This window comes from Aegilops tauschii, chromosome 6, assembly GCF_002575655.3.
Source record: "Aegilops tauschii subsp. strangulata cultivar AL8/78 chromosome 6, Aet v6.0, whole genome shotgun sequence".
NCBI classification, from domain to species: domain Eukaryota; kingdom Viridiplantae; phylum Streptophyta; class Magnoliopsida; order Poales; family Poaceae; genus Aegilops; species Aegilops tauschii.
The window spans coordinates 18,936,208-19,008,296 of NC_053040.3; the positions used below are offsets into that span (position 1 = coordinate 18,936,208).

General features: G+C 45.6%; 2 protein-coding genes across 3 annotated transcripts; one reads left to right on the forward strand and one right to left on the reverse strand.

The window, feature by feature from the left end:
- The first annotated feature begins 29,356 nt into the window (after positions 1–29,356).
- On the forward strand, positions 29,357–30,378 carry LOC109756644 (uncharacterized). The gene is made up of 3 exons (XM_020315491.3): positions 29,357–29,575; positions 29,659–29,865; positions 30,031–30,378. Exons 1-3 carry the CDS (start codon positions 29,511–29,513, stop codon positions 30,128–30,130), a joined length of 372 nt encoding a protein of 123 aa, XP_020171080.1. The 5' UTR covers positions 29,357–29,510; the 3' UTR covers positions 30,131–30,378.
- LOC109756643 (nudix hydrolase 14, chloroplastic) lies at positions 30,183–33,091 on the reverse strand. Of its 2 annotated transcripts, XM_020315490.4 has the most exons (4): positions 32,657–33,074; positions 32,423–32,569; positions 31,058–31,156; positions 30,183–30,588 (listed from the first exon to the last, which is right to left on the reverse strand). In XM_020315490.4, exons 2-4 carry the CDS (start codon positions 32,525–32,527, stop codon positions 30,265–30,267), a joined length of 528 nt encoding a protein of 175 aa, XP_020171079.3. In that variant the 5' UTR covers positions 32,528–32,569; positions 32,657–33,074; the 3' UTR covers positions 30,183–30,264. The 2 variants fall into 2 exon arrangements, with proteins under 2 accessions (XP_020171079.3, XP_073356972.1); XM_073500871.1 differs by having other exon boundaries at positions 32,423–33,091.
- Between the last annotated feature and the right edge of the window lie 38,998 nt (positions 33,092–72,089).

The window sequence follows — 72,089 nt, forward strand, 5'->3', positions numbered from 1 at the left end:
TTGTAGAAAAATTTAATTTAATGGATAAGTATTGACCATTAAGTTTGAAATCTGGTGACTGGGAGCAATGGCAACACAAAACTATCGAAGAAAACAGCCAGCAAACAATCTGTATCCATATTCATGGAGCAGAGTTGATGCATCAATGTAGATGCAGCGTACCAATTCAATGGAATATGAACCAAAATAGCAGAATCTAGATTCAGAATCTGACCAATAAGCAAGGAAGTGGAACCAAGAGCTCCGCTGAACTGATTTTGTTGCTTGGAGAGCCAAGTCGTTAATCTGCCAATCAGTTGAAGCTTCGCCAGCCTCCTGCAGTTAGCGAGCAGAGGAACGCCTTCAATGCCCCCATACATACAATCCCTAAACACCCCAAACTGCCTCTTCTCAAGCGGCCTCTGCATCAGACATAAACAACAAAAGATTCAGTTTTTTTAAGGAGGTTGAAACCGGCAGCCTCATTAAAGAATGCATCAAACAAGATCAAGTGATGGGAAAGAAACTGTCAGGATGTCTGGCCGACGGAATAACCGCGGAAGCAGGAAGGTATGTTGCACACCCGCACAAAGACACACCGGCAGCGAAGCTCCCCTAGAAACACATTGCCATGTTCCCCTTTCAAATATCAACACATTAGCGGGGTGAATAATTTCTTTTGTGCATATAAAAAGGATGACATCGTGAGGTACTAGCACACACAAAGCACTAGTTAACCAATACGGGCTACATCACCGCTGCTGGAATTCACTGGGAAGGTAGTATAACAAATTAAATGCCTAAGCGCCAAGCTCCAGCTCTACATTTCTACATGTTCTTGAGCTGAGTATATAGTCACACCTCAGGCTGGACGGCGCGAGCGGGCTTTTCGGCCCGCTCGTGGCCCGTTCAGGACCGGACCGATCGGTCCTGGCTCGCTGCAAAAATTGGCCGTCCGGTTACCAAATTTCGGCCCGAAATTTCCTCGGTCCGGTCCGGTCTTTGACCGGTCCGACCGAGCGGACCGAAGCTGCAGGCCGTTTCTCATCAGCGCGGCCATCGGCGACATCCTGCTCTGGCCGTGAGATCCGCGCAGCCACTACGGACGAGCACACCCTGCGGACCTTCTCCCGCTCCTGAGGTAGAAGAGAACAGAGAAAAGAAAGAAAGCGCGGTCACGCCCGTGATTATCTGAGGTAGACTTGATTTCTTCAGTCAAGTACAGAAGAAGACTCAGGTCACGCCGTTATTATCTGAGTCACACAGGGACAGGCAGTTTCCCCAGGGGCAAGAGATAGAAGAGGAATCAGATCACGCGCTGCCATTTTACTACTTTTAATCAGTCAACAAAAAAATGAAAGAACGAGATCAACGAGATTTGATCCGATAATTAAGTCGCCTTCACTTCACGCTCCGGTTCCTTTTGTTGGCGACTAAATACTGACGAGAAATTTGTTCATTCCGATAATCATGCGCCACCACGCTAGCGTTTCCTTTTATTCAGTCGAACATGCAGAAGAAAGAACGAGAGAAACATGGTTCGATCCGATAATCACTGCGTCGTCACACGATTAACTCGACGTTAGATCTCATCCGCTAATCACGCAATAAATTACTTGCATGCAACAACAAAAATGCTAAGTAATAAACATGCGCAGGATCATCGGTAACGATTGCGCCCCGGCCGGCTCGACCCAGCACACTTCCTACGGCATGTCGCCCACGATGCCGCCGACGCACACAAACGTCGTCCACTCGCCATAGCATCCATGCACGTCGCCCACCACGTCGCTATACCTGCGCATGTCGCCGCCGGTGGTGCTTGGCCCGTCCGCTCAGTCCGGCCCGGGCTTCGACGCCACCGGTCCGGTCCCTGAAAACAGGCCCGTATGGCTGGTCGGTCCGGTCCGGTCCGGCCCGCCGGCGGCCGGTCCAAACATCGGTCAGGGACCGGACCGGCCCGGACCCTACTGGAGTGGTAGTATGGGGCGATACACTCGGGCTACTACTATTAACTTATTAGTAGCATGATTTTTATACAACTCACTATTACTATGACATGTTAAGGAGGCAGTGTGAAAATCATTTAGTAGTAGCGTGCTCCAAGGAAACCTGCGCTGCTGCTAATGTATACCAGTAGCGCTCTTTCTACCCAGTGCTACTACTAACTACTAGTAGCGTGGGGCATAAACAAACACTACTGGTAAACATCTACCTATAAGCATTTTCCTAGTATTGGAGGAGAGCACAACCCATCGGGGCACGCCAGGAGGCCCAAGCACGCCCTGGTGGGTTGTGCCCACCTCGCGTGCCCCTCGGACCGCCTCTTTGCTCTATAAATACCCCAATATTCCCAAAACCCTAAGGGAGTCGACGATTAATCCAGCCGCCGCAGAGTCCAGAACCACCAGATCCAATCTAGACACCATCTTGGATGGGGTTCACCACCTCCATTGGTGCCTCTCCGATGATGCATGAGTAGTTCTTTGTAGACCTTCGGGTCCATAGTTAGTAGCTAGATGGCTTTCTCTCTCTCGCTGAATTCTCAATACAATGGTCTCTTGGAGATCCATATGATGTAACTCATTTTGCGGTGTGTATGTTGGGATGTGATGAACTTTGAGTTTATGATAAGTTATATCTTTTTATGTCCATGAAAGTATTTGAGTTTCTTTGATCTCTTTTATGCATGATCTCTTATAGCCTCGTATTTTTTCTCCGACATTTGGGTTTTGTTTGGCCAACTTGATCTATTTATTTTGCAATGGAAAGAGGTGCTTTGTAGTGGGTTCGATCTTACGGTGCTTGATCCCAGTGACAGAAGGGGAACCGACATGTATGTATTGTTGCTACTAAGGATAAAACGATGGGGTCTATCTCTACATCGATAGATCTTGTCCACATCATGTCATCGTTCTTATTGCATTACTCCGTTTTCCATTAACTTAATACACTAGATGCATGTTGGATAGCGGTCGATGTGTGGAGTAATAGTAGTAGATGCAGGCAGGAGTCGGTCTACTAATCTTGGACGTGATGCCTATATAATGATCATTGCTTGGATATCGTCATGATTATTTAAACTTCTATCAATTGCCCAACAGTAATTTGTTCACCCACGGTTTGCTATTTTTCTCGAGAGAAGCCACTAGTGAAACCTACGGCCCCCGGGTCTCTTTCCCGTATTATTTGCCTTTGCGATCTACTTTTCCTTTGCATTTATTTTCAGATATATTAAACCAAAAATACAAAAATACCTTGCTGCATTTTATTCTTATTTATTTTATTTGGCGTTCGATCTATCAATCTACTACAATTTATTTCACGTCCGTTTGCCTATCTTGAGGGGCCGTTACCCAAAAGGGATTGACAACCCCTTTAACACATCGGGTTGCGAGTAGTTATTATTTGTGTGCAGGTGTTGTTTACGTTGTGTGCCTTGGTTCTCCTACTGGTTCGATAACCTTGGTTTCATCGCTGAGGGAAATACCTACCGTCGCTGTGCTAGATCATCCCTTCCTCTGTGGGGAAATACCGACGTAGTCCTAGCCGTCATCAGCCACCGACGAAACACCGCCCTGCCCGGCCCCTTGCGCGCCCCGGCCACGCCTCACGCACCGCCGCGCGACACACCGCAGACACTCCCCTGCACACAAGGGCGAGCCACAGCCCCACCCCTCGCTCCAGATCCGCGGCACACATAGCAGCAACGTGGTACCGTAGCGTCGCAACACCCCTGGCCATGGCCGCCCCGCCGCGCACATCCCAGGCCACGACCGCCGCGCCACGCACACCCCTGGCCGCCACGCACACCCCTGGCCGTGGCCGCCACGCCGAGCGTCGCGCCAGCTGTACCTCTACTCGCCATGTGGCCCCGCGACGCCACCTACCTCACGAGAGGGAGAAAGAAAGGGCCCGTCGCCGCCGATACTGCGTGGGCTTTGCCCGGCGGCGTCCGCCGATGGCGGCGGGGATTGGAACAGAGGGATCTGGGGGAGGTGCGGTGGATAGGTTTCACCCCGGGTCGCCTGCAGCGGGAGCGACATGGGAGTCGGGCTTGTGTTGGTGTTCCACTTCGCACTCGTTGCTTTGTCCTTGTTTGTTGCAGTATTCAGTTTTGGATTGCTTAATTGTGGATGGGCACCACAAAGCGTCAATAGTTCATCAACAATTACAGCACCTTCTGTTCGAGAATAAAGGTCACAAGGGGAAGAAATAAATGGCCACAACAACTGCCATGTGAAGTTTGGTGAAGGAATGATGTCTTGGCCACACACCTAGTCCATTCGTTAACCTTCTATAAATAGTTGCCTTTCCTGTATGGCTGAATCACGTTTAGTTGCTGGAGGGAGGATGCATGACCAAGTGTGTGTGAGGAGCAAAACAATGATAAGCATGATGAGTGTTATCAGTCAGATAGTGCAATTTCCCTGGGAAGTGAGATGCATTGAGAATTTCATAGGAACATTGATGAAGTGTTCACCTCTAGGGTCCACTTCTAGATTTACTTTGAAGTTTGATCATGCGTTCATCTCTGGTAAAACAATGAAATCACTAGCTAAGGGGTACCTCTTGCAAAATTCACTCCCACCTCCCATGGTAAGGGCACACTGCATGTGCGATATTTATGGCAACCATAGAGTTTTGGTGGGATTGCAAACCGAACCACAATACATGATGTATATACCTTGCATATGAAAGGGTTTGATGCGGCCTGGTGGAAGCAAGTCGAATCTTTTGTACAGGAAGGCAGCGTTGGAATCAAGGTAAATGATGATCTAGGTCATTACTTTCAAACGCAAAAAGAATTGAGATAGGGTGATCTGATGTCTCTTATCCTTTTTAATGTTGTCGTCGATATGTTGGACGTTCTCATCAATAGAGCGAAAAAGACGGCCAGGTAGGTGGTCTTATCCCACATCTTGTGATGGTGGGGTATCCATTCTACAATATGCAGATGACACCAATCCTTCAGATCTCTCTATACTGACTCCTCCCATGTCAAATTCGGTTTACCCCGACCATTCTTGATATTCTCCGCACGCTTTAGCTGTCCGCTATGTACTGGAGCTTCTGAAGGCCTGCGCTAAATATGCCCAAACCATCTCAGACGATGTCGGACAAGCTTCTCTTCAATTGGAGCTACCCCAACTCTCTCGTGTATATCATCATTCCTGACTCGATCCTTCCTCGTGTGGCCACACATCCATCTCAACGTACGCATCTCCGCCACACCTACCTGTTGAACATGTCACCTTTTAGTCGGCCAACACTCAGCGCCATACAACATAGCGTGTCGAACAGCCGTCCTGTAAAACTTGTCTATTAGCTTTTGTGGCACTCTCTTGTCATAGAGAATGCCAGAAGCTTGGTGCCACTTCATCCATCCGGCGTTGATTCGATGGTTCACATCTTCATCAATACCCCCATCCTCTTGCAACATTGACCCCAAATCTCAAAAGGTGTCCTTCTGAGATACCACCTGCCCATCAAGGCTAACCTCCTCCTCATCACACATAGTAGTACTGAAACCGCACATCATGTACTCGATTTTAGTTCTACTAAGCTAAACCCTTTCGATTCCAAGGTTTGTCTCCATAACTCTAACTTCCTATTTACCCCGTTTGACTATCGTCAACTAGCACCACATCATCCACAAAGAGCATACACCATGGGATATCTCCTTGTATATCCCTTGTGACCTCATCCATCACCAAGGCGAAAAGATAAGGGCTCATAGTTGACCCCTGATGCAGTCCTATCTTAATCAGGAAGTCATCAGTGTTGACATCACTTGTTCGAACACTTGTCACAACATTATCATACATGTCCTTGATGAGGGTAATGTACTTTCCTCAGAATTTGTGTTTCTCCAAGGCCCACCACATGACACTCCGCGGTATCTTACCATAGGCCTTCTCCAAGTCAATGAACACCATATGCAAATCCTTATTTTGCTCCTTGTATCTCTCCATAAGTTGTCATACCAAGAAAATGACTTCCATGGTCGACCTCTGAGGCATGAAACCAAACTGATTTTTTTTCACGCTTATCATTCTTCTTAAGCGGTGCTCAATGGCTCTCTCCCATAGCTTCATTGTATGGCTCATCAGCTTAATTCCACGGTAATTAGTACAATTGTGAACATCTCCCTTGTTCTTGAAGATTGGTACTAATATACTCCGTCTCCATTCTTCTGGCATTTTGTTTGCCCAAAAAATGAGGTTGAAAAGCTTGGTTAGCTATACTATCGCTATGTCCCCGAGGCCTTTCCACACCTCAATGGGGATACAATCAGGGCCCATCACCTTGACTCCTTTCATCCTTTTTAAAACCTCCTTGACCTCAGACTCCTGTATTCGCCGCACAAAACGCATGTTGGTCTCATCAAAGGAATCGTCCAGTTCAATGGTAGAACTCTCATTCTCCCCATTGAATAGCTTGTCGAAGTACTCCCGCCATCTGTGCTTAGTCTCCTCGTATTTCACCAAGAGTTGGGGTGCTCTGTTCTTGATGCATTTGACTTGGCCAATATCCCTCGTCTACCTCTCTCGGATCTTGGCCATCTTATAGATGTCCCTTTCGCCTTCCTTCGTGCCTAACCGTTGGTAGAGGTCCCCATATGCCCGACCCCTTGCTTCACTGACAGCTCGCTTTGCGGCCTTCTTCGCCATCTTGTACTTCTCTATGTTGTCTGCACTCCTATCCAGGTATGGGCGTCTAAAGCAATCTTTCTTCTCTTTGATCGCCTTCTGGACATCATCATTCCACCACCAGGTATCCTTATCTTCGCTTCTCCTTCCCCTGGACACTCCAAACTCCTTCGAGGCTACCTTATGAATGCAAGTCGCCATCTTCATCCACACATTGTCTGCATCCCCTCCTTCCTCCCAAGGGCCCTCGTTGATGACCCTCTCCTTAAATGCCTGAGCTACCTCCCACTTGAGCTTCCACCACTTCGTTCTAGCGACTTTGGTATGCTTATCCTGCTGGACCTGAATTCGAAAGTGGAAGTCAGCAACCACCAGCTTATGCTGAGATACAACACTCTCTCCAGGTATCACCTTACAGTCCATGCACGCATGCCTATCTTCTCTTTTCGAGACCTTGTTTGGAATCTAGATTTTTAATAATATGGTTGTGTGCATCAAAAGATGCAGAGGCCGGGGTATTCTTCCTTTCCGAAAAAAAAATATAGGAAGATTAGTTGTGTGTTAAGAATCCCCATTGATGTCTCCTCACCAAGCCATGTCGTCGCCAACCGTTCCTTCCTCTAGGAATACCACTAGCTCCATGTCCCACACTGCTGGCTTCTTCGACACTGACGAAGTCCTCCACCTCAATGTCGCGTCATACCCCTCTGCATCGACAGCTAGCGATGTCGCCCTCACGGCTGACTTTTTCTTCTTCCTCATCGACACCGCCAACAACTAGGTCACCCGTAACAGCCCTGACGGCAGTGGCGTAGTCACGTTAAGGCTGTGTAGTCAAGCGTCTACACAGCAATTTGGCACGATAACCAGGTCTGCTTACACCATCGATAGATAAACAGCGAGTAACACAGGCTCCTCATATATATACTTGAGCCTTCCAACTCTCCGCAGTTGTACCTCCAGCAACCGACAAGTGCACCAAGAGTATAGGAGGAGGCCCCTTCCGCTTCTGTTTGTATGTTCTATCTTCTTTCTCTTCCAATTCTCTTTTCTCTTATTAAGGTATTCAGATCTTGTTTCGCTTAACATAAAGCTTGTTTTATCATTTGTTGGGTTTAATTTTGGTAATGGTATGTGGATATATTTGTCAAAGGACTGCAACCATACATCTGTTTAAAATAAAATATGTATTATCCAAAGGCTTTTTTAGAGAAATATTATCCCAAAGGGCTGCTACAACAAATATGTTTGAACCAAAGTACAATCTTTTATGTTACTCATTAATTTCTCTACAAAAAAATATTTATAAAGCTTGACATCACATGGTTTGGATCCTGGCAACACCACTGCCTGACGGTCGCGCCCTCCTAGAGAACGCGCCCCAACAGTTGTTTACATAGTTTGTGGTGTGTCACGCGTTGCACCGGTGATACCTCCTGCTTCCACCAGTCCATGACACCTAGCCGCTTCAATGAAAGACCCACTCTAGGGGGCAAATGCACTAGTACTGCGAGACCTTCTTCGCTACCCTTGATGGTGATGATGACGACGTTGTGGCTACGGAAGATAACTTATTCAGAGTAATTAGCATGGTGCGGTGCCAAACTAAGCTGATTGCCTTTGTCTTCTCTTCCTGCACCGGAGAATGGCGAGCCGTTCCATCTTAGAGTTGGAGTGATTTGTCTGCTGGCATTCTATCATTGGTATACGACAAGCTCTTCCGCATGCGCCAATACATGTATGGCTGCTTTTACTGGATGGCAATGTAGGAGGAAGAAATGAAAATGCTTGTGCTGGACACTAAAAGTGCTGGAATTTTGTCTATTTTGGGCCTATCCCAATAGCAGTTTCAGAAATTCCTAATAAATCCTAGAGGCCCACGCAGCCCATTCGTGCAAGGCAAGAGGGAGTTGGACCTCTTTCTAAGGGAGGCTCTTTCTCCACATGTATGAGGATGAGAACAAGAGGGACATCCACGCGCGCTCCTTCTCCGCCGCCCGCCTCGCCTCGTCACGACGCGGGTTGCGGGAATGAGCCGAGCCCCTCATCCCGGCTTGCGGCGTGCACCTCTTTGAGTCCTGTACGGGAGAAGGCTGATAAGGTTTTTGGGGAGCACTTGGCGCGACTACTGACTTCTTCGTCACGGACGCCCGGACTCCGACGACTACTTCCCCGACGTCGACGACATGGCGGCGAGGACAGGACACCGACCCCAAGTCCAGTGCAACTGCTGCTGTTGTCCCGTATGTGTTCCTCTCCTTTCTGTTCGAGGTCCTGCCACAGTTCCTTGTTCTATTGTTTGCCCTAGATATGTTAGGTTCTACTTCATATATGAAACTTGTCCTACTATCTGCTCTAGATAAACTTGGTTATAGTTCATATATGCAGATGTTACTTACCTTCTCTCTGTCAGATCGCATGACTAGTTTTATCACTGTTATATTAGTCATGCTTTATCTAATATTTCTGTTAATAAAACCATTTGGTAAATTGCTCATATTTCCAACAATCCAAAAACCTTATTATAGGCAATTTACCCCAAGTGGTTTTGCTGCTTCCTTGAGACCTCCTATGTTTGAGTGTATCCAATATAAGAGGTGGCGCGTGAGAGCAGTCTTATGGTTTCAAACCATGAGTTGCTATGACGCCACTCTTGGCAAACCTGAAGGGGAGCTTGATGCTCAACAGGCACAAGCTTTTCAGAAAATGGATACTCTGTTTAAGGCTGCTCTCTTGAGTGTTCTTGGTGAGAACATAGTTGATGCTTATGCGTCTATTGATAATGGAAAAGATATGTGGGATGCACTCGAGGCCAAGTTTGGGGTCTCGGATGCTGGCACTGAGCTGTACATCATGGAGCAATTCTATGATTACAGGATGACTGAAGAGCACTCCGTGGTTGAGCAAGCTCATGAGATACAGTCATTTGCTAGAGAACTTGAGCACTTCAGTTGTATGCTACCGGACAAGTTTGTTGCCGGAGGTATCATCACTAAGCTTCCTCCTTCGTGGAGGAACTTTGCTACCTTACTGAAACATAAGAGACATGAGTTTTCCGTTCCGGATCTCATTGGTACTCTTGATGTGGAAGAAAAGGCGAGAGCAAAGGACACACGTGCTCGAGGTATTGAGGAAGGATCTAGTGCCAATCTGGTACAGAAGAAGAACTTCTAGCCCCACAAGTTCAAGAACAAGGGCAAGTTTGATGGTAAAGCAAAGTTTGATGGGAAGAACAAGGTTGTGCAACACACGAACTTCAAGAAGAAGAATGACAAGAAGAAAGGTGTTTGTCATGTGTGTGGGGATCCTGATCATCGGGCTCCTAGTTGCCCTAATCGCTATGGCAAGCGTCATCCTGGGAAAGGCGGCAAGACCGCTAATGTTGTCAATGGAGACACTGACATGAAGGATGCTGGGTATGGTATATTTCCCACTATTCTTTCAGTATGTCATTCTCCTGATTGGTTGATTGACACGGGTGTTAATGTGCATGTATGCGGTGATATTTCCATGTTTTCGCCTTATCAGACCGCAGGGACTTCAGCCGTGCTGATGGGCAACGGTTCAAGTGCTTCTGTTCGTGTGTTGCCACGGTCGATCTGAAGTTTACTTCGGGGAAGATCGTGCGGCTGAAGAACATGCATTATGTCCCCTCCGTCAATAAGAATCTTGTTAGCAGATCTCTTCTGTGTAGAGATGGCTACAAGCTTGTCTTTGAGTCAAATAAATTTGTAATATCCAAGTATGGAACCTTTGTTGGTAAAGGCTATGAGTCAGGAGGCCTGTTTCGTTTATCCTTATCAGACGTTTGCAATAAAGTTGTTAATCATGTTTGCAACAATAGTGAATCAAATGTGTGGCATTCACGTCTTTGTCATGTTAACTTTGGTTGCATGTCGCGACTAGCAAAGTTGAACTTAATCCCTAGTTTCACCACTGTCAAGGGATCTAAGTGTCAAGTGTGTGTGCAAGCTAAGCAACCTGGTAAGTCTCACATGACTGCGGAAACGAGAAATATTGCACCACTAGAGCTCATACATTCAGATCTATGTGAAATGAATGGTGTTTTGACAAAAGGTGAAAAGAAATATTTTATGACATTAATTGATGACTCCACTAGATACTGCCGTGCGTATCTTCTGAAATCTAAGGATGAGGCTTTGAACTTTTTCAAGATCTATAAAGCTGAAGTGGAAAACCAACTTGATCGGAAAATCAAGAGGCTTAGGTCCGACCGTGGTGGAGAGTATTTTTCCAATGAATTTGATGCATTTTGTGCGAAACATGGTATAATCCATGAGAGGACGCCTCCCTATTCACCTCAGTCAAATGGGGTGGCCGAAAGAAAGAACCATACTCTAACTGATTTGGTTAACGCCATGTTAGACACATCGGGTCTCTCCAAGGCATGGTGGGGGGAGGCGATATTGACGGCATGTCATGTCCTAAACCGAGTTCCCACAAAGAACAAAGAAATAACTCCATTCGAGGAATGGGAGAAGAAAAGGTTAAAACTCTCTTATCTACGAACATGGGGTTGTTTGGCGAAAGTCAATGTTCCAATTCCAAAGAAGCGGAAGCTTGGACCAAAGACTGGATTGTGTTTACCTGGGATATGCTTTTCATAGCATTGGCTATAGATTCTTGGTTGTAAAATCTGAGGTACCTAACATGCATGTCGGTACGATCATGGAGTCGAATGATGCGACTTTCTTTGAAGATATATTTCCCATGAAGGATATGGCTACCTCATCTAATCAGGAGATGCTTAGTTCATCGAATCAGGAACTAGTTACAATTACCGAACCTGCCATTTTGATGGAACACTTTGAAAGTTCTGTGGAGGAGAACAATGAAGTTCCTACCAGGAGCAAGAGACAGAGGACTACAAAGTCCTTTGGTGATGATTTTCTTGTGTATCTCATAGATGACACTCCCAGTTCTATTTCAGAGGCCTATGCATCAGAAGATGCTGACTACTGGAAGGAAGCGGTTCGTAGCGAGATGGATTCCATCTTGGCGAATGAAACTTGGGAGATAACTGATCGTCCTTATGGGTGCAAACCTATAGGATGCAAATGGGTATTCAAGAAGAAGCTTAGGCCTGATGGTACTATTGAAAAGTACAAGGCTCGACTCGTGGCTAAGGGTTATACCCAAAAGGAAGGTGAAGGCTTCTTTGATACTTACTCACATGTGGCTCGACTGACCACTATTCGAGTTCTACTTTCACTAGCTGCCTCACATGGTCTTCTCGTTCATCAAATGTATTTTAAGACTGCTTTCCTAAATGGAGAGCATGACGAGGAAATTTATATGGAACAACCAGATGGGTTTGTGCTAGATGGTCAGGAAGGAAAAGTGTGCAAGTTGCTGAAGTCTTTGTATGGACTCAAGCAAGCACCTAAACAGTGGCATGAGAAGTTTGAAAGAACTTTAATAGCTGCAGGCTTTGTTGTAAACGAAGCTGACAAATGTGTGTACTATCGCCATGGTGGGGGTGAGGGAGTTATCCTTTGCTTGTATGTGACGACATACTGATTTTCGGAACAAATCTGAATGTTATTAAGGAGGTCAAGGATTTCCTATCTTGTTGTTTTGAGATGAAGGATTTAGGAGTGGCTGATGTCATTCTGGACATCAAGTTGTTGAGAGATGATGATGGTGGGATTACATTGCTTCAATCTCACTATGTGGAAAAGATCTTGAGTCGCTTTGGCTATAGTGACTGCAAGCCCTCTCCAACACCACATGATGCGAGTGTGTTACTTCGAAAGAATCGAAGAATTGCTAGAGATCAATTGAAATATTCTCATATTATTGGCTCGCTTATGTACTTAGCCAGTGCTACAAGACCTGACATCTCTTTTGTTGTTAGCAAACTAAGTCGGTTTGTCTCAAAACCAGGAGATGTGCATTGGAAAGCTTTAGAGAGAGTTTTGCATTATCGAATTATGGAATTCACTACACCGGGCACCCAAAGGTGTTTGAAGGGTATAGTAACTCAAACTGGATCTCAGATGCTGATGAGATAAAGGCCACGAGCGGATATGTATTCACTCATGGAGGTGGCGCTGTTTCTTGGAAGTCTTGCAAGCAGACCATCTTAACGAGGTCAACAATGGAAGCCGAACTCACAGCACTAGATACAGCTACGGTCGAAGCAGATTGGCTTCACCGGCTCTTGAATGACTTGCCGGTTGTTGAGAAACCTGTACCGGGTATCCTTATGAACTGCGACAATCAAACTGTGATCACGAAAGTGAGCAGCTCAAAGAATAACATGAAGTCATCAAGACACGTTCAAAGAAGGTTAAATTCTGTCAGGAAAATGAGAAACTCCAGAGTTATTGCATTGGATTATATCCAAACGTCTAAAAATCTGGCAGATCCTTTTACTAAGGGTCTATCACGTAATGTGATAGATAATGCATCGAGGGAGATGGGTATGAGACCCACAATATGAGTTGTTCACAGTGGTAACCTATTCTTTGTGATTGGAGATCCCGTGAATTAGATGTGGAAGACAAGCTGTTGATCAACTGAGAGGTGAGTATCCTTACTATTAACAATACCACTCCATGAAGATGCAATACTCTCCTAAAACTGCATGGCAGGTTTATGTATATCTTAATGTGTTCTAAATGGCTCATTTAAGCAGAGATGTTGTCCTGCAGAACATCTTTTGAAGAACACACCTATATGAGTCTGATTGTCAAACGTCGCAATCTATGAGAGTAGGGTTCTCTCTAGTAAACTCATGAAAGGTCTTGGAGTATGACGCATAAGCTCCACCCGCGGGGAAGACCCACGGTAGCCACGTATCGGTCAAGGCTTTATGTGAAGCTAGATTCGCAGAAACCTTGCAGTTCAAGGCCCAGTCCATTGTCCAAGTTGCTTACTAGTGTAGCATAGAGTTCTAGGTGGAAGTTCAACTTAACAGTCTCCACTGTAGTACCGGCATATAAAACAGTAATTTGGAACCAAAGGCAAATTTTGTGTGCCTCTGGGATCTGGTGGGGGATTGCTGGAATTTTGTCTATTTTGGGCCTAGCCCAATAGCAGTTTCAGAAATTCCTAATAAATCCTAGAGGCCCACGCAGCCCATTCATGCAAGGCAAGAGGTGGAACTAAAGTTTAGTCCCAGATTGCTAGTTTAGAGGGAGTTGGACCTCTTTATAAGGGAGGCTCTTTCTCCACATGTATGAGGATAAGAACAAGAGGAACATCCACGCGCGCTCCTCCGCCGCCCGCCTCGCCACGCCTCGCCTCATCACGACACGCCGCGGGTTGCGAGAATGAGCCGATGTCTAAATTTTTGCCACGCACTACGGGTATACGAAAGGCCACTCGGGAGCTGGAAAGTTTTTGCTGTAGTGGATATTGAATAGGAACGCTGTGTTGGGGATCGTAGCAGAATTTAAAAAAAAATTCCTACGCATCACCAAGATCCATCTATGGAGTATACTAGCAACGAGGGGAAAGGAGTGCATCTACATACCCTTATAGATCGCGAGCGGAAGCGTTCCAATGAACGGGGTTGATGGAGTCGTACTCGCCGTGATCCAAATCACCGATGACCGAGTGCCGAACGGACGGCACCTCCGCGTTCAACACACGTACGGAGCAGTGACGTCTCCTCCTTCTTGATCCAGCAAGGGGGAAGGACAGGATGATGGAGATCCAGCAGCACGACGGCGTGGTGGTGGAAGTAGCGGGGTCTCGGCAGGGCTTCGCCAAGCTTCTGCGAGAGGGAGAGGTGTTGCAGGGGGAGAGGGAGGCGCCAGGGGCTGTGGTGCTGCTGCCCTCACTCCTCCCCACTATTTATAGGACCCCTGGGGGGGGGCGCCGGCCCTGGGAGATCAGATCTCCAAGGGGGGGCGGCGGCCAAGGGGAAAGGGGGGGTGGCTTCCCCCCAAGCCAAGTGGGGCGCCCCCCACCCCCAGGGTTTCCAACCCTAGGCGCAGGGGGAGGCCCAAGGGGGGGCGCCCCAGCCCACTAAGGGCTGGTTCCCTTCCCACTTCAACCCATGGGCCCTCCGGGATAGGTGGCCCCACCCGGTGGACCCCCGGGACCCTTCCGGTGGTCCCGGTACAATACCGATAACCCCCGAAACTTTCCCGGTGGCCGAAACTGGACTTCCTATATATAATTCTTCACCTCCGGACCATTCCGGAACTCCTCGTGACGTCCGGGATCTCATCCGGGACTCCGAACAACTTTCGGGTTTCTGCATAGTAATATCTCTACAACCCTAACGTCACCGAACCTTAAGTGTGTAGACCCTACGGGTTCGGGAGTCGTGCAGACATGACCGAGACGCCTCTCCGGTCAATAACCAACAGCGGGATCTGGATACCCATGTTGGCTCCCACATGTGCCACGATGATCTCATCGGATGAACCACGATGTCGAGGATTCAATCAATCCCGTATACAATTTCCTTTGTCAATCGGTATGTTACTTGCCCGAGACTCGATCGTCGGTATCCCAATACCTTGTTCAATCTCGTTACCGGCAAGTCTCTTTACTCGTACCATAATGCATGATCCCGTGGCTAACTCCTTAGTCACATTGAGCTCATTATGATGATGCATTACTGAGTGGGCCCAGAGATACCTCTCCGTCATACGGAGTGACAAATCCCAGTCTCGATCCGTGCCAACCCAACAGACACTTTCGGAGATACCCGTAGTGCACCTTTATAGTCACCCAGTTACGTTGTGACGTTTGGTACACCCAAAGCACTCCTACGGCATCCGGGAGTTGCACGATCTCATGGTCTAAGGAAAAGATACTTGACATGGAAAAAGCTCTAGCAAACGAACTACACGATCTTTGTGCTATGCTTAGGATTGGGTCTTGTCCATCACATCATTCTCCCAATGATGTGATCCCGTTATCAATGACATCCAATGTCCATAGTCAGGAAACCATGTTGATCAACGAGCTAGTCAACTAGATGCTTACTAGGGACACGTTGTGGTCTATGTATTCACACATGTATTACGATTTCTGGATAACACAATTATAGCATGAACAATAGACAATTATCATGAACAAGGAAATATAATAATAACCATTTATTATTGCCTCTAGGGCATATTTCCAACAGTCTCCCACTTGCACTAGAGTCAATAATCTAGTTACATTGTGATGAATCGAACACCCATAGAGTTCTGGTGTTGATCATGTTTTGCTCTAGGGAGAGGTTTAGTCAACGGATCTGCTACATTCAGGTCTGTATGTACTTTACAAATATCTATGTCTCCATTTTGAACACTTTCACGAATGGAGTTGAAGCGACGCTTGATATGCCTGGTCTTCCTATGAAACCTGGGCTCCTTGGCAAGAGCAATAGCTCCAGTGTTGTCACAGAAGAGTCATCGGGCCCGATGCATTGGGAATCACCCCTAGGTCGGTGATGAACTCCTTTATCCAGCCTGCTTCCTGTGCTGCCTCTGAGGCCGCCATGTACTCCGCTTCACATGTAGATCCCGCCACGACGCTTTGCTTGCAACTGCACCAGCTTACTGCCCCTCCATTCAAAATATACACGTATCCGGTTTGTGACTTCGAGTCATCCAGATCTGTGTCGAAGCTAGCGTCGACGTAACCCTTTACGACGAGCTCTTCGTCACCTCCATAAACGAGAAACATATCCTTAGTCCTTTTCAGGTACTTCAGGATATTCTTGACCGATGTCCAGTGTTCCATGCCGGGATTACTTTGGTACCTTCCTACCAAACTTACGGCAAGGTTTACATTAGGTCTGGTACACAGCATGGCATACATAATAGACCCTATGGCCGAGGCATAGGGGATGACACTCATCTTTTCTCTATCTTCTTCCGTGGTCGGGCATTGAGCCGTTCTCAATTGCACACTTTGCAATACAGGCAAGAACCCCTTCTTGGACTGATCCATATTGAACTTCTTCAATATCTTGTCAAGGTACGTACTCTGTGGAAGACCAATGAGGCGTCTTGATCTATCTCTATAGATCTTGATGCCTAATATATAAGCAGCTTCTCCAAGGTCCTTCATTGAAAAACACTTATTCAAGTAGGCCTTTATACTTTCCAAGAATTCTATATCATTTCCCATCAATAGTATGTCATCCACATATAATATGAGAAATGCTACAGAGCTCCCACTCACTTTCTTGTAAACACAGGCTTCACCATAAGTCTGTGTAAACCCAAACGCTTTGATCATCTCATCAAAACGAATGTTCCAACTCCGAGATGCTTGCACCAGCCCATAGATTGAGCGCTGGAGCTTGCATACTTTGTCAGCATTCTTAGGATTGACAAAACCTTCCGGCTGCATCATATACAATTCTTCCTTAAGAAAGCCGTTAAGGAATGCCGTTTTGATGTCCATTTGCCATATCTCATAATCATAGAATGCGGCAATTGCTAACATGATTCGGACGGACTTCAGCTTCGCTACGGGTGAGAAAGTCTCATCGTAGTCAACCCCTTGAACTTGTCGATAACCCTTAGCGACAAGTCGAGCCTTATAGATGGTCACATTACCATCCGCGTCTGTCTTCTTCTTAAAGATCCATTTATTTTCTATGGCTCGCCGATCATCGGGCAAGTCAGTCAAAGTCCATACTTCGTTTTCATACATGGATCCTATCTCGGATTGCATGGCTTCAAGCCATTTGTTGGAATCCGGGCCCGCCATCGCTTCTTCATAGTTTGAAGGTTCACCGTTGTCCAACAACATGATTTCCAGGACTGGGTTGCCGTACCACTCTGGTGCGGAACGTGTCCTTGTGGACCTACGAAGTTCAGCAGTAACTTGATCCAAAGCTTCATGATCATCATCATTAACTTCCTCCCTAGTCGGTGCAGGCACCACAGGAACATCTTCCCGCGCTGCGCTACTTTCCGGTTCGGAAGGGGTGACTATCACCTCATCAAGTTCCACTTTCCTCCCACTCAATTCTTTCCAGAGAAACTCTTTCTCCAGAAAGGACCCATTCTTGGCAACAAAGATCTTGCCTTCGGATCTGAGGTAGAAGGTATACCCAATGGTTTCCTTAGGGTATCCTATGAAGACGCATTTTTCCGACTTGGGTTCGAGCTTTTCAGGTTGAAGTTTCTTGACATAAGCATCGCATCCCCAAACTTTTAGAAACGACAGCTTAGGTTTCTTCTCAAACCATAATTCATACGGTGTCGTCTCAACGGATTTCGACGGAGCCCTATTTAAAGTGAATGCGGCAGTCTCTAAAGCATAGCCCCAAAATGAGAGCGGTAAATCGGTAAGAGACATCATAGATCGCACCATATCCAATAGAGTGCGATTACGACGTTCGGATACACCATTTCGCTGAGGTGTTCCAGGCGGCGTGAGTTGTGAAACGATTCCACATTTCCTTAAGTGTGTGCCAAATTCGTGACTTAAATATTCCCCTCCACGATCTGATCGCGGGAACTTTATTTTTCTGTCACGTTGATTCTCAACCTCACTCTGAAATTCCTTGAACTTTTCAAAGGTTTCAGACTTGTGTTTCATTAGGTAGACATACCCATATCTACTTAAATCATCAGTGAGAGTGAGAACATAACGATATCCTCCGCGAGCCTCAACACTCATTGGACCGCAAACATCGGTATGTATGATTTCCAATAAGCTGGTTGCTCGCTCCATTGTTCCGGAGAACGGAGTCTTGGTCATCTTACCCATGAGGCATGGTTCGCACGTGTCAAATGATTCGTAATCAAGAGACTCCAAAAGTCCATCTGCATGGAGCTTCTTCATGCGCTTGACACCAATGTGACCAAGGCGGCAGTGCCACAAGTATGTGGGACTATTGTTATCAACTTTACATCTTTTGGTGTTCACACTATGAATATGTGTAACATCACGTTCGAGATTCATTAAGAATAAACCATTGACCAGCGGGGCATGACCATAAAACATATCTCTCATATAAATAGAACAACCATTATTCTCGGATTTAAATGAGTAGCCATCTAGAATTAAACGAGATCCAGATACAATGTTCATGCTCAAAGCTGGCACTAAATAACAATTATTGAGGTTTAAAACTAATCCCGTAGGTAAATGCACAGGTAGCGTGCCGACGGCGATCAGATCGACCTTGGAACCATTCCCGACGCGCATCGTCACCTCGTCCTTTGCCAGTCTCCGTTTATTCCGCAGTTCCTGTTTTGAGTTCCAAATATGAGCAACCACACCGGTATCAAATACCCAGGAGCTACTACGAGTACTGGTAAGGTACACATCAATTACATGTATATCACATATACCTTTGGTGTTGCCGGCCTTCTTGTCCGCTAAGTATTTGGGGCAGTTCCGCTTCCAGTGACCACTTCCCTTGCAATAAAAGCACTCAGTCTCAGGCTTGGGTCCATTCCTTGGCTTCTTCCCGGCAACTGGCTTACCGGGCGCGGCAACTCCCTTGCCGTCTTTCTTGAAGTTCTTCTTACCCTTGCCTTTCTTGAACTTAGTGGTTTTATTCACCATCAACACTTGATGTTCTTTTCTGATCTCCACCTCCGCTGATTTCAGCATTGAATATACCTCAGGGATGGTCTTTTCCATCCCCCGCATATTGAAGTTCATCACAAAGCTCTTGTAGCTTGGTGGAAGCGACTGAAGGATTCTGTCAATGACCGCGTCATCCGGAAGATTAACTCCCAGCTGAGACAAGCGGTTGTGTAACCCAGACATTCTGAGTATGTGTTCACTGACAGAACTATTTTCCTCCATTTTACAGCTGAATAACTTGTCGGAGACTTCATATTTCTCGACCCGGGCATGAGCTTGGAAAACCATTTTCAGCTCTTCGAACATCTCATATGCTCCATGTTTCTCAAAACGCTTTTGGAGACCCGGTTCTAAGCTGTAAAGCAGGCCGCACTGAACGAGGGAGTAATCATCAGCACGTGATTGCCAAGCGTTCATAACGTCTTGGTTCTCTGGGATGGGTACATCACCTAGCGGTGTTTCTAGGACATAATCTTTCTTGGCAGCTATGAGGATGATCCTCAGGTTCCGGACCCAGTCTGTATAGTTGCTGCCATCATCTTTCAGCTTGGTTTTCTCTAGGAATGCGTTGAAGTTGAGGGCAACGTGGGCCATTTGATCTACAAGACATATTGTAAAGATTTTAGACTAAGTTCATGATAATTAAGTTCATCTAATCAAATTATTCAATGAACTCCCACTTAGATAGACATCCCTCTAGTCATCTAAGTGAAACATGATCCGAGTTAACTAGGCCGTGTCCGATCATCACGTGAGACGGACTAGTCAAGATCGGTGAACATCTCCATGTTGATCGTATCTACTATACGACTCATGCTCGACCTTTCGGTCCTCCGTGTTCCGAGGCCATGTATGTACATGCTAGGCTCGTCAAGTCAACCTAAGTGTATTCCGTGTGTTCCGAGGCCATGTCTGTACATGCTAGGCTCGTCAACACCCGTTGTATGCGAACGTTAGAATCTATCACACCCGATCATCACGTGGTGCTTCCAAACAACGAACCTTCGCAACGGTGCACAGTTAGGGGGAACACTTTCTTGAAATTATTATAAGGGATCATCTTACTTACTACCGTCATTCTAGGCAAATAAGATGCAAAACATGATAAACATCACATGTAATCAAATAGTGACATGATATGGCCAATATCATTTTGCTAATTTGATCTCCATCTTCGGGGCGCCATGATCATCTTCGTCACCGGCATGACACCATGATCTCCATCATCATGATCTCCATCATTGTGTCTTCATGAAGTTGTCACGCCAACGATTACTTCTACTTCTATGGCTAACGCGTTTAGCAATAAAGTAAAGTAATTTACATGGCGTTTATTCAATGACACGCAGGTCATACAAAAAATAAAGACAACTCCTATGGCTCCTGCCGATTGTCATACTCATCGACATGCAAGTCGTGGTTCCTATTACAAGAATATGATCAATCTCATACATCACATATATCATTCATCACATCTTCTGGCCATATCACATCACATAGCACATGCTGCAAAAACAAGTTAGACGTCCTCTAATTGTTGTTGCAAGTTTTTACGTGGCTTGTATAGGTTTCTAGCAAGAACGTTTCTTACCTACGTACAACCACAACGTGATATGCCAATTTCTATTTACCCTTCAAAAGGACCCTTTTCATCGAATCCGTTCCGACTAAAGTGGGAGAGACAGACACCCGCTAGCCACTTTATGCAACTAGTGCATGTCAGTCGGTGGAACCTGTCTCACGTAAGCGTACGTGTAAGGTCGGTCCGGGCCGCTTCATCCCACAATACCGCCGAAACAAGATAAGATTAGTAGTGGCAAGAAAAATTGACAACATCTACGCCCAAAATTGCTTTGTGTTCTACTCGTGCATAGTAACTACGCATAGGCCTGGCTCTGATACCACTGTTGGGGATCGTAGCAGAATTTTTAAAAAAAATTCCTACGCATCACCAAGATCCATCTATGGAGTATACTAGCAACGAGGGGAAAGGAGTGCATCTACATACCCTTGTAGATCGCGAGCGGAAGCGTTCCAATGAACGGGGTTGATGGAGTCGTACTCGCCGTGATCCAAATCACCGATGACCGAGTGCCGAACTGACGGCACCTCCGCGTTCAACACACGTACGGAGCAGCGACGTCTCCTCCTTCTTGATCCAGCAAGGGGGAAGGAGAGGTTGATGGAGATCCAGCAGCACGACGGCATGGTGGTGGAAGTAGCAGGGTCTCGGCAGGGCTTCGCCAAGCTTCTGCGAGAGGGAGAGGTGTTGCAGGGGGAGAGGGAGGCGCCAGGGGCTGTGGTGCTGCTGCCCTCCCTCCCCCCACTATTTATAGGACCCCTGGGGGGGCGCCGGCCCTGGGAGATCAGATCTCCAAGGGGGGGCGGTGGCCAAGGGGAAAGTGGGGCTGGCTTCCCCCCCCCCCCCAAGCCAAGTGAGGCGCCCCCCACCCCCAGGGTTTCCAACCCTAGGCGCAGGGGGAGGCCCAAGGGGGGGCGCCCCAGCCCACTAAGGGATGGTTCCCTTCCCACTTCAGCCCATGGGGCCCTCCGGGATAGGTGGCCCCACCCGGTGGACCCCCGGGACCCTTCCGGTGGTCCCGGTACAATACCGATAACCCCCAAAACTTTCCCGGTGGCCGAAACTGGGCTTCCTATATATAATTCTTCACCTCCGGACCATTCCGGACCTCCTCGTGACGTCCGGGATCTCATCCGGGACTCCGAACAACTTTCGGGTTTCCGCATACTAATATCTCTACAACCGTAGCGTCACCGAACCTTAAGTGTGTAGACCCTACGGGTTCGGGAGTCATGCAGACATGACCGAGACGCCTCTCCGGTCAATAACCAACAGCGGGATCTGGATACCCATGTTGGCTCCCACATGTTCCACGATGATCTCATCGGATGAACCACGATGTCGAGGATTCAATCAATCCCGTATACAATTCCCTTTGTCAATCGGTATGTTACTTGCCCGAGATTCGATCGTCGGTATCCCAATACCTTGTTCAATCTCGTTACCGGCAAGTCTCTTTACTCGTACCGTAATGCATGATCCCGTGGCTAACTCCTTAGTCACATTGAGCTCATTATGATGATGCATTACCGAGTGGGCCCAGAGATACCTCTCCGTCATACGGAGTGACAAATCCCAGTCTCGATCCATGCCAACCCAACAGACACTTTCGGAGATACCCGTAGTGCACCTTTATAGTCACCCAGTTACGTTGTGACGTTTGGTACACCCAAAGCACTCCTACGGCATCCGGGAGTTACACGATCTCATGGTCTAAGGAAAAGATACTTGACATGGAAAAAGCTCTAGCAAACGAACTACACGATCTTTGTGCTATGCTTAGGATTGGGTCTTGTCCATCACATCATTCTCCCAATGATGTGATCCCATTATCAATGACATCCAATGTCCGTAGTCAGGAAACCATGACTATCTGTTGATCAATGAGCTAGTCAACTAGAGGCTTACTAGGGACACGTTGTGGTCTATGTATTCACACATGTATTACGATTTCCGGATAACACAATTATAGCATGAACAATAGACAATTATCCTGAACAAGGAAATATAATAATAACCATTTATTATTGCCTCTAGGGCATATTTCCAACACGCTGCACCCGTCGGCTGCTGCCTGTTCGTTTCGTCTCCCGCGTTCCCTTCAGCTCCCGGCGCAGCCTCTCGCCTCCTTCTCTTGCGCCTATAAAAGGGAGGTCGCTCCTCCAAAACTTCTTCCTCTCGCCACCGATTCTAATCTCTGAGTTGCTGTTGTCTTCCTCATCCTGGCTTGCGGCGTGCACCGCGAGTCGGGATAGTAGGCCTCCGAAACCGCACCTCTTTGAGTCCTGTACGGGAGAAGGGTGATAAGGTTTTTGGGGAGCGCTCAGCGTGACTACTGACTTCTTCGTCACGGACGCCCCGGACTCCGACGACTACTTCCCCAACGATGACTTCTTCCCCGACGTCGACAACCTCCTCGACGACATGGTCGGCGAGGACACCGACCCCAAGTCTAGTGCAACTGCTGCTGTTGTCCCATATGTGTTCTTCTCCTTTCTGTTCGAGGTCCTGCCACAGTTCCTTGTTCTGTTGTTTTCCCTAGATATGTTAGGTTCTACTTCATAGATGAAACTTGTCCTACTGTCTGCTCTAGATAAACTTGGTTATAGTTCATATATGTAGATGTTACTTACCTTCTCTCTGTCAGATCGCATGACTAGTTTTATCACTGTTATATTAGTCATGCTTTATTAATATTTCTGTTAATAAAATCATTTGGTAAATTGCTCATATTTCCAACAAAAAGGATGGAGTTCTCCATTGTTGAATCCCCACCAAATGCCAGATGGTCTCGTCATTATGATATGGGAATGGTTGAGGCTGTAGAAGGCAGGCCTGCTATGTTTCTGTTTTCACATGACAGTGACATGAGTTATACCATTAGGCAAAATAATGGTGGGAGTTCAAGCCGTTGGCTGTTGGAGAAGACAATCTCAATGGATTCTTCTCGATACTGTTCCTCAAGTTCATCAGGGAAGAACTTGTTCCGAATGGACGATGAAACTATTTATCACTGGATGTCAAGACATTCCAGCTTATGAAGGCGTCTTTTTCTTGTTTTCTTTGGGCTTGGTTGTGATGCGGCCCCAGCATGTTGGTTGTATCTTGTGGTTGCTTTATAATAAAAATCGAGGGAAAACCCTTTATCGTCAATGTAAGCATGTTTTGCCGGTGGACATATCACCACTTAGCAACAGTGTCTAAGTGGTAAACTTTTTGTTGCATCCTTGTTATTTCTTTTCCTTCATACTTATTAAACAACGTATATGATGATTGATAGTTCATTACCGTGATCGTTAATACCTGTCTACTCAGCTGCTGGCTAAGATGGTCAAGCTCACCTAACATAATTTTGATATATTTCTTAGTTTGTTGTCATTGCCACTTTAAAGGTGATCAGAGAAGTAAAAGAAAGGTACGTGCATGCAATGAGTAGCATTTTGGAGGCATCGCGCTTCGTGCAATCGTCAGAAACACTAAATCACAACTACTAGAAGTGTTGGGCATGCTTTGCTGCATCGTTGGTGTTGTTGGGTTTCTTCAAAAAAATCAAAATATAAGGTGTGGTACTTTTCTGAAAAGTGAAACCTTTTAAGTTTCATCGAATTTGTAGAGAAATAAATCAAAACCCATAATATCACATCGATATGATTATATTCATCATGAAATGAGTTTCCATTCTTTTTTGTTTATTATTATGGATATTGCTTTGAAGTTTGAACATGGTCAAAGTTAAAGAAATTTGACTTCCAAAAAATAATACCTCTTATATTGTGGAACTGATGGAATATTATTTTGGCGGATGGGAGAGATGATAGAGTGTGTTTTATATTTATAAATAATGTAGTGACTTGATGAGCCTTTCATGGTGTGGTTCTATGTCATCCGCTAGCTAACGTATATTTATGTGTGGAAATTTCTGCGTCGGTGGGTGCATTTATTACATTGGTTCTATAGTGACGATTCTTTTTTCTAGGTGTTGGGAGGGAGAGCGGGATTGATATGTTTTCATAGGCCGATTGCTGTTGATTGATTTGAAAATTCATTGGCCCGGTAAAAATCGTACCAAATACAAAATTGAATACCTCAATTGAATGAAAGAATTTTAAAATTGGAACATAGGGATTAAAAGAATTGAATGAGAGAGCCCTTGAGAAGTTGCTGACCCGGTCAAAATCAGGCTGACGCATTCTAAATTGAAGACGTCAACTAATCGCGAGGCCTTAAAAATTAGGAACCATAGTGTATAGTATAAAAGAATTGAATGATAGAGCTTTAGAAGTTGTTGACCCGGTCAAAAACGGGAGACCCAATCCCAATTGGGGACCTTAATTGAATGTGTGCTCTTTAAAACTAGGGAGTGTAGTGTTACAGAGGATTACTAATGGAGAAAGCATATAAGTATAAATCAGGACATTGCTACCAGTTCACCTTCAGATTGTTGAGTTTATGGGAAACTACGGCTGGCTTACATCAGCCTGAACTTGAGGTTTCTGGCTCATTGCAAAATGGGCAAGTATCGGAGCTTGACAGCCCATGCCGGAAATGTCGATCATTTGTAAATAGTCTGTCCCGAAAGGCTAGCCAAGTGAACAACCGACACCTGTTTGGAGGTTAGTTCTTCCAAGTAGTTGTGGCGTATCTGTCCTCCAGCCTAGCTGCAAACACAAAAGGATATGTTGATCTTGCCGAGATCAGCTTGTTGTCGATACGTCCAACACGATGGTCAACCACTAGAGGGTTCAGAGTAACAGTGGCAATCATAACATGCAAAGCAGCAAGTTCCTGTTCCATGATCGAGGAAATCCTAGGGCGAAAGTCCAAACACAAAACCGAGTCACCTAGAACCCTAGGCACCGAAGCATTCGACCCAGTAGAGTGAGAGAAAATAGTAGGGAATCAAGCTGCAAGCGTATTGTCAGTCAACCACACATCAAGCCAAAAATCAGAAGCAGCGCCATTTCCAACATAAACTTTGGAGATATCACGGTATAAATTCAAACCTTTAGGAGAGGTCTTTCCAAACCAAGGAATCAAGAGGAGAGGAGTCACCAAGGTAACGGTTATTGGACCAACCATATATTGATGCCATCCTGGACTCCCAGGGTGAAGAGTTTGGGCAGTGAACTTTTGCTAGATGTTTGAAAGGAGACATAGGTTTTGAGAACGCAAACAGGTGAAGCCGAGACCCGCTTTGCAGAATGGACCACTACCGGTCTCCCACGCTACCTAGCATTGCCCACCATTGACCTTTTCTTGGCCGGCCCAAAAGAAGGCACAACAACGCTCGTCAAAGGCTTTGATACTCCCAGGGGGAAGAAGCAAGGAGTAAGAAGAGACCTAAGGGAGGCGCGAACAAGAATAGCCCTGCCGTCCATGGAGAGAAGCTTGCCCCGCCAACCCGCAAGCTTTTTGTCCTCCTTAGCAATGATTGGGTGTAAGGTGGGAAGGTTTAATTTGTGGGAGGATAGAAGAAGGCCTAAATAAGTTTGAGGGAATGAGGAGATAGAGCTGAAGGAAATATGTCCTAGAGGGAATAGTAAAGTTGTTATTTATATTTCCTTATATCATGATAAATGTTTATTATTCATGCTAGAATTGTATTAATCTGAAACTTGATACATGTGTGGATACATAGACAAAACATAGTGTCCCTAGTAAGCCTCTACTAGACTAGCTCATTAATCAAAGATGGTTAAGTTTCCTAACCATAGACATGTGTTGTCATTTGATGAATGGGATCACGTCATTAGGAGAATGATGTGATGGACAAGACCCATCCGTTAGCTTAGTATAATGATCGTTAAGTTTTATTGCTATTGCTTTCTTCATGTCATATACATATTCCTTTGACTATGAGATTATGCAACTCCCGGATACCGGAGGAATACCTTGTGTGCTATCAAACGTCACAACGTAACTGGGTGATTATAAAGATGTTCTACAGGTATCTCTGAAGGTGTTTGTTGGGTTGGCATAGATCGAGATTAGGATTTGTCACTCCGAGTATCGGCGAGGTATCTCTGGGTCATCTCGGTAATGCACATCATAATAAGCCTTGCAAGCAATGTGACTAATGAGTTAGTTGCAGGATGATGTATTATGGAACGAGTAAAGAGACTTGCCGGTAATGAGATTGAACTAGGTATGAAGATACCGACGATCGAATCTCGGGCAAGTAACATACCGATGACAAAGGGAATTACGTATGTTGTCATTGCGGTGCGACCGATAAAGATCTTCGTAGAATATGTAGGAACCAATATGAGCATCCAGGTTCCGCTGTTGGTTATTGACCGGAGAGGTGTCTCGGTCATGTCTACATAGTTCTCGAACCCGTAGGGTCCGCACGCTTAACGTTCGATGACGATTTTGTGTTATATGAGTTATGTGATTTGGTGACCGAATGTTGTTCGGAGTCCCGGATGAGATCACGGACATGACGGGGAGTCTCTAAATGGTCGAGAGGTAAAGATTCATATATAGGACGATAGTATTCGGACACCGGAAGTTTTCCGGGGGTACCGAGTACGTATCGGGCCACCAGAAGGGGTTCCAGGCATCCCCTCGGCAACTACATGTGCCTAATGGGCCAAGAAGGGGACAGACCAGCCCCTAGGGGGCTGGTGCGCCCCATGTAGGCCGAAATAGGGGGGAAGGAAAGAGGAGAAGAGGGAAAGGAAGGGGAGGGATTCGGCCTCCCCCTTCCTTCTCTCCTCCCTCCTCCTTCCTCCCCTCTCCGGATGAATATGGAAGGGGGAGGCCGAATTAGAAGGCGCCCAAGTAGGATTCCTCCTACTTGGGGCGCCCCCTTGGCTGCCTCTCCTCCCCTCCAACCTATATATATGAGGGGGGCACCGCTAGAACACACAACATTGATTCCTAGCCGTGTGCGGCGCCCCCTCCGCAATTTACGCCTCCAGTCATATTCACGTAGTGCTTAGGCGAAGCCCTGCGCGGATCACTTCACCATCACCATCACCACGCCATCGTGCTGACGGAATTCTCCCTCGACACTTTGCTGGATCAAGAGTTCAAGGGACGTCATCGAGCTGAACGTGTGCAGAACTCAGAGGTGCCGTACCTTCGGCGCTTGATCGGTCGGAACGAGAAGAAGTTCGACTACATTAACCGCATTGTCAAACGCTTCCGCTTTCAGTCTACGAGGGTACGTGGACACACTCTCCCCTCTCGTTGCTCTGCATCTCCTAGATAGATCTTGCGTGAGCGTAGGAATTTTTTTTGAAATTGCACGCTATGTTTCCCAACAAGAGCACCCTAGTATATTGGCCGAAAGCGTTGCCAGATCGTGTTCGACATGAATAGGCACAAAAGTACTTTTGTCAAAGTTGATGTGAAGGCCCGTCGAAGCGGAGAACACTTGTAGAGTTGAGATGAGGTTTTGAGCGGCTGTGGAATTGGCCTTGCAAATAATAAGTGTATCATCGGCGTATTGAATGACAGGGCAAGGTAGGTGCTCGACAAGCGGATGAGACAAAAGACCATCATTGCAAGCATTGATAATAAGCCATTGTAACACGTCTGCGACCAAGATGAAAAGAAAAGGCGATAGAGGATCGCCTTACTGTAACCCCTCACGACATTGGATCCAAGGACTAGGCGTCCCATTGAACAGAACGGCGGATTGACTAAAGAGGTTTAGACTAGTGAGCCAATCAATCCATTTTTGGGAAAAACCTTTAGCAGCCAGCACTTGATTAAGCGCGTCTCATGAAATAGAGTCAAAAGCCTTGCGGAAGTCAAGTTTCAAAACAAAAGCGGGAGCTTTACGATGATGGGAAGATTGGACGATCTCGGTAACTTCATTGCTACTGCAACCTGGGTTTTGCCTCATATCCCTTCGGCGGATTCTGCGGAAACAAATGCAATCCGATATGGGTTGATTCTGGCTGCTAATATAGGATGCACCAAAGTTGCAATTGAATCAGATAGTACGAATGCTTTTGAGGCAGCTTCTGACCCTGATGCCTACATGGGAGGTGATGCCGCAATTATAACTGAAGCAACAATATTGGCTATGGAGTTTTCTTCTGTCAGTTTTGTTGGATGCTGTAGGCAAGCCAATCTAGTTGCAGATTGCTTGGCAAAACATTGCTTTAGCACTAGAACAATATGGCTATCATTTGAGGAATAAAGTTACTGATAAAAAAAAAGATTGAACGATCTCAACTGCATAAATAAAATTATCAGCAATGCTACGACCCTTAATAGAACTAGACTGGTCAAAGTGAACCAGAGAAGGGCGGTGAGGTTGGATCTATTGACAAGACACTTGGAGACTAGCTTGATGCTGCAATTTTGGAGAGACACAGGGCGGAAGCTGTCCGGGTGTGTGGCACCTACTGTTTTAGGAAGCAGAACAATAAAAGCTTTATTTAACGAGAACGGCGACGGCGTGGACGAGCTCGTGCGCTCCCGCTAGCTGGACGAACGACTCCATGACGCGTAGCACTGCTATGGTGTGCATTGACGTCGAGTACAGGTGCTCAACCGTCCAAACTAACCCGAAAGTAGCGGCTCAGCTTCGTGTTGTTCCGTTGGAACATGAATGTCGGAGCGACCCATAACCGAGTGCCGCCGTCAACTTCCGCTACTGAGACGGCGTCCTCCGAAAGGGTACTTGGGTGCCCAACTCTGAAAAGTAAATGGGTACCCATGTTTGGGCCCATGGTCGTCTCGGCGTCGCTGACCAGTAAAAGAAATATATCTTCCTTCTCCCATAGCCGCCTACAGAGCAGGAGCTCATGGCGATGCAGATGTCGGCCGCCAGAGGTGTTGAAGTCGAGTTTTTGTCAGATCCCGTCGACAGGTACACTTTTCCGCTACCAGTTTCTCTTTCGGGTGGTGGTTGCTTCGTTTAGCAACTGATCTGTTGTATCCTTCTCGAAAAAGATTTCCACTGCCAGATCTCGCTGCCGCACAGCCCTTGGTTGCTTACGAGATGTACAAATCCATGGAGTGTGAGCCTGCTGAGTCCAGCATTGATGATGTGCGAGACGCTCCGGTCAACAGTAATTGCGATGCGATTGCCTTGTCTGCAGTAGCATCTGAGCATTCTACGGGCAAAGACACCCCTGAAGCCCCAGGCTGGAGGAAGAGGTACAACAGTTTGCCAAATCTTCAGTTAGCATTATATGTGCAGATGACCTGTTCTTGAATTATCTTAAGACGCACTGTCGGATATTCAAATTCAGCCGTGTATCACATGTAATTAAACACTGCATTCAACGATGAGGCCTAAGAAATTCAATCCAATTGATGCAGAATGCGAGTCGGAAGTTCATCTAGCGAGCGCCACCCATGCGCTGACAGGATGACTGCTTTGGAAGCAACACTAAGAAGCTATGCAGAGAAAAAAAACTGACACTGTCGTAGTTCCTACTATGGGAACAAAATTTGATTCTCTTGGAGAAGCCTGCCAGAACATGTCCCTGGATGTGCATGGATGCAGAAAATCTCCTTGGGATATAGAGCTGGAAATCTGGCACTTGGGGTGTTCTAGAGCATCTGTGTCATCCAAGTGAGAGGAGAATATCCTTTGTCTTTAGGACATGCTTGCTGAACATGCAAGTTCCCTAGACGAAGGATGAGTATAACTGATGAAGCTTTATGCAGTCTATTGGCGCCCATCTCGTACAGAGCTATTGCCGAGAGCGCCTTTGCATCTGACGTCGTGCGCCAGAGCTGGTCATAGGGGACCACACGCAGCTTGATCAGCTCGCCATGGTCGCAGGCCCGTTTCCTTCCCTTGGAGAGCCTAATAGTCTCCTCGTCCACGTGCCCCCTATAAAGGAACATGCCAATCTCTTCGTCACAGCCACCCTGGTAAAAAGAGGAAGATGTTTAGTCGAGGTATTGCACAACCAGGAGCAAGTGTAAGTTCTTAGAACAGGTGTTGTAATTGCGTCAGCATGGATCAAGAGAACTTTTCCATTCCAGGTATATGATGCCAAATGAACATCCCATTTATAGAAGTTTTGCTGAATCACATGACAAAATTGCTATGCAGTACTCTTTGCTATGTTTCCAAGCAGGATTATTACAGATCTGCAAAGTTATTGCGAACTGAATTCATCCGGCTGTCTTCTGCTTTCTTGTGTTGCGTGTGATTCTGAACAAAAACATATGGGTATAATGAGGCAAGGAAGTAAGGAACCCAAACTACGTATATAAAATGTTATCATCAGGCCTGCCCAGTGCACGGAAGCCAATCTGAGTCAAGTTATGTTATTCTTTTTTGAAACAGAAGTTATGCCTTAATTGTGAACTGAAGGGAATGCAGACCACTTACCGGTGATGGTAGCATTCTGCACCCAGTAGCAGGGTCCGGCGAAGCAGTAAGATCAACCATGCCCTCTAGATTTAACTTTATACCAGTTTCTTCTTCGACCTAGCAACAATCCAAGCGAAGAGTGACGTATACATTAACTGAATACTTAGTACTTCAGAAATTAAGTCGAATTCCTGGCAGTGGCAGCAAGATTGGTGTATGTCTTGTGAACCAAATCGAGCTAAAACAGGGCTAGTGTGACTGACTAGCTGCAATAGCATGCAAAATTCAGTGGATATAAACTGTATATTTGGGGAAAGAAGATACTAATCTCTCGGACTGCGGTGATGTGACTCGATTAGGCTCGGTTTCTTGGTAGCTAAAGGTAACATTTTGTTTTGCAGTTTCTTGGAAGTTTCAGAGAAACATGAGTTACCTCCTTATGTTCACTAACTCCTATATCATTGTTTCAGCAAGGGTCACTTGCTGATGAAGATTTCCGAATCTCTCTGAAGATTGAGATTGTGTAGGTCGAAAAACTAAGGGCAAACCCGAGTAGCGAGAACCAATTAAAGGTGGAAGTATAAAAATCTCAGAAAACAAAGACATAGTAAGTTGGATATTTAGAACTTTACATGTGCATAGCTATTCCCATCGAATTGAATAAAAATATCAATTCACCCACGATTTTGACCTAATCGGTTTGGATGGAACTGCCACTTTCCCCAAAAAGTTCTGAAAATCCTGATGGAGACCATAGAAGCTACAGACATGCAACCGTGATATATCTACAGCTAAACGGTGATAGGAAGATGGCTCAATCATTGAACTAGCATTGAACAACCTACTTCAGAAAAAACCTGCTGCGATATCTCATTAATATTGGGCCAGTGTTTGGCAGACATCATATTTGGAAGTTGAAAGTGTGGATTAAGATTAAAAACTGCATATGATTTTTACAACCTAAGGTAATCGTCAGTAAAGATAATATGGTCATACAAAAAATCATCACGCATAAAAACTAATGATTTAATTTATTTTTAGATGAGCGACCCCTGTTGCTGCAGTTGCTAGCCGGTTGACTAAGACCTGGTATATATTTTACACATCATAGTAGCCTTTTTGATAAACTATCTACTACATATTATTCTTTTGGTACATGGAAATGTTTGTGTACCCTTTTCTTTTATACTGAAGCGTACTTACAGAGATAAATTCAGAGGTCTAGTCTCAAGTCATAATCCGGTGAAAAAATTCTAGATCCACGAAAAGTACATTTCTTCTAGTATACTACTATGTTATTTGGCTTAGCAAATGACGTTGGAGGAATCAAGAAGGTAGTACATGAGATGACTTTTGAAGGAGGAAGTAAGGATGAGACCTCACCTGGCTGAGGTTGTACTGGAAGATGAGGCTTTCCTTCCCACAGGTGGCCTCGGCAATCTCCGGCAGCCAGTCCACGAAGCCATCGCTGGCCGGCGATGCGCGCATCGCAGATCTCTCCTTGCCCCCACAGAAACCCCAACCACCCTTCTGCAGACGAAAGGATTCGCAGAGCACGCACGGATCAGCAACGAGCAGGCACATGGAGTGGCAGTGGCGGGGGAGGGAGGAAGATACCTGCGCGCAAGGAGATGAGGAGGAGGAGAGAGGTGGAGGCGCCGGCGCTAGGGTTTGGGCGTCGCGCACCAGAGTTGGGGCTCCACCGGATCACGCCGCCGCCTCCTGCAAGGCGGACCATGGATCGAAACCAGCACCTGCACCTTCTCCTCCCACCTGCTCCTGGATCTGCCATCTCTTCGACCTAACTGATCTCTCTGCTCCGATTTTGTGACAAGCTAAAGGAAACACTGCTGCGCCGCTAGGGTTTCTTCTCTCGATTTGGGGATCGAATGGGGAACAGAACAACAAGTACCCGTGGGCTGGGTTAAAAACATCTGGCGGGCCGGCCATCGCGTCCCGTTCCAGTGATACAATACATATTGGTATGGAACAGGAAAGTAACGACCCGTCGCTAGATCGCCGTCAAACCCATCTGCCGTCGGCCACAAACACCGTCTCCCACGGCGTCAGTGCCCGTCACGCACACACATTAACTCCCCTAACTACCCATCGGTCCCACGTCGGAAATTACGCATCTCGATGGAAACGAACGCCTCTAGATACCGATAGCGCGCGAGCTCGTCCGCGCCGGTGAATTTCCGTTATTTAACCTGTTTGAATCCGCTTTGAGAGAGAAGAACTTATTCATGAGGAGAAGAAGACCGTGTTTCACCAAATCCCAGTGTTTTCTGTGGAAGGCAGGCCCAAAACCGTCTGGGTCCGGACTTGTGTTGTCGTCCATCGAGTTTAGTGCCACCTTAATCTCGTTTAGTGTCGAAGGGCGAATAAGGGCGCTAGCTTGGTAGGAGGAGTTAAGTATGGCACGTGTTTGCTGTTATGTATCTCAAATTCCATTTTAGTCAATATTATACCTATGGCCCGTTTTGAAAAAAATATTATACCTATGGCTAGAAAGAGATCTTGGAAGAGGAGGGCAAACAACTGTAGCGGCGTGAACCGCTAGGGGCTTGCCGATCGATACGATGAGGGCTGGGGCATGAGGCGAAGCCGCGAAGGAGACGATCCCTTTTCCTATAGCGCCGCCACCGCGACTACTATTACGGTTTTGCGATCGATCTAGTCCATGATCCTTTTTTCTTCGGAAAAACTAACGCCCACATGTGTGAGCGTTTGCACATCGCCCACACGACTCCATCACCACTCATTTTGCCACGTATGAACAGATGACATCAGCAGAAATCTTTTTGATTTTCGGCTTAAAAATGTTTTATCTCCTAATTAAAAAAGCGAATTAAAAATCCGTTTTCACCATTAAATCTGTCTCGACGAGATCTTCAAAACTAGACCCCATGTTGATATGTTTCGACGAAATTTTATTTTGCCCAAAAGTTGCCATGATGTTTAGACTGTAGTTGCCATAGTGCTTAAACTAAAGTTGCCATGTGGCAATTTTAGTTTGTAGATCATGGCAATTTTAGTTTTTCGATGATGGCAATTCCAGTACTTTGACCATGAAAATATTTTTTTGTATGAACCATGGCAATTTTAAGTGCATGTAGCATGGCAATTTTAATTTATGATGCATGGCAAGTCTAGTTTCTTAATTCCCCGTTTTATAACATGTCAAAATTTACTTTTAAATGTACAAGAAAATAGCTGAAACATATGGCAACTTCAGTGTAAACATCATGGCAATTCATGTGCAATAGACACGGCAACTTTTAACAAAATAAAAAAATTTGTCAAAATATATTGATATGAGATCTAGTTTCGCAGATCTTGTCGCGAGGGATTTAATGGTGAAAACGGATCTTCAATCGGATTTTTCATTTAAGAGATAAAACATTTTGAAGACAGAAAATCCAAAAAGATTTCCACATGCATGCATGCGGTGACATGGCGTAGTCTGTGTGCTATAGGGCGTGTGGGCGGGTTTGGCTCCCACCACACGTGTGGGCATTTTTCTTTGAAACCGACGATCCCGTTTCTATCTCGATTGAGGCATGGAGCAGTTTTTTTTTCCTTTTTTTGTGAGGAATGTCAATCGAGCAGAAGAGCGAGACCTCCTATACGCCGCATTATGCGGCAGGAAGTCGGGGCTTCGCATACGCAGTACAACTCTGACTGGGCCGGCCCACGCATGAGCTGCGAGCAGTGTAAAAAAAAGTAAGAAAAAAGCAGAGCGTCACACAGGATTCGCTGTGCTGCAAAGACAGGTAGCTAGCCATTGTTGCTTACTACTCCTAGTGGTACAAAGGCAACGCAAATGCTATAACACTAGATAAATCGCATAATCGGGTTATTTCCATTTTTAGTCATTTCTTGAAAATACTAAATAAACATTTTTTAAATGATGAACGTTTTCGCCAAGCACGCACGAGTTTGAAAAGTAGTGTATTTTTTGGAATTTTTAACCAAATTGTAAAATGGGATTCATTTTTGAACATGTGTACAAATTTTGAAAAACAGGAACCTTTTTTCAAAATGTGAAAAATATTTGAATTTGTGAATGAAATTTAAAGCATGAACATTTTTTGAATTTCTGAACAAATCTTTAAAAACAGGAACCTTTTTTAATAGCAATCAAATTCATGGGTGAGCCAAAACTTGTCTTTCTGTTCTTCCGTCGCTATAGACAAGGTCTTCGTTCTTCATGGGTGAGGAGCTTGAGCAGAGATAAAGAAAAGGGGGTTAGACTCACACCCACACCCAAACTCACACTAAGATTTCCTGAAAACAACTGGTGTGCACAAAGCACAAATTCTTGAGACATGCATGGTGACGTGAGCTGCCAAACTGAAGCAGGTAGCTACTCTGCTTCACCGACATCTCAGTCCTACTAACCATATGCCATGTACCCATTCACCGACATCTGGTGAACACTTGGACTCTTCAAAACTGAGCACACGAAACGGCACGAAACAGGTCAATTCGCCTTGATGAATATTACTAGTGGCATGGCAACTCAGTTTATCTGATGAATGTGTAGGCATTACCAACTCAATTCCACAGGATTAAACTAAACCAGGCAGAAAAATGCAGCAGCCCTTCAAATCACAGGGTGGACATGGAGCCTAGGGGGAAGAAGTCTAGTGCTAGTGTCCTACCACTGCTGCTGCTGCTGCTGCAACAACTCACATTCTTGTCTTGGGAGTGATACGTCTCCGTCGTATCTATAATTTTGATTGTTCCATGCCAATATTATACAACTTTCATATACTTTTGGCAACATTTTATATTATTTTTGGGACTAACATATTGATCCAGTGCCCAGTGCCAGTTCCTGTTTGTTGCATGTTTTTGTTTCGCAGAATATCCATATCAAACGGAATCCAAATGGGATAAAAACGGACGGAGAATATTTTTGGAATATTTGAAGAATTCCGGAAGAAAAATCCACGCGAGACGGTGCCCGAGGGAGCCACGAGGCAGGGGGCGCGCCTGCCCCCCCCCCCCCCCCCGGCGCGCCCCTGACCCTCGTGGGCCACCCGTAAGGCGGTTGATGCCCTTCTTCGGCCGCAAGAAAGCTAATTTTTGGGAAAAAATCACGGCGAAGGTTTCAGTCCAATCGGAGTTACGGATCTCTATATATATATGAAACGGTGAAAGGGCACCAGAAGAGAACGCAGAAACAGAGAGAGACAGAGAGACAGATCCAATCTCGAAGGGGCTCTCGCCCCTCCCATGCCATGGAGGCCAAGGACCAGAGGGGAAACCCTTCTCCCATCTATGGAGGGGGTCAAGGAAGAAGAAGACGAAGGGGCCCCCTCTCCCCTTCTCTTCCGGTGGCGCCGGAACGCTGCCGTGGCCATCATCATCACCGCCATCTTCACCAACAACTTCACAGCCATCATCACCAACTCTTCCCCCCTCTATGAAGCGGTGTAACCTCTCTCTTACCCGCTGTAATCTCTACTTAAACATGGTGCTCAACGCTATATATTATTTCCCAATGATGTATGGCTATCCTATGATGTTTGAGTAGATCCGTTTTGTCTTAATTGATGATCGTGATTGGTCTGAGTTGCAGGTTTTATTATTGGTGCTGTCCTATGGTGCTCTCTGTGTCGCGCAAGCGTGAGGGATCCCCGCTGTAGGGTTTGCAATATGTTCATGATTTGCTTATGGTGGGTGGCGTGAGTGACAGAAGCACAGACCCGAGTAAGTAGGTTGTTGCGTATGGGATAAAGAGGACTTGATGCTTTAATGCTATGGTTGGGTTTTACCTTAATGATCTTTAGTAGTTGCGGATGCTTGCTAGAGTTCCAATCATAAGTGCATATGATCCAAGTAGAGAAAGTATGTTAGCTTATGCCTCTCCCTCAAATAAAATTGCAATAATGATTACCGGCCTAGTTGTCGATTTTCTAGGGACAAATAACTTTCTCGTGACAAAAGCTCTCTACTAAAACTAATTTAGTTCTGTCTTCATCTAAACAGTCCCTAGCTTTTATTTACGCTCTCTTTATTTTTCTTGCAAACCTATCCAAAAACACCTATAAAGTACTTCTAGTTTCATACTTGTTCTAGGTAAAGCGAACATTAGGTGTGCGTAGTGTTGTATCGGTGGTCGATAGAACTTGAGGGAATATTTGTTCTACCTTTAGCTCCTCGTTGGGTTCGACACTCTTACTTATCGAAAGAGGCTACAATTGATCCCCTATACTTGTGGGTTACCAGGGAGGCAGAAGAGGAGCACGGGCATGGAGTTTATGGGATGATCGATGGGCTGCCGGTCCTGAGACAAGCCCAAGCTGAATTGAGTTGACTGCCGCCACGTCAGCCCTGACAAGTGGGTCCCACATGTCATAAACGCTTTAAAAATCGGCAAAACGATCATGAAACTCACTTGGTAGTTTTTTGTCAAAAATTTAGCTTCATCCGGTAGTTTTTGTTGATGTTTGGAAAGTGGTAGTTCTGTGGGACCGAAACTTGTAATGTGGTAGTTTTTTGTTAAATACTCTGAGACGAAGGGAGTACTACTTACTCACAACACATACGACCAACAATGTTCAACTCTTTTCAACCGTCTTCACCGAAACGAAATTATAATCGTCTCTGAGAAACCAACAATGCCAGCAAAAATAGAAGAAACATTGTGGTACTTCAAGATTTTGCACCTCCTTTGGGTCGTCTATATATCAAAACAAACAGGGTACGCTCAACTTCGTCCTGTGGCCTCGTAGATGTTGGAGATGTGTTCCATGGAAAATACAAGGTTGCTCCTTCCACAACGTTTCACGATGCATACAAGAGAATCTGCTATGGCATATCAGCCTCCAGGAGCTCGCACCAGCAACTTTCCATGTAAGCAGACGGAGCTGCAATGTCAATGGTGGCTATCAGGATAGTCCATGAGCACACCAAGGACCAGACAACTATCATAGATGAGTCAACGGCTCACAAGAGCTCAGCCGTAGATGGTGAGCAACTCTTACATCTCAGTATGTTAGCTGCGAGAATCTGGTCGTGGATTGGTAGCCAACAGGAGTGAGGACATAATATATCATTAGGAACTTCCCAGTACCTCCCATGCTTAGGACGGAGTAATTGATAAGGCAAGAACATGAGAGAAGATGTAACATGTATGTTTGTGCGAGGAGGGGGGAGTATATAGGGCATCTACAAAGCTAAGGATCTCTCTCTCCCTCCCCCCCCCCCCTCTCAATGTGAAGAATTGTTACTTCTTTCCCCTTTCATGCATGGAGATTGCTGCATGCGAATGCTCTTATGGCTGACTATAAATTACATTATAGTCTAGTGGTCTTAGCAAAAAATTTGATGATCTTGCATTGTTTTTAATGGTTTTGTTTGTATTTGGCTAGGAGTTCCATTTGGAATGGAACCTTACATCCATGATCTAGTTCTACTCTAGACATAATTTTCAAAAAAAAAATCTGCTATTAGCAACAAATGCACCTAATAGCTACTCCCTCCATTCCATAATATAAGATGCTATTACATCCAATATACTCACATATTGGATGTAATAACATCTTATATTATGGAACATAGGGAGTAATTGAAGGAAATATGCCCAAGAGGCAATAATGAAGTTCTTATTTCATATTTCCTTATTCATGATAAAGGTTTATTATTCATGCTAGAATTGTATTGATCGGAAACTTAAATACATGTGTGAATACATAAAAAAATAATGTGTCCCTAGTAGGCCTCTGCTAGACTAGCTCGTTGATCAAAGATGGTTAAGGTTTCCTAACCATGAACATGAGTTGTCATTTGATAACGGGGTCACATCATTAGGAGAATGATGTGATGGACAAGACCCATCCGTTAGCCTAGCATATTGATCATTCAGTTTATTGCTATCGCTTTCTTCATGTCAAATACTTATTCCTTCGACTATGAGATTATGCAACTCCTGGATACCGGAGGAATATACCTTGTGTGCTATCAAACGTCACAACATAACTGGGTGATCATAAAGATGCTCTATAGGTATCTTCGAAGGTGTTTGGTGAGTTGGCATAGATCAAGATTAGGATTTGTCACTCCGAGTATCGGAGAGGTATCTCTGGGCCCTCTCGGTAATACACATCATAAGCTTGCAGCAAATGACTAAGGAGTTAGTCACGAGGTGATGTATTACGGAATGAGCAAAGGGACTTGCCGGTAACGAGATTGAACTAGGTATGAAGATACCGACGATCGAATCTCGGGCAAGTAACATATCGATGGACAAAGGGAATTACGTATGTTGTCATAACGGTTCGACCGATAAAGATCTTCGTAGAATATGTAGGAGCCAATATGGGCATCCAGGTTCCGCTATTTGTTATTGACCGGAGAGGTGTCTCAGTCATGTATACATAGTTCTCGAACCCATAGGGTCCGCACGCTTAACGTTCGTTGACAATATAGTATTATATGAGTTATGTGATTTGGTGACCGAATGTTGTTCGGAATCCCGGATGAGATGACGGGCATGAGGAGGAGTCTTGAAATGGTTGAGAGGTAAAGATTGACATATAGGACGATGGTATTCGGACACCGGAAGTGTTTCGGGGGGTACCGGGTACTTATCGGGTCACCGGAAAGGAGTTTCGGGCACCCCGACAAAGATATGGGCCTTATGGGCCAAGAGAGGGAACACACCAGCCCACAAAGGGCTGGTGTGCCCCCATATCAGGTCGGCCTATGAGGAGGAGAAGGAAAGAGGGGAGGGAAAGGAAAGTGTGGAGTAGGACTCCCCCTTCCTTCCCTCCCCCCTCCCCCCCCCCCCACTAGTAGGAAAAGGGGCTTAGGTCACAGGACAATTTTTAGTCCCGGTTCGTGCGGCCAGGGACCTGCCGGGCCTCGTGGGGGCATTGGTCCCGGTTCGTCCGGACCCTTTGGTCCCGGTTGGTGGGACAAACCGGGACCAATGGGCCACGCTCCTGGCCCACCACCCTTTAGTCCCGATTCCTACCACAAACCGGGACTAAAGGCATGGTCCTAGTTGCGGCCAGTGTTTAGTCCCACCTCGCCAACCGAAGGGCGCTCACATCAGTTTATAAGGTCGTCCCTCTCTGCCTTGTTGAGCTTCTATTAAAGTGAAAATAGATGCCCTTATACAGGAAATTTGACCTAAATTCATAGTAAATTTCATAGAAATTTATTATGAATTTAGGTTGAATTTTCTCTATAAGCGCATCTATGTTCATTTTTTATATTTATAAAATAAATAAACCTTAATAAAATAAATAAAACTAAATAAACCTTAATAAAATAAAATAAAATAAACTATAGTAACTACAATAAATTAAGTAAAAATAGCAGCAGTAAAATAAATAAAAATAGCGGCAGTAAAATAAATAAAAATAAAATAATTAAAGTAAAATACATAAGTAATTAGAAATAAAATAAATAAGTTTTTTGTTGTAAGTAGAAACAAAACAAAACAAATAAAGCAAAAGAGAAAAAAAACACGAGCCATCAACTCCATAACCGCCATATCTGGGATAGAGAAGGGCGATCCCTTGGTGTGGGATTCACATACAGTTGCCCGTAACATCTACCATTCGAGCCTAGCAGGTGGAACTCGGATCTGGCAACAGTGTCAAAGCGGCAAATAGCAGGCGGAGGAGAAGCCACCGATGTCATGTGTAGATCCCTTCTAGGTCTTGCGGATCGTGCTATTACAGCAATTTGGTTGGTTGATCCCAAAAAAAAGGAATTTGGTTGGTTTTCTTGAAGCCCTAGCTTGTTGTGCCGTCCTATTCTCTCAATGAAATTTAGCAAATGCTACTACAGTACAGTAAAGGGCACAAAGAAAAAGCACGCAGTGAAGGAAAATACCTCCATATCAAAGTTGCTACTTATCTTGTTGGTTATCAGGATGTGGATATGTAGAATTTTCTCTAGCCACGGCAACAGACATGCATTCATCGAGGGGGTTCACTACAGAACAAAATAAATGCTGACGTTAGTTGTTGAGGGTACGTTTGACATCCCTGAGAGACTAGATAATGAAAAGATGAATCGTCAAACCTGGATGAACAAAGATGCTACCAAGTGGATGAATCTGATGGCCTGTCCTCCCTTGAAGATCATGCGTCCTCCCTTGAAGGCGCCACCAGGGCCATGGACGCCTCATACACCGCCGCCGACGTGTTGTAGTGATGAGGTATCGTGCAGGATCTGACACAGGATCACCTTCAGGCAAGATGAATAGGTCTTCAGGGGCACGACGGCCGGCCACAGCAGGCCCCTGCCATGGATGGCGCCGCCCGAGCCACAGTCGCTCGCCAGCTCGCCTCTGGAGCAGTCCAAGCTTATCCGCGAGCTCGTCCACTAGTGCCCGTCGCCGCCACGACGTCCTGCAGGCTAGAGAACGGCGGTTCGCCGTTCTTATCCACGGCCGCCGTTGGAACCGACTCCGGCCGCCTATATAAGGAGCCCCCGAGTCCGTCCAGTCCCTCAGGCGACCTCAAGCCACCCCACCTAGCATCCCCATAGCAGGCAATCGACCAGGGAGGGTCTTCTTCCCCATCTCCGGCTAGTACAGCCGCCACCGCCCTCCGGTCCATTCAGTCGCAACCAGAGCCCCCCCTCCCCCCCCCCCCCGTCCGTATAGCACCACCATCCTCCTCCCCTCGACTGTGCGGAGCCGCCCAAACCCTCAGCTGCGTCGGGGAACCACCGTAGGCCAAAGCCCCAAACCTCCCGAAGCTGCCGACCGCCGCGGAGCTCGCCGGCGGCGACTCCCTCCATCCCCGCCACCTCCTCGACCACCGGGAGGACCGCCCCAGCCTAGCGGATCCATCCCCGCCCTCAGGACCCCGCGAGGAGCCGCCGTTCGCCGGCGTTGATCGCCGAAGCCCCGCCTCTGTTCGGCCAGAGGAGGAAGGAGGCGGGGGCGACTGGTCAAACCTGACCAGTGGGCCCAAGGGACCCACTGTCAGTGACCCACGAGCCGGTCCACGCGGGTTAAGTGGAGGATCTGACACAGGATCACCTTCAGGCAAGATGAGTAGGTCTTCAGGGGCACGACGGCAGCGGCGGCACCATGGCCGGGACTGGTGACGACGGCGGCGGCGAGCGAGCGGGAGGGTGGCGGCGGCTGCGTGCGAGTGGGAGGCCGGAGGATCACCACTCATTGTGCTCGACATATCACTACAAGAAACCTGTTAATCCATGACGGATTTCTAATGACATTTTTGGAAACTCTCATCGATGACCTGGTAAAACCCCACAAGCCCGGTGAAAGCCCGCTAAAGCCCGTCTAACCGTTCCCGTATAAAAACTTAACCCTAAATTCCCTCCTCGGCCCCTGCATCGTGTCCCACAGCACGTCGCCACCCCTCGTCCCTCCCACAGCTCGTAAACCTTAATAAAATAAAATAAAATAAACTATAGTAACTACAATAAATAAACCTTAATAAATTAAGTAAAAATAGCAGCAGTAAAATAAATATAAATAGCAGCAGTAAAATAAATAAAAATAAAATAATTAAAGTAAAATACATAAGTAATTAGAAATAAAATAAATAAGTTTTTTGTTGTAAGTAGAAACAAAACAAAACAAATAAAGCAAAAGAGAAAAAAACAGAGGAAAAAAATTATGCCACCTACTGGGCCACCACGGCCTGAATACGACTAGAAACTCATCCATGGGCCAGGATTCAGGCCCGCAGAGGGCCCAGTAGGCCCACAGGCAAATAGTGACAGAATAGGCCCGTAAGCCTGCATTTGAGAGGAGCTCGAAGTGGTCAGCGCAGCTGCGCTTATAAACCACTGTCGAAGCCTCTCGGCTAGCGAGGTGGGACTAAACATCCCACCGCACCACGCCAGTTCCAGCACAAGGCCTTTGGTCCCGGTTGGTGCCACTAACCGGGACTAAAGGGGGCATTGGTCCCGGTTCGTGGCACCAACCGGGACCAAAGGCCTTTAGTCCCGGTTGGTGCCACCAACCGGGACCAATGAGTTCCCTATATATACCCCATTGCCACAGCAGAGCACTCCAGAGTGCTCTGTTTTTTCTGGCCGGCGAGGGGAGGGCATTTGGGTGCTCTAGCTCACCTCCTATGCACATGAGGTGTTCGATGTAATGTCTGAGCCACACTAGTTAATCTTTGTCCTCTCGAAACTCGACCTCCGAGCTCCATTTTCCCCGAGATTTGTCTAGGTTTAGCGGTCCGTCACGTCCCGTCCCCGTCTTCACTGCCGTCGATCGCCCGCACCGATCTCGTCGCCAGCACCACCGTGGTGAGCCTCTTGTTCTTATCTTCTTTCTGAAAGGAAAAAATTCTTACTTTAGATAGTTACTTGTCTAATTTTGTTACTTTTATTATTCCTTCTTATTACATAGTGCGATGGTTTTGGTATCCGCCCCCGTCGGCCCTCGTCCTGTCTATGATTCGGATGTGGTATATATTATCTTTTTATAACTATTTGGTTCATTTATTGTTTATGACAAATATACCGACCAACGTGACATAGATTTTATTTATCTAGGAGGTGGTTGAACCGGAAATTCTAACCGACCCTATTGTCGAGAGGTTAAATTTAGTTGAAGAAGAAAACAATTACTTGAAGGAAAAAATAAGAAAATTGAGGAGGAGAAGATGATATTGGAGTTGCATGTTGCGGATGTCGTCGATGATCACAAGATCAAGATGGATGCAATGCGCTTGAAGATTAGAAAGATTAGAAAATATGCCATTCATACCGAGGCTTGGTATCATTATGCCGTTGGATCAATTGTTACCTTGGTTGCGATTATGATCGCATTTCTTTTCGCATTGAAATATTTTACATAGTTTCAATGTATGGTTTAATTAATTAGATGCTCTGGAGAGCTATATATATGTTGTTAGATGAGAACTATGTATGTACTTTGGTTCTAATGTGATGATGAACTTCTATTAATTTGGTCGTCACTTAATTATTATTCATGATGTTCTGTAATGGTTTTTGACACACTTAATTATATATAATGCACGCAGATGAACCGGCAATGGATGTACGGTGACAGACACACCTCCGAGTACATTAAGGGCGTGCATGATTTTCTCGAAGTGGCTGAGGCAAACAAGCAGAATGGTTTTATGTGTTGTCCATGCCCTATATGTGGGAATACGAAGTCTTACTCTGACCGGAAAATCCTTCACACCCACCTGCTTTACAAGGGTTCCATGCCACACTATAATGTTTGGACGAGGCACGGAGAAATAGGGGTTATGATGGAAGACGGCGAAGAAGAAGAGGACGATGACAACTATGTGCCCCCTGAATACGGTGATGCTGCAATGGGGGAAGCTGCTAAAGATCAAGAGGAACCAGACGATGTGCCCAATGATGCTGCAAGGGGGGAAGCTGCTGAAGATCAAGAGGAACCAGTGCCCGATGATGATGATCTCCGCCGGGTCATAGTCGATGCAAGGACGCAATGCGAAAGTCAAAAGGAGAAGCTGAAGTTCGATCGCATGTTAGAGGATCACAAAAAAGGGTTGTACCCCAATTGCGAAGATGGCAACACAAAGCTCGGTACCGTACTGGAATTGCTGCAGTGGAAGGCAGAGAATGTTGTGCCTGACAAAGGATTTGAGAAGCTATTGAAAATATTGAAGAAGAAGCTTCCAAAGGATAACAAATTGCCCGACAGTACATACGCAGCAAAGAAGGTCGTATGCCCTCTAGGATTGGAGGTGCAGAAGATACATGCATGCCCTAATGACTGCATCCTCTACCGCGGTGCGTACAAGGATCTAAACGCATGCCCGGTATGCGGTGCATTGCGGTATAAGATCAGACGAGATGACCCTGGTGATGTTGACGGCGAGCCCCCCAGGAAGAGGGTTCCTACGAAGGTGATGTGGTATGCTCCTATAATACCATGGTTGAAACGTCTGTTCAGAAACGAAGAGCATGCCAAGTTGATGCGATGGCACAGTGAGGACCGTAAGAAAGACGGGAAGCTGAGAGCACCCGCTGACGGGTCGCAGTGGAGAAAAATCGAGAGAAAGTACTGGGCTGAGTTTGCAGCTGACCCAAGGAACGTATGCTTTGGTTTAAGCGCGGATGGCATTAATCCTTTCGGGGAGCAGAGCAGCAATCACATCACCTGGCCCGTGACTCTATGTATATATAACCTTCCTCCTTGGATGTGCATGAAGCAGAAGTTCATTATGATGCCAGTTCTCATCCAAGGCCCTAAGCAACCCGGCAACGACATTGATGTGTACCTAAGGCCATTAGTTGAAGAACTTTTACAGCTGTGGAATGGAAACGGTGTACGTACGTGGGATGAGTACAAACAGGAGGAATTTAACCTGCACGCGTTGCTGTTTGTAACCATCAACGATTGGCCCGCTCTCAGTAACCTTTCAGGACAGACAAACAAGGGATACCACGCATGCACGCACTGTTTAGATGACACTGAAAGTATATACCTGGACAAAAGCAGGAAGAATGTGTACCTAGGCCATCGTCGATTTCTTCCGACCAACCATCAATGTCGAAAGAAAGGCAAGCATTTCAAAGGCGAGGCAGATCACCAGAAGAAGCCCGCCATGCGTACCGGTGATCACGTACTTGCTATGGTCAATGATTTACACGTAATCTTTGGAAAGGGTCCCGGCGGACTAGCTGTTCCGAATGACGCTGAGGGACACGCACCCATGTGGAAGAAGAAATCTATATTTTGGGACCTACCCCACTGGAAAGAGCTAGAGGTCCGCTCTTCAATCGACGTGATGCACGTGACGAAGAACCTTTGCGTGAACTTGCTAGGCTTCTTGGGCGTGTATGGGAAGACAAAAGATACACCCGAAGCACGGGAGGACCCGCAACGTTTGCACGAAAAAGACGGCATGCCTCCGAAGCAGTATGAAGGTCCTGCCAGCTACGCTCTTACGAAAGAAGAGGAAGAAATCTTCTTTGAATGCCTGCTCAGTATGAAGGTCCCAACTGGCTTCTCGTCGAATATAAAGGGAATAATAAATATGCCAGAGAAAAAGTTCCAGAACCTAAAGTCTCATGACTGCCACGTGATTATGACGCAACTGCTTCCGGTTGCTTTGAGGGGGCTTCTACCGGAAAACGTCCGATTAGCCATTGTGAAGCTATGTGCATTCCTCAATGCAATCTCTCAGAAGGTGATCGATCCAGAAATCATACCAAGGCTAAGGAGTGATGTGGCGCAATGTCTTGTCAGTTTCGAGCTGGTGTTCCCACCATCCTTCTTCAATATCATGACGCACGTCCTAGTTCATCTAGTCGACGAGATTGTCATTCTAGGGCCCGTATTTCTACACAATATGTTCCCCTTTGAGAGGTTCATGGGAATCCTAAAGAAATATGTCCGTAACCACGCTAGGCCAGAAGGAAGCATCTCCATGGGCCATCAAACAGAGGATGTCATTGGGTTTTGTGTTGACTTCATTCCTGGCCTTAAGAAGATAGGTCTTCCTAAATCGCGGTATGAGGGGAGACTGACTGGAAAAGGCACGCTTGGAGGGGGGACTCAATAATATGCAGGGACGGATATTCTTGGTCTCAAGCACACTACACAGTTCTACAGAACTCTACCTTGGTGACCCCGTATGTCGATGAACACAAGAACAGTCTGCGCTCCAAACACCCGGAGCAGTGTGACGACTGGATTACATGTGAACACATCAGGACTTTCAGCAGTTGGTTGGAAACACCTCTCAGAGGTGACACCACTGTTTGTGATGAGTTGTACTCGTTGTCCAGGGGACCATCTTCGACTGTATTGACTTACAAAGGATACGAGATAAATGGGAATACATTTTACACGATCGCCCAAGATCAAAAGAGCACCAACCAAAACAGCGGTGTCCGCTTTGATGCAGCAACCGAGAGGGGAAAGGACACATATTATGGTTACATAATGGACATATGGGAACTTGACTACGGACATGATTTTAAGGTCCCTTTGTTTAAGTGCAAATGGGTCAATCTGTCAGGAGGCGGGGTACAGGTAGACCCACAGTACGGAATGACAACAGTGGATCTGAACAATCTTGGGTACACTGACGAACCGTTCGTCCTAGCCAATGATGTGGCACAGGTTATCTATGTGAAGGACTTGTCTACCAGACCGAGGAAAAGAAAAGATAAGGAAGCGAATACATCATACGATGAGCCAAAGCAGCACATAGTTCTTTTAGGAAAAAGGGACATTGTGGGAGTGGAGGGCAAGACAGACATGTCTGAAGATTATGAAAAGTTTCATGAAATTCCTCCCTTCAAAGTCAAGGCTGACCCAAGCATCCTGATAAACGATGAAGATTATCCATGGTTACGGCGCAATAAGCAAATGACACAAGCGAAGAAAAAGTGAAGACTTTCTACCGCAACTATTATGATGATACCATGCCAACTTTGTAATAGACGAGTATGATACCATTGTCCGTTTTGTACAAGAAGTGCATCTAGTTTTTGCCGTAACCCTCTCAACTTTCTTGCACATGCTATGTGGATGAAATGATGATACCATGCCAACTTTCAACCTTTTCAGAGTTCATTTGAAATGCTTTTCAATTTTAGGGTCTTATAGCTCAAAATAATTAGTAAATGCATGAAAAATAACAGGCCAAAAATTAAAAATTATACCACCTACTGGGCCACCACGGCCTGAATACGATTAGAAACCCATCCATGGGCTAGGATTCAGGCCCGCAGAAGGCCCAGTAGGCCCATAGGCATGTACAGAGAGGTTAGGCCCGTAAGCCTGCTTTAGAGAGGAGCTCGACAGCTCAGGCGCACCGCACCTTATAAACAAGTGCGGCTCTCTCTTAGCTAGCGAGGTGGGACTAAACTCACCACCACGCCGCTGTGCAAGGCCATTGGTCCCGGTTGGTGGCACGAACCAGGACCAATTCCACCCTTTGTTCCCTGTTGGTGCCACGAACCGGTACTAATGAGGCTATGGCCCCACGAGCACCTTTAGTACCTGTTCGTGGCACGAACCGGTACTAGAGTTTCTTACTAGCTAAGCAGTTTTTTAGTCCCACCTCGCTAGCTGAGAGGTACTAGGAGCGGTTTATAAGCCCTGAGTGCAGAGACGATGAAGAAGAGGCGCAATGCTCACGTTGCTTAGCTTCAAGCCTTGAGGAATAAGGTAGACTGCATCGAGCTATGTGCAGTGCTGTCTACACTATTCCGAAAGGCTTGAAGCAAATCAACGAGCATTGCGCCTCTTTTTTATTTTTAATCATTAAAAGCAAAAAGAATTTTCATAAAGAACTTTTTTTGATAGAAGCTTTAATAGCAGAAAGAATTATCATAAAGTAAAATAAATAAGTAATTAGAAACAAAATAAAATAAAATAAATAAGTTTTTTCTTGTAAGTAGAAACAAAACAAAATAAATATAGCAAAAAGAAAACAAAAAAACTAAATACAGCAAAAAGAATTTTCATAAAGAACTAATGGCACTAATAGAAAGTTTATATTTTTTCTAAAACTAATGGCACTAACAGACAGTTTATAATTTTGCTGACCTAAAAGCAAAAAGAATTAAAAAATAAAGCAAAAAACAAAAGAAAATAAATAATGTAAAAAACAGAACCAAAAAACTGGAAAAAAAATTTAAAAAACTGCCAACTATTGGGCCACCATGGCCTGAATACGACTAGAAACCCAACCTGGGCCAGGATTGAGGCCCGCAGAAGGCCCAATAGGCCCACAGACAGCACAGTGTGACATTAGGCCCGTAAGCCTGCATTTGAGAGGAGCTTGAGAGGGCAGCCGCAGTGGGGCTTATAAACCACTCCGAGCCCCTCTCAACTAGCGAGGTGGGACTAAACTTTTGGCCGCGGGCAGCGCAAGGCCTTTGGTCCTGGTTGGTGGCACCAACCGGGACCAATGCCCCCCTTTAGTCCCGGTTGGTGCCCAGTGCACGGAAGCCAATCTGAGTCAAGTTATGTTATTCTTTTTTGAAACAGAAGTTATGCCTTAATTGTGAACTGAAGGGAATGCAGACCACTTACCGGTGATGGTAGCATTCTGCACCCAGTAGCAGGGTCCGGCGAAGCAGTAAGATCAACCATGCCCTCTAGATTTAACTTTATACCAGTTTCTTCTTCGACCTAGCAACAATCCAAGTATAATTAGCGAAGAGTGACGTATACATTAACTGAATACTTAGTACTTCAGAAATTAAGTCGAATTCCTGGCAGTGGCAGCAAGATTGGTGTATGTCTTGTGAACCAAATCGGGCTAAAACAGGGCTAGTGTGACTGACTAGCTACAATAGCATGCAAAATTCAGTGGATATAAACTGTATATTTGGGGAAAGAAGATACTAATCTCTCGGACTGCGGTGATGTGACTCGATTAGGCTCGGTTTCTTGGTAGCTAAAGGTAACATTTTGTTTTGCAGTTTCTTGGAAGTTTTAGAGAAACATGAGTTACCTCCTTATGTTCACTAACTCCTATATCATTGTTTCAGCAAGGGTCACTTGCTGATGAAGATTTCCGAATCTCTCTGAAGATTGAGATTGTGTAGGTCGAAAAACTAAGGGCAAACCCGAGTAGCGAGAACCAATTAAAGGTGGAAGTATAAAAATCTCAGAAAACAAAGACATAGTAAGTTCGATATTTAGAACTTTACATGTGCATAGCTATTCCCATCGAATTGAATAAAAATATCAATTCACCCACGATTTTGACCTAATCGGTTTGGATGGAACTGCCACTTTCCCCAAAAAGTTCTGAAAATCCTGATGGAGACCATAGAAGCTACAGACATGCAACCGTGATATATCTACAGCTAAACGGTGATAGGAAGATGGCTCAATCATTGAACTAGCATTGAACAACCTACTTCAGAAAAAACCTGCTGCGATATCTCATTAATATTGGGCCAGTGTTTGGCAGACATCATATTTGGAAGTTGAAAGTGTGGATTAAGATTAAAAACTGCATATGATTTTTACAACCTAAGGTAATCGTCAGTAAAGATAATATGGTCATACAAAAAATCATCACGCATAAAATCTAATGATTTAATTTATTTTTAGATGAGCGACCCCTGTTGCTGCAGTTGCTAGCCGGTTGACTAAGACCTGGTATATATTTTACACATCATAGTAGCCTTTTTGATAAACTATCTAGTACATATTATTCTTTTGGTACATGGAAATGTTTTTGTACCCTTTTCTTTTATACTGAAGCGTACTTAAAGAGATAAATTCAGAGGTCTAGTCTCAAGTCATAATCCGGTGAAAAAATTCTAGATCCATGAAAAGTACATTTCTTCTAGTATACTACTATGTTATTTGGCTTAGCAAATGACGTTGGAGGAATCAAGAAGGTAGTACATGAGATGACTTTTGAAGGAGGAAGTAAGGATGAGACCTCACCTGGCTGAGGTTGTACTGGAAGATGAGGCTTTCCTTCCCACAGGTGGCCTCGGCAATCTCCGGCAGCCAGTCCACGAAGCCATCGCTGGCCGGCGATGCGCGCATCGCAGATCTCTCCTTGGCCCTACAGAAACCCTAACCACCCTTCTGCAGACGAAAGGATTCGCAGAGCACGCACGGATCAGCAACGAGCAGGCACATGGAGTGGCAGTGGCGGGGGAGGGAGGAAGATACCTGCGCGCAAGGAGATGAGGAGGAGGAGAGAGGTGGAGGCGCCGGCGCTAGGGTTTGGGCGTCGCGCACCAGAGTTGGGGCTCCACCGGATCACGCCGCCGCCTGCTGCAAGGCGGACCATGGATCGAAACCAGCACCTGCACCTTCTCCTCCCACCTGCTCCTGGATCTGCCATCTCTTCGACCTAACTGATCTCTCTGCTCCGATTTTGTGACAAGCTAAAGGAAACACTGCTGCGCCGCTAGGGTTTCTTCTCTCGATTTGGGGATCGAATGGGGAACAGAACAACAAGTACCCGTGGGCTGGGTTAAAAACATCTGGCGGGCCGGCCATCGCGTCCCGTTCCAGTGATACAATACATATTGGTATGGAACAGGAAAGTAACGACCCGTCGCTAGATCGCCGTCAAACCCATCTGCCGTCGGCCACAAACACCGTCTCCCACGGCGTCAGTGCCCGTCACGCACACACATTAACTCCCCTAACCACCCATCGGTCCCACGTCGGAAATTACGCATCTCGATGGAAACGAACGCCTCTAGATACCGATAGCGCGCGAGCTCGTCCGCGCCGGTGAATTTCCGTTATTTAACCTGTTTGAATCCGCTTTGAGAGAGAAGAACTTATTCATGAGGAGAAGAAGACCGTGTTTCACCAAATCCCAGTGTTTTCTGTGGAAGGCAGGCCCAAAACCGTCTGGGTCCGGACTTGTGTTGTCGTCCATCGAGTTTAGTGCCACCTTAATCTCGTTTAGTGTCGAAGGGCGAATAAGGGCGCTAGCTTGGTAGGAGGAGTTAAGTATGGCACGTGTTTGCTGTTATGTATCTCAAATTCCATTTTAGTCAATATTATACCTATGGCCCGTTTTGAAAAAAATATTATACCTATGGCTAGAAAGAGATCTTGGAAGAGGAGGGCAAACAACTGTAGCGGCGTGAACCGCTAGGGGCTTGCCGATCGATACGATGAGGGCTGGGGCATGAGGCGAAGCCGCGAAGGAGACGATCCCTTTTCCTATAGCGCCGCCACCGCGACTACTATTACGGTTTTGCGATCGATCTAGTCCATGATCCTTTTTTCTTCGGAAAAACTAACGCCCACATGTGTGAGCGTTTGCACATCGCCCACACGACTCCATCACCACTCATTTTGCCACGTATGAACAGATGACATCAGCAGAAATCTTTTTGGTTTTCGGCTTAAAAATGTTTTATCTCCTAATTAAAAAGCGAATTAAAAATCCGTTTTCACCATTAAATCTGTCTCGACGAGATCTTCAAAACTAGACCCCATGTTGATATGTTTCGACGAAATTTTATTTTGCCCAAAAGTTGCCATGATGTTTAGACTGTAGTTGCCATAGTGCTTAAACTAAAGTTGCCATGTGGCAATTTTAGTTTGTAGATCATGGCAATTTTAGTTTTTCGATGATGGCAATTCCAGTACTTTGACCATGAAAATATTTTTTTGTATGAACCATGGCAATTTTAAGTGCATGTAGCATGGCAATTTTAATTTATGATGCATGGCAAGTCTAGTTTCTTAATTCCCCGTTTTATAACATGTCAAAATTTACTTTTAAATGTAGAAGAAAATAGCTGAAACATATGGCAACTTCAGTGTAAACATCATGGCAATTCATGTGCAATAGACACGGCAACTTTTAACAAAATAAAAAAATTTGTCAAAATATATTGATATGAGATCTAGTTTCGAAGATCTTGTCGCGAGGGATTTAATGGTGAAAACGGATCTTTAATCGGATTTTTCATTTAAGAGATAAAACATTTTGAAGACAGAAAATCCAAAAAGATTTCCACATGCATGCATGCGGTGACATGGCGTAGTCTGTGTGCTATAGGGCGTGTGGGCGGGTTTGGCTCCGACCACACGTGTGGGCATTTTTCTTTGAAACCGACGATCCCGTTTCTATCTCGATTGAGGCATGGAGCAGTTTTTTTTTCCTTTTTTTGTGAGGAATGTCAATCGAGCAGAAGAGCGAGACCTCCTATACGCCGCATTATGCGGCAGGAAGTCGGGGCTTCGCATACGCAGTACAACTCTGACTGGGCCGGCCCACGCATGAGCTGCGAGCAGTGTAAAAAAAAGTAAGAAAAAAGCAGAGCGTCACACAGGATTCGCTGTGCTGCAAAGACAGGTAGCTAGCCATTGTTGCTTACTACTCCTAGTGGTACAAAGGCAACGCAAATGCTATAACACTAGATAAATCGCATAATCGGGTTATTTCCATTTTTTAGTCATTTCTTGAAAATACTAAATAAACATTTTTTAAATGATGAACGTTTTCGCCAAGCACGCACGAGTTTGAAAAGTAGTGTATTTTTTGGAATTTTTAACCAAATTGTAAAATGGGATTCATTTTTGAACATGTGTACAAATTTTGAAAAACAGGAACCTTTTTTCAAAATGTGAAAAATATTTGAATTTGTGAATGAAATTTAAAGCATGAACATTTTTTGAATTTCTGAACAAATCTTTAAAAACAGGAACCTTTTTTAATAGCAATCAAATTCATGGGTGAGCCAAAACTTGTCTTTCTGTTCTTCCGTCGCTATAGACAAGGTCTTCGTTCTTCATGGGTGAGGAGCTTGAGCAGAGATAAAGAAAAGGGGGTTAGACTCACACCCACACCCAAACTCACACTAAGATTTCCTGAAAACAACTGGTGTGCACAAAGCACAAATTCTTGAGACATGCATGGTGACGTGAGCTGCCAAACTGAAGCAGGTAGCTACTCTGCTTCACCGACATCTCAGTCCTACTAACCATATGCCATGTACCCATTCACCGACATCTGGTGAACACTTGGACTCTTCAAAACTGAGCACACGAAACGGCACGAAACAGGTCAATTCGCCTTGATGAATATTACTAGTGGCATGGCAACTCAGTTTATCTGATGAATGTGTAGGCATTACCAACTCAATTCCACAGGATTAAACTAAACCAGGCAGAAAAATGCAGCAGCCCTTCAAATCACAGGGTGGACATGGAGCCTAGGGGGAAGAAGTCTAGTGCTAGTGTCCTACCACTGCTGCTGCTGCTGCTGCAACAACTCACATTCTTGTCTTGGGAGTGATACGTCTCCGTCGTATCTATAATTTTTGATTGTTCCATGCCAATATTATACAACTTTCATATACTTTTGGCAACATTTTATATTATTTTTGGGACTAACATATTGATCCAGTGCCCAGTGCCAGTTCCTGTTTGTTGCATGTTTTTGTTTCGCAGAATATCCATATCAAACGGAATCCAAACGGGATAAAAACGGACGGAGAATATTTTTGGAATATTTGAAGAATTCCGGAAGAAAAATCCACGCGAGACGGTGCCCGAGGGAGCCACGAGGCAGGGGGCGCGCCTGCCCCCCCCCCCCCCCCCCGGGCGCGCCCCTGACCCTCGTGGGCCACCCGTAAGGCGGTTGATGCCCTTCTTCGGCCGCAAGAAAGCTAATTTTTGGGAAAAAATCACGGCGAAGGTTTCAGTCCAATCGGAGTTACGGATCTCTATATATATATGAAACGGTGAAAGGGCACCAGAAGAGAACGCAGAAACAGAGAGAGACAGAGAGACAGATCCAATCTCGAAGGGGCTCTCGCCCCTCCCATGCCATGGAGGCCAAGGACCAGAGGGGAAACCCTTCTCCCATCTATGGAGGGGGTCAAGGAAGAAGAAGACGAAGGGGCCCCCTCTCCCCTTCTCTTCCGGTGGCGCCGGAACGCTGCCGTGGCCATCATCATCACCGCCATCTTCACCAACAACTTCACAGCCATCATCACCAACTCTTCCCCCCTCTATGCAGCGGTGTAACCTCTCTCTTACCCGCTGTAATCTCTACTTAAACATGGTGCTCAACGCTATATATTATTTCCCAATGATGTATGGCTATCCTATGATGTTTGAGTAGATCCGTTTTGTCTTAATTGATGATCGTGATTGGTTTGAGTTGCAGGTTTTATTATTGGTGCTGTCCTATGGTGCTCTCTGTGTCGCGCAAGCGTGAGGGATCCCCGCTGTAGGGTTTGCAATATGTTCATGATTTGCTTATGGTGGGTGGCGTGAGTGACAGAAGCACAGACCCGAGTAAGTAGGTTGTTGCGTATGGGATAAAGAGGACTTGATGCTTTAATGCTATGGTTGCGTTTTACCTTAATGATCTTTAGTAGTTGCGGATGCTTGCTAGAGTTCCAATCATAAGTGCATATGATCCAAGTAGAGAAAGTATGTTAGCTTATGCCTCTCCCTCAAATAAAATTGCAATAATGATTACCGGCCTAGTTGTCGATTTTCTAGGGACAAATAACTTTCTCGTGACAAAAGCTCTCTACTAAAACTAATTTAGTTCTGTCTTCATCTAAACAGCCCCTAGCTTTTATTTACGCTCTCTTTATTTTCTTGCAAACCTATCCAAAAACACCTATAAAGTACTTCTAGTTTCATACTTGTCCTAGGTAAAGCGAACATTAGGTGTGCGTAGTGTTGTATCGGTGGTCGATAGAACTTGAGGGAATATTTGTTCTACCTTTAGCTCCTCGTTGGGTTCGACACTCTTACTTATCGAAAGAGGCTACAATTGATCCCCTATACTTGTGGGTTATCAGGGAGGCAGAAGAGGAGCACGGGCATGGAGTTTATGGGATGATCGATGGGCTGCCGGTCCTGAGACAAGCCCAAGCTGAATTGAGTTGACTGCCGCCACGTCAGCCCTGACAAGTGGGTCCCACATGTCATAAACGCTTTAAAAATCGGCAAAACGATCATGAAACTCACTTGGTAGTTTTTTGTCAAAAATTTAGCTTCATCCGGTAGTTTTTGTTGATGTTTGGAAAGTGGTAGTTCTGTGGGACCGAAACTTGTAATGTGGTAGTTTTTTGTTAAATACTCTGAGACGAAGGGAGTACTACTTACTCACAACACATACGACCAACAATGTTCAACTCTTTTCAACCGTCTTCACCGAAACGAAATTATAATCGTCTCTGAGAAACCAACAATGCCAGCAAAAATAGAAGAAACATTGTGGTACTTCAAGATTTTGCACCTCCTTTGGGTCGTCTATATATCAAAACAAACAGGGTACGCTCAACTTCGTCCTGCGGCCTCGTAGATGTTGGAGATGTGTTCCATGGAAAATACAAGGTTGCTCCTTCCACAACGTTTCACGATGCATACAAGAGAATCTGCTATGGCATATCAGCCTCCAGGAGCTCGCACCAGCAACCTTCCATGTAAGCAGACGGAGCTGCAATGTCAATGGTGGCTATCAGGATAGTCCATGAGCACACCAAGGACCAGACAACTATCATAGATGAGTCAACGGCTCACAAGAGCTCAGCCGTAGATGGTGAGCAACTCTTACATCTCAGTATGTTAGCTGCGAGAATCTGGTCGTGGATTGGTAGCCAACAGGAGTGAGGACATAATATATCATTAGGAACTTCCCAGTACCTCCCATGCTTAGGACGGAGTAATTGATAAGGCAAGAACATGAGAGAAGATGTAACATGTATGTTTGTGCGAGGAGGGGGGAGTATATAGGGCATCTACAAAGCTAAGGATCTCTCTCTCCCTCCCCCCCCCTCAATGTGAAGAATTGTTACTTCTTTCCCCTTTCATGCATGGAGATTGCTGCATGCGAATGCTCTTATGGCTGACTATAAATTACATTATAGTCTAGTGGTCTTAGCAAAAAATTTGATGATCTTGCATTGTTTTTAATGGTTTTGTTTGTATTTGGCTAGGAGTTCCATTTGGAATGGAACCTTACATCCATGATCTAGTTCTACTCTAGACATAATTTTCAAAAAAAAATCTGCTATTAGCAACAAATGCACCTAATAGCTACTCCCCCCATTCCATAATATAAGATGCTATTACATCCAATATACTCACATATTGGATGTAATAACATCTTATATTATGGAACATAGGGAGTAATTGAAGGAAATATGCCCAAGAGGCAATAATGAAGTTCTTATTTCATATTTCCTTATTCATGATAAAGGTTTATTATTCATGCTAGAATTGTATTGATCGGAAACTTAAATACATGTGTGAATACATAAAAAAATAATGTGTCCCTAGTAGGCCTCTGCTAGACTAGCTCGTTGATCAAAGATGGTTAAGGTTTCCTAACCATGAACATGAGTTGTCATTTGATAACGGGGTCACATCATTAGGAGAATGATGTGATGGACAAGACCCATCCGTTAGCCTAGCATATTGATCATTCAGTTTATTGCTATCGCTTTCTTCATGTCAAATACTTATTCCTTCGACTATGAGATTATGCAACTCCCGGATACCGGAGGAATATACCTTGTGTGCTATCAAACGTCACAACATAACTGGGTGATCATAAAGATGCTCTATAGGTATCTTCGAAGGTGTTTGGTGAGTTGGCATAGATCGAGATTAGGATTTGTCACTCCGAGTATCGGAGAGGTATCTCTGGGCCCTCTCGGTAATACACATCATAAGCTTGCAAGCAAATGACTAAGGAGTTAGTCACGAGGTGATGTATTACGGAATGAGCAAAGGGACTTGCCGGTAACGAGATTGAACTAGGTATGAAGATACCGACGATCGAATCTCGGGCAAGTAACATATCGATGGACAAAGGGAATTACGTATGTTGTCATAACGGTTCGACCGATAAAGATCTTCGTAGAATATGTAGGAGCCAATATGGGCATCCAGGTTCCGCTATTTGTTATTGACCGGAGAGGTGTCTCAGTCATGTATACATAGTTCTCGAACCCATAGGGTCCGCACGCTTAACGTTCGTTGACAATATAGTATTATATGAGTTATGTGATTTGGTGACCGAATGTTGTTCGGAATCCCGGATGAGATGACGGGCATGAAGAGGAGTCTTGAAATGGTTGAGAGGTAAAGATTGACATATAGGACGATGGTATTCGGACACCGGAAGTGTTTCGGGGGGTACCGGGTACTTATCGGGTCACCGGAAAGGAGTTTCGGGCACCCCGACAAAGATATGGGCCTTATGGGCCAAGAGAGGGAACACACCAGCCCACAAAGGGCTGGTGTGCCCCCATATCAGGTCGGCCTATGAGGAGGAGAAGGAAAGAGGGGAGGGAAAGGAAAGTGTGGAGTAGGACTCCCCCTTCCTTCCCTCCCCCCTCCCCCCCCCCCACTAGTAGGAAAAGGGGCTTAGGTCACAGGACAATTTTCACATTAGCCCCGGTTCAGTCACGAACCGGGACTAATGTGAGCATTGGTCCCGGTTCGTGCGGCCAGGGACCTGCCGGGCCTCGTGGGGGCATTGGTCCCGGTTCGTCCGGACCCTTTGGTCCCGGTTGGTGGGACAAACCGGGACCAATGGGCCACGCTCCTGGCCCACCACCCTTTAGTCCCGATTCCTACCACAAACCGGGACTAAAGGCATGGTCCTAGTTGCGGCCAGTGTTTAGTCCCACCTCGCCAACCGAAGGGCGCTCACATCAGTTTATAAGGTCGTCCCTCTCTGCCTTGTTGAGCTTCTATTAAAGTGAAAATAGATGCCCTTATACAGGAAATTTGACCTAAATTCATAGTAAATTTCATAGAAATTTATTATGAATTTAGGTTGAATTTTCTCTATAAGCGCATCTATGTTCATTTTTTATATTTATAAAATAAATAAACCTTAATAAAATAAATAAAACTAAATAAACCTTAATAAAATAAAATAAAATAAACTATAGTAACTACAATAAATTAAGTAAAAATAGCAGCAGTAAAATAAATAAAAATAGCGGCAGTAAAATAAATAAAAATAAAATAATTAAAGTAAAATACATAAGTAATTAGAAATAAAATAAATAAGTTTTTTGTTGTAAGTAGAAACAAAACAAAACAAATAAAGCAAAAGAGAAAAAAACACGAGCCATCAACTCCATAACCGCCATATCTGGGATAGAGAAGGGCGATCCCTTGGTGTGGGATTCACATACAGTTGCCCGTAACATCTACCATTCGAGCCTAGCAGGTGGAACTCGGATCTGGCAACAGTGTCAAAGCGGCAAATAGCAGGCGGAGGAGAAGCCACCGATGTCATGTGTAGATCCCTTCTAGGTCTTGCGGATCGTGCTATTACAGCAATTTGGTTGGTTGATCCCAAAAAAAAGGAATTTGGTTGGTTTTCTTGAAGCCCTAGCTTGTTGTGCCGTCCTATTCTCTCAATGAAATTTAGCAAATGCTACTACGGTACAGTAAAGGGCACAAAGAAAAAGCACGCAGTGAAGGAAAATACCTCCATATCAAAGTTGCTACTTATCTTGTTGGTTATCAGGATGTGGATATGTAGAATTTTCTCTAGCCACGGCAACAGACATGCATTCATCGAGGGGGTTCACTACAGAACAAAATAAATGCTGACGTTAGTTGTTGAGGGTACGTTTGACATCCCTGAGAGACTAGATAATGAAAAGATGAATCGTCAAACCTGGATGAACAAAGATGCTACCAAGTGGATGAATCTGATGGCCTTTCCTCCCTTGAAGATCATGCGTCCTCCCTTGAAGGCGCCACCAGGGCCATGGACGCCTCATACACCGCCGCCGACGTGTTGTAGTGATGAGGTATCGTGCAGGATCTGACACAGGATCACCTTCAGGCAAGATGAATAGGTCTTCAGGGGCACGACGGCCGGCCACAGCAGGCCCCTGCCATGGACGGCGCCGCGCGAGCCACAGCCGCTCGCCAGCTCGCCTCTGGAGCAGTCCAAGCTTATCCGCGAGCTCGTCCACTAGTGCCCGTCGCCGCCACGACGTCCTGCAGGCTAGAGAACGGCGGTTCGCCGTTCTTATCCACGGCCGCCGTTGGAACCGACTCCGGCCGCCTATATAAGGAGCCCCCGAGTCCGTCCAGTCCCTCAGGCGACCTCAAGCCACCCCACCTAGCATCCCCATAGCAGGCAATCGACCAGGGAGGGTCTTCTTCCCCATCTCCGGCCAGTACAGCCGCCACCGCCCTCCGGTCCATTCAGTCGCAACCAGAGCCCCCCCTCCCCCCCCCCGTCCGTATAGCACCACCATCCTCCTCCCCTCGACTGTGCGGAGCCGCCCAAACCCTCAGCTGCGTCGGGGAACCACCGTAGGCCAAAGCCCCAAACCTCCCGAAGCTGCCGACCGCCGCGGAGCTCGCCGGCGGCGACTCCCTCCATCCCCGCCACCTCCTCGACCACCGGGAGGACCGCCCCGGCCTAGCGGATCCATCCCCGCCCTCAGGACCCCGCGAGGAGCCGCCGTTCGCCGGCGTTGATCGCCGAAGCCCCGCCTCTGTTCGGCCAGAGGAGGAAGGAGGCGGGGGCGACTGGTCAAACCTGACCAGTGGGCCCAAGGGACCCACTGTCAGTGACCCACGAGCCGGTCCACGCGGGTTAAGTGGAGGATCTGACACAGGATCACCTTCAGGCAAGATGAGTAGGTCTTCAGGGGCACGACGGCAGCGGCGGCACCATGGCTGGGACTGGTGACGACGGCGGCGGCGAGCGAGCGGGAGGGTGGCGGCGGCTGCGTGCGAGTGGGAGGCCGGAGGATCACCACTCATTGTGCTCGACATATCACTACAAGAAACCTGTTAATCCATGACGGATTTCTAATGACATTTTTGGAAACTCTCATCGATGACCTGGTAAAACCCCACAAGCCCGGTGAAAGCCCGCTAAAGCCCGTCTAACCGTTCCCGTATAAAAACTTAACCCTAAATTCCCTCCTCGGCCCCTGCATCGTGTCCCACAGCACGTCGCCACCCCTCGTCCCTCCCACAGCTCGTAAACCTTAATAAAATAAAATAAAATAAACTATAGTAACTACAATAAATAAACCTTAATAAATTAAGTAAAAATAGCAGCAGTAAAATAAATATAAATAGCAGCAGTAAAATAAATAAAAATAAAATAATTAAAGTAAAATACATAAGTAATTAGAAATAAAATAAATAAGTTTTTTGTTGTAAGTAGAAACAAAACAAAACAAATAAAGCAAAAGAGAAAAAACAGAGGAAAAAAATTATGCCACCTACTGGGCCACCACGGCCTGAATACGACTAGAAACTCATCCATGGGCCAGGATTCAGGCCCGCAGAGGGCCCAGTAGGCCCACAGGCAAATAGTGACAGAATAGGCCCGTAAGCCTGCATTTGAGAGGAGCTCGAAGTGGTCAGCGCAGCTGCGCTTATAAACCACTGTCGAAGCCTCTCGGCTAGCGAGGTGGGACTAAACATCCCACCGCACCACGCCAGTTCCAGCACAAGGCCTTTGGTCCCGGTTGGTGCCACTAACCGGGACTAAAGGGGGCATTGGTCCCGGTTCGTGGCACCAACCGGGACCAAAGGCCTTTAGTCCCGGTTGGTGCCACCAACCGGGACCAATGAGTTCCCTATATATACCCCATTGCCACAGCAGAGCACTCCAGAGTGCTCTGTTTTTTCTGGCCGGCGAGGGGAGGGCATTTGGGTGCTCTAGCTCACCTCCTATGCACATGAGGTGTTCGATGAAATGTCTGAGCCACACTAGTTAATCTTTGTCCTCTCGAAACTCGACCTCCGAGCTCCATTTTCCCCGAGATTTGTCTAGGTTTAGCGGTCCGTCACGTCCCGTCCCCGTCTTCACTGCCGTCGATCGCCCGCACCGATCTCGTCGCCAGCACCACCGTGGTGAGCCTCTTGTTCTTATCTTCTTTCTGAAAGGAAAAAATTCTTACTTTAGATAGTTACTTCTCTAATTTTGTTACTTTTATTATTCCTTCTTATTACATAGTGCAATGGTTTTGGTATCCGCCCCCGTCGGCCCTCGTCCTGTCTATGATTCGGATGTGGTATATATTATCTTTTTATAACTATTTGGTTCATTTATTGTTTATGACAAATATACCGACCAACGTGACATAGATTTTATTTATCTAGGAGGTGGTTGAAACGGAAATTCTAACCGACCCTATTGTCGAGAGGTTAAATTTAGTTGAAGAAGAAAACAATTACTTGAAGGAAAAAATAAAAAAATTGAGGAGGAGAAGATGATATTGGAGTTGCATGTTGCGGATGTCGTCGATGATCACAAGATCAAGATGGATGCAATGCGCTTGAAGATTAGAAAGATTAGAAAATATGCCATTCATACCGAGGCTTGGTATCATTATGCCGTTGGATCAATTGTTACCTTGGTTGCGATTATGATCGCATTTCTTTTCGCATTGAAATATTTTACATAGTTTCAATGTATGGTTTAATTAATTAGATGCTCTGGAGAGCTATATATATGTTGTTAGATGAGAACTATGTATGTACTTTGGTTCTAATGTGATGATGAACTTCTATTAATTTGGTCGTCACTTAATTATTATTCATGATGTTCTGTAATGGTTTTTGACACACTTAATTATATATAATGCACGCAGATAAACCGGCAATGGATGTACGGTGACAGACACACCTCCGAGTACATTAAGGGCGTGCATGATTTTCTCGAAGTGGCTGAGGCAAACAAGCAGAATGGTTTTATGTGTTGTCCATGCCCTATATGTGGGAATACGAAGTCTTACTCTGACCGGAAAATCCTTCACACCCACCTGCTTTACAAGGGTTCCATGCCACACTATAATGTTTGGACGAGGCACGGAGAAATAGGGGTTATGATGGAAGACGGCGAAGAAGAAGAGGACGATGACAACTATGTGCCCCCTGAATACGGTGATGCTGCAATGGGGGAAGCTGCTAAAGATCAAGAGGAACCAGACGATGTGCCAATGATGCTGCAAGGGGGGAAGCTGCTGAAGATCAAGAGGAACCAGTGCCCGATGATGATGATCTCCGCCGGGTCATAGTCGATGCAAGGACGCAATGCGAAAGTCAAAAGGAGAAGCTGAAGTTCGATCGCATGTTAGAGGATCACAAAAAAGGGTTGTACCCCAATTGCGAAGATGGCAACACAAAGCTCGGTACCGTACTGGAATTGCTGCAGTGGAAGGCAGAGAATGTTGTGCCTGACAAAGGATTTGAGAAGCTATTGAAAATATTGAAGAAGAAGCTTCCAAAGGATAACAAATTGCCCGACAGTACATACGCAGCAAAGAAGGTCGTATGCCCTCTAGGATTGGAGGTGCAGAAGATACATGCATGCCCTAATGACTGCATCCTCTACCGCGGTGCGTACAAGGATCTAAACGCATGCCCGGTATGCGGTGCATTGCGGTATAAGATCAGACGAGATGACCCTGGTGATGTTGACGGCGAGCCCCCCAGGAAGAGGGTTCCTACGAAGGTGATGTGGTATGCTCCTATAATACCATGGTTGAAACGTCTGTTCAGAAACGAAGAGCATGCCAAGTTGATGCGATGGCACAGTGAGGACCGTAAGAAAGACGGGAAGCTGAGAGCACCCGCTGACGGGTCGCAGTGGAGAAAAATCGAGAGAAAGTACTGGGCTGAGTTTGCAGCTGACCCAAGGAACGTATGCTTTGGTTTAAGCGCGGATGGCATTAATCCTTTCGGGGAGCAGAGCAGCAACCACATCACCTGGCCCGTGACTCTATGTATATATAACCTTCCTCCTTGGATGTGCATGAAGCAGAAGTTCATTATGATGCCAGTTCTCATCCAAGGCCCTAAGCAACCCGGCAACGACATTGATGTGTACCTAAGGCCATTAGTTGAAGAACTTTTACAGCTGTGGAATGGAAACGGTGTACGTACGTGGGATGAGTACAAACAGGAGGAATTTAACCTGCACGCGTTGCTGTTTGTAACCATCAACGATTGGCCCGCTCTCAGTAACCTTTCAGGACAGACAAACAAGGGATACCACGCATGCACGCACTGTTTAGATGACACTGAAAGTATATACCTGGACAAAAGCAGGAAGAATGTGTACCTAGGCCATCGTCGATTTCTTCCGACCAACCATCAATGTCGAAAGAAAGGCAAGCATTTCAAAGGCGAGGCAGATCACCAGAAGAAGCCCGCCATGCGTACCGGTGATCACGTACTTGCTATGGTCAATGATTTACACGTAATCTTTGGAAAGGGTCCCGGCGGACTAGCTGTTCCGAATGACGCTGAGGGACACGCACCCATGTGGAAGAAGAAATCTATATTTTGGGACCTACCCCACTGGAAAGAGCTAGAGGTCCGCTCTTCAATCGACGTGATGCACGTGACGAAGAACCTTTGCGTGAACTTGCTAGGCTTCTTGGGCGTGTATGGGAAGACAAAAGATACACCCGAAGCACGGGAGGACCCGCAACGTTTGCACGAAAAAGACGGCATGCCTCCGAAGCAGTATGAAGGTCCTGCCAGCTACGCTCTTACGAAAGAAGAGGAAGAAATCTTCTTTGAATGCCTGCTCAGTATGAAGGTCCCAACTGGCTTCTCGTCGAATATAAAGGGAATAATAAATATGCCAGAGAGAAAGTTCCAGAACCTAAAGTCTCATGACTGCCACGTGATTATGACGCAACTGCTTCCGGTTGCTTTGAGGGGGCTTCTACCGGAAAACGTCCGATTAGCCATTGTGAAGCTATGTGCATTCCTCAATGCAATCTCTCAGAAGGTGATCGATCCAGAAATCATACCAAGGCTAAGGAGTGATGTGGCGCAATGTCTTGTCAGTTTCGAGCTGGTGTTCCCACCATCCTTCTTCAATATCATGACGCACGTCCTAGTTCATCTAGTCGACGAGATTGTCATTCTAGGGCCCGTATTTCTACACAATATGTTCCCCTTTGAGAGGTTCATGGGAATCCTAAAGAAATATGTCCGTAACCACGCTAGGCCAGAAGGAAGCATCTCCATGGGCCATCAAACAGAGGATGTCATTGGGTTTTGTGTTGACTTCATTCCTGGCCTTAAGAAGATAGGTCTTCCTAAATCGCGGTATGAGGGGAGACTGACTGGAAAAGGCACGCTTGGAGGGGGGACTCAATAATATGCAGGGACGGATATTCTTGGTCTCAAGCACACTACACAGTTCTACAGAACTCTACCTTGGTGACCCCGTATGTCGATGAACACAAGAACAGTCTGCGCTCCAAACACCCGGAGCAGTGTGACGACTGGATTACATGTGAACACATCAGGACTTTCAGCAGTTGGTTGGAAACACCTCTCAGAGGTGACACCACTGTTTGTGATGAGTTGTACTCGTTGTCCAGGGGACCATCTTCGACTGTATTGACTTACAAAGGATACGAGATAAATGGGAATACATTTTACACGATCGCCCAAGATCAAAAGAGCACCAACCAAAACAGCGGTGTCCGCTTTGATGCAGCAACCGAGAGGGGAAAGGACACATATTATGGTTACATAATGGACATATGGGAACTTGACTACGGACATGATTTTAAGGTCCCTTTGTTTAAGTGCAAATGGGTCAATCTGTCAGGAGGCGGGGTACAGGTAGACCCACAGTACGGAATGACAACAGTCGATCTGAACAATCTTGGGTACACTGACGAACCGTTCGTCCTAGCCAATGATGTGGCACAGGTTATCTATGTGAAGGACTTGTCTACCAGACCGAGGAAAAGAAAAGATAAGGAAGCGAATACATCATACGATGAGCCAAAGCAGCACATAGTTCTTTTAGGAAAAAGGGACATTGTGGGAGTGGAGGGCAAGACAGACATGTCTGAAGATTATGAAAAGTTTCATGAAATTCCTCCCTTCAAAGTCAAGGCTGACCCAAGCATCCTGATAAACGATGAAGATTATCCATGGTTACGGCGCAATAAGCAAATGACACAAGCGAAGAAAAAGTGAAGACTTTCTACCGCAACTATTATGATGATACCATGCCAACTTTGTAATAGACGAGTATGATACCATTGTCCGTTTTGTACAAGAAGTGCATCTAGTTTTTGCCGTAACCCTCTCAACTTTCTTGCACATGCTATGTGGATGAAATGATGATACCATGCCAACTTTCAACCTTTTCAGAGTTCATTTGAAATGCTTTTCAATTTTAGGGTCTTATAGCTCAAAATAATTAGTAAATGCATGAAAAATAACAGGCCAAAAATTAAAAATTATACCACCTACTGGGCCACCACGGCCTGAATACGATTAGAAACCCATCCATGGGCTAGGATTCAGGCCCGCAGAAGGCCCAGTAGGCCCATAGGCATGTACAGAGAGGTTAGGCCCGTAAGCCTGCTTTAGAGAGGAGCTCGACAGCTCAGGCGCACCGCACCTTATAAACAAGTGCGGCTCTCTCTTAGCTAGCGAGGTGGGACTAAACTCACCACCACGCCGCTGTGCAAGGCCATTGGTCCCGGTTGGTGGCACGAACCAGGACCAATTCCACCCTTTGTTCCCTGTTGGTGCCACGAACCGGTACTAATGAGGCTATGGCCCCACGAGCACCTTTAGTACCTGTTCGTGGCACGAACCGGTACTAGAGTTTCTTACTAGCTAAGCAGTTTTTTAGTCCCACCTCGCTAGCTGAGAGGTACTAGGAGCGGTTTATAAGCCCTGAGTGCAGAGACGATGAAGAAGAGGCGCAATGCTCACGTTGCTTAGCTTCAAGCCTTGAGGAATAAGGTAGACTGCATCGAGCTATGTGCAGTGCTGTCTACACTATTCCGAAAGGCTTGAAGCAAATCAACGAGCATTGCGCCTCTTTTTTATTTTTAATCATTAAAAGCAAAAAGAATTTTCATAAAGAACTTTTTTTGATAGAAGCTTTAATAGCAGAAAGAATTATCATAAAGTAAAATAAATAAGTAATTAGAAACAAAATAAAATAAAATAAATAAGTTTTTTCTTGTAAGTAGAAACAAAACAAAATAAATATAGCAAAAAGAAAACAAAAAAACTAAATACAGCAAAAAGAATTTTCATAAAGAACTAATGGCACTAATAGAAAGTTTATATTTTTTCTAAAACTAATGGCACTAACAGACAGTTTATAATTTTGCTGACCTAAAAGCAAAAAGAATTAAAAAATAAAGCAAAAAACAAAAGAAAATAAATAATGTAAAAAACAGAACCAAAAAACTGGAAAAAAAATTTAAAAAACTGCCAACTATTGGGCCACCATGGCCTGAATACGACTAGAAACCCAACCTGGGCCAGGATTGAGGCCCGCAGAAGGCCCAATAGGCCCACAGACAGCACAGTGTGACATTAGGCCCGTAAGCCTGCATTTGAGAGGAGCTTGAGAGGGCAGCCGCAGTGGGGCTTATAAACCACTCCGAGCCCCTCTCAACTAGCGAGGTGGGACTAAACTTTTGGCCGCGGGCAGCGCAAGGCCTTTGGTCCTGGTTGGTGGCACCAACCGGGACCAATGCCCCCCTTTAGTCCCGGTTGGTGCCCAGTGCACGGAAGCCAATCTGAGTCAAGTTATGTTATTCTTTTTTGAAACAGAAGTTATGCCTTAATTGTGAACTGAAGGGAATGCAGACCACTTACCGGTGATGGTAGCATTCTGCACCCAGTAGCAGGGTCCGGCGAAGCAGTAAGATCAACCATGCCCTCTAGATTTAACTTTATACCAGTTTCTTCTTCGACCTAGCAACAATCCAAGTATAATTAGCGAAGAGTGACGTATACATTAACTGAATACTTAGTACTTCAGAAATTAAGTCGAATTCCTGGCAGTGGCAGCAAGATTGGTGTATGTCTTGTGAACCAAATCGGGCTAAAACAGGGCTAGTGTGACTGACTAGCTACAATAGCATGCAAAATTCAGTGGATATAAACTGTATATTTGGGGAAAGAAGATACTAATCTTTCGGACTGCGGTGATGTGACTCGATTAGGCTCGGTTTCTTGGTAGCTAAAGGTAACATTTTGTTTTGCAGTTTCTTGGAAGTTTTAGAGAAACATGAGTTACCTCCTTATGTTCACTAACTCCTATATCATTGTTTCAGCAAGGGTCACTTGCTGATGAAGATTTCCGAATCTCTCTGAAGATTGAGATTGTGTAGGTCGAAAAACTAAGGGCAAACCCGAGTAGCGAGAACCAATTAAAGGTGGAAGTATAAAAATCTCAGAAAACAAAGACATAGTAAGTTCGATATTTAGAACTTTACATGTGCATAGCTATTCCCATCGAATTGAATAAAAATATCAATTCACCCACGATTTTGACCTAATCGGTTTGGATGGAACTGCCACTTTCCCCAAAAAGTTCTGAAAATCCTGATGGAGACCATAGAAGCTACAGACATGCAACCGTGATATATCTACAGCTAAACGGTGATAGGAAGATGGCTCAATCATTGAACTAGCATTGAACAACCTACTTCAGAAAAAACCTGCTGCGATATATCATTAATATTGGGCCAGTGTTTGGCAGACATCATATTTGGAAGTTGAAAGTGTGGATTAAGATTAAAAACTGCATATGATTTTTACAACCTAAGGTAATCGTCAGTAAAGATAATATGGTCATACAAAAAATCATCACGCATAAAATCTAATGATTTAATTTATTTTTAGATGAGCGACCCCTGTTGCTGCAGTTGCTAGCCGGTTGACTAAGACCTGGTATATATTTTACACATCATAGTAGCCTTTTTGATAAACTATCTACTACATATTATTCTTTTGGTACATGGAAATGTTTTTGTACCCTTTTCTTTTATACTGAAGCGTACTTACAGAGATAAATTCAGAGGTCTAGTCTCAAGTCATAATCCGGTGAAAAAATTCTAGATCCATGAAAAGTACATTTCTTCTAGTATACTACTATGTTATTTGGCTTAGCAAATGACGTTGGAGGAATCAAGAAGGTAGTACATGAGATGACTTTTGAAGGAGGAAGTAAGGATGAGACCTCACCTGGCTGAGGTTGTACTGGAAGATGAGGCTTTCCTTCCCACAGGTGGCCTCGGCAATCTCCGGCAGCCAGTCCACGAAGCCATCGCTGGCCGGCGATGCGCGCATCGCAGATCTCTCCTTGGCCCTACAGAAACCCTAACCACCCTTCTGCAGACGAAAGGATTCGCAGAGCACGCACGGATCAGCAACGAGCAGGCACATGGAGTGGCAGTGGCGGGGGAGGGAGGAAGATACCTGCGCGCAAGGAGATGAGGAGGAGGAGAGAGGTGGAGGCGCCGGCGCTAGGGTTTGGGCGTCGCGCACCAGAGTTGGGGCTCCACCGGATCACGCCGCCGCCTCCTGCAAGGCGGACCATGGATCGAAACCAGCACCTGCACCTTCTCCTCCCACCTGCTCCTGGATCTGCCATCTCTTCGACCTAACTGATCTCTCTGCTCCGATTTTGTGACAAGCTAAAGGAAACACTGCTGCGCCGCTAGGGTTTCTTCTCTCGATTTGGGGATCGAATGGGGAACAGAACAACAAGTACCCGTGGGCTGGGTTAAAAACATCTGGCGGGCCGGCCATCGCGTCCCGTTCCAGTGATACAATACATATTGGTATGGAACAGGAAAGTAACGACCCGTCGCTAGATCGCCGTCAAACCCATCTGCCGTCGGCCACAAACACCGTCTCCCACGGCGTCAGTGCCCGTCACGCACACACATTAACTCCCCTAACCACCCATCGGTCCCACGTCGGAAATTACGCATCTCGATGGAAACGAACGCCTCTAGATACCGATAGCGCGCGAGCTCGTCCGCGCCGGTGAATTTCCGTTATTTAACCTGTTTGAATCCGCTTTGAGAGAGAAGAACTTATTCATGAGGAGAAGAAGACCGTGTTTCACCAAATCCCAGTGTTTTCTGTGGAAGGCAGGCCCAAAACCGTCTGGGTCCGGACTTGTGTTGTCGTCCATCGAGTTTAGTGCCACCTTAATCTCGTTTAGTGTCGAAGGGCGAATAAGGGCGCTAGCTTGGTAGGAGGAGTTAAGTATGGCACGTGTTTGCTGTTATGTATCTCAAATTCCATTTTAGTCAATATTATACCTATGGCCCGTTTTGAAAAAAATATTATACCTATGGCTAGAAAGAGATCTTGGAAGAGGAGGGCAAACAACTGTAGCGGCGTGAACCGCTAGGGGCTTGCCGATCGATACGATGAGGGCTGGGGCATGAGGCGAAGCCGCGAAGGAGACGATCCCTTTTCCTATAGCGCCGCCACCGCGACTACTATTACGGTTTTGCGATCGATCTAGTCCATGATCCTTTTTTCTTCGGAAAAACTAACGCCCACATGTGTGAGCGTTTGCACATCGCCCACACGACTCCATCACCACTCATTTTGCCACGTATGAACAGATGACATCAGCAGAAATCTTTTTGGTTTTCGGCTTAAAAATGTTTTATCTCCTAATTAAAAAAGCGAATTAAAAATCCGTTTTCACCATTAAATCTGTCTCGACGAGATCTTCAAAACTAGACCCCATGTTGATATGTTTCGACGAAATTTTATTTTGCCCAAAAGTTGCCATGATGTTTAGACTGTAGTTGCCATAGTGCTTAAACTAAAGTTGCCATGTGGCAATTTTAGTTTGTAGATCATGGCAATTTTAGTTTTTCGATGATGGCAATTCCAGTACTTTGACCATGAAAATATTTTTTTGTATGAACCATGGCAATTTTAAGTGCATGTAGCATGGCAATTTTAATTTATGATGCATGGCAAGTCTAGTTTCTTAATTCCCCGTTTTATAACATGTCAAAATTTACTTTTAAATGTAGAAGAAAATAGCTGAAACATATGGCAACTTCATTGTAAACATCATGGCAATTCATGTGCAATAGACACGGCAACTTTTAACAAAATAAAAAAATTTGTCAAAATATATTGATATGAGATCTAGTTTCGAAGATCTTGTCGCGAGGGATTTAATGGTGAAAACGGATCTTCAATCAGATTTTTCATTTAAGAGATAAAACATTTTGAAGACAGAAAATCCAAAAAGATTTCCACATGCATGCATGCGGTGACATGGCGTAGTCTGTGTGCTATAGGGCGTGTGGGCGGGTTTGGCTCCCACCACACGTGTGGGCATTTTTCTTTGAAACCGACGATCCCGTTTCTATCTCGATTGAGGCATGGAGCAGTTTTTTTTTCCTTTTTTTGTGAGGAATGTCAATCGAGCAGAAGAGCGAGACCTCCTATACGCCGCATTATGCGGCAGGAAGTCGGGGCTTCGCATACGCAGTACAACTCTGACTGGGCCGGCCCACGCATGAGCTGCGAGCAGTGTAAAAAAAAGTAAGAAAAAAGCAGAGCGTCACACAGGATTCGCTGTGCTGCAAAGACAGGTAGCTAGCCATTGTTGCTTACTACTCCTAGTGGTACAAAGGCAACGCAAATGCTATAACACTAGATAAATCGCATAATCGGGTTATTTCCATTTTTTAGTCATTTCTTGAAAATACTAAATAAACATTTTTTAAATGATGAACGTTTTCGCCAAGCACGCACGAGTTTGAAAAGTAGTGTATTTTTTGGAATTTTTAACCAAATTGTAAAATGGGATTCATTTTTGAACATGTGTACAAATTTTGAAAAACAGGAACCTTTTTTCAAAATGTGAAAAATATTTGAATTTGTGAATGAAATTTAAAGCATGAACATTTTTTGAATTTCTGAACAAATCTTTAAAAACAGGAACCTTTTTTAATAGCAATCAAATTCATGGGTGAGCCAAAACTTGTCTTTCTGTTCTTCCGTCGCTATAGACAAGGTCTTCGTTCTTCATGGGTGAGGAGCTTGAGCAGAGATAAAGAAAAGGGGGTTAGACTCACACCCACACCCAAACTCACACTAAGATTTCCTGAAAACAACTGGTGTGCACAAAGCACAAATTCTTGAGACATGCATGGTGACGTGAGCTGCCAAACTGAAGCAGGTAGCTACTCTGCTTCACCGACATCTCAGTCCTACTAACCATATGCCATGTACCCATTCACCGACATCTGGTGAACACTTGGACTCTTCAAAACTGAGCACACGAAACGGCACGAAACAGGTCAATTCGCCTTGATGAATATTACTAGTGGCATGGCAACTCAGTTTATCTGATGAATGTGTAGGCATTACCAACTCAATTCCACAGGATTAAACTAAACCAGGCAGAAAAATGCAGCAGCCCTTCAAATCACAGGGTGGACATGGAGCCTAGGGGGAAGAAGTCTAGTGCTAGTGTCCTACCACTGCTGCTGCTGCTGCTGCAACAACTCACATTCTTGTCTTGGGAGTGATACGTCTCCGTCGTATCTATAATTTTGATTGTTCCATGCCAATATTATACAACTTTCATATACTTTTGGCAACATTTTATATTATTTTTGGGACTAACATATTGATCCAGTGCCCAGTGCCAGTTCCTGTTTGTTGCATGTTTTTGTTTCGCAGAATATCCATATCAAACGGAATCCAAACGGGATAAAAACGGAGGAGAATATTTTTGGAATATTTGAAGAATTCCGGAAGAAAAATCCACGCGAGACGGTGCCCGAGGGAGCCACGAGGCAGGGG

Bases quoted from the DNA above. Each gene is read 5' to 3' on its own strand.
- LOC109756644 (XM_020315491.3), top strand. From the start codon at position 29,511: ATGGCGATGCAGATGTCGGCCGCCAGAGGTGTTGAAGTCGAGTTTTTG. The intron at 29,576-29,658 runs GTACACTTTTCC...TTCTCGAAAAAG, and splicing joins TTGTCAGATCCCGTCGACAG to ATTTCCACTGCCAGATCTCG. The intron at 29,866-30,030 runs GTACAACAGTTT...CAATTGATGCAG, and splicing joins GCCCCAGGCTGGAGGAAGAG to AATGCGAGTCGGAAGTTCAT.
- LOC109756643 (XM_073500871.1), bottom strand. From the start codon at position 32,623: ATGTGCCTGCTCGTTGCTGATCCGTGCGTGCTCTGCGAATCCTTTCGT. The intron at 31,157-32,422 runs GTGAGGTCTCAT...GATTGTTGCTAG, and splicing joins TCCAGTACAACCTCAGCCAG to GTCGAAGAAGAAACTGGTAT. The intron at 30,589-31,057 runs GTAAGTGGTCTG...TCTTTTTACCAG, and splicing joins GCAGAATGCTACCATCACCG to GGTGGCTGTGACGAAGAGAT.